The sequence below is a fragment of the Salmo salar genome, unplaced genomic scaffold (genome assembly GCF_905237065.1).
Source record: "Salmo salar unplaced genomic scaffold, Ssal_v3.1, whole genome shotgun sequence".
Lineage (NCBI taxonomy): Eukaryota > Metazoa > Chordata > Actinopteri > Salmoniformes > Salmonidae > Salmo > Salmo salar.
The window spans coordinates 9,859-72,920 of NW_025548401.1; the positions used below are offsets into that span (position 1 = coordinate 9,859).

Sequence of the window (63,062 nt, forward strand, 5' to 3'; positions counted from 1 at the left end):
AAAGAGAGAATTAGAGAGAGCATATTTAAATACACACAGGACACCGGATAAGACAAGAGAAATACTCCAGATGTAACAGACTGACCCTAGCCCCCGACACATAAACTACTGCAGCATAAATACTGGAGGCTGAGACAGGAGGGATCAGAAGACACTGTGGCCCCATCCGATGATACCCCGGACAGGGCCAAACAGGCAGGATATAACCCCACCCACTTTGCCAAAGCACAGCCCCCACACCACTAGAGGGATGTCTCCAACCACCAACTTACCGTCCTAAGACAAGGCCGAGTATAGCCCACAACGATCTCCGCCACGGCACAACCCAAGGGGGGGCGCCAACCCAGACAGGAAGACCACGTCAGTGACTCAACCCACTCAAGTGACGCACCCCTCCCATGGACGGCATGGAAGAACACCAGTAGGCCAGTGACTCAGCCTCTGTAAAAGGGTTAGAGGCAGAGAATCCCAGTGGAAAGAGGGGAACCGGCAAGGCAGAGACAGCAAGGGCGGTTCGTTGCTCCAGCCTTTCCGTTCACCTTCACACTCCTGGGCCAGACTATACTTAATCATAGGACCTACTGAAGAGATAAGTCTTCAGTAAAGACTTAAAGGTTGAGACTGAGTCTGCGTCTCTCACATTGGTAGGCAGACCATTCCATAAAAATGGAGCTCTATAGGAGAAAGCCCTACCTCCAGCCGTTTGCTTAGAAATTCTAGGGACAATTAGGAGGCCTGCGTCTTGTGACCGTAGCGTACGTGTAGGTATGTACGGCAGGACCAAATCGGAAAGATAGGTAGGAGCAAGCCCATGTAATGCTTTGTAGGTTAGCAGTAAAACCTTGAAATTAGCCCTTGCCTTAACCTCTATGGGACCGGCGGGACGAATTCGTCCCACCTACGTAACATCCACTGCCAGCCTGTGGCGCGATTTTCAAAATCTTCAAAATCCTATTACTTCAATTTCTCAAACATATGACTATTTTACAGCCATTTAAAGATAAGACTCTCGTTAATCTAACCACACTGTCCGATTTCAAAAAGGCTTTACAACGAAAGCAAAACATTAGATTATGTCAGCAGAGTACCAAGCCAGAAATAATCAGACACCCATTTTTCAAGCCAGCATATAATGTCACCAAAACCCAGAAGACAGCTAAATGCAGCACTCACCTTTGATGATCTTCATCAGATGACAACCCTAGGACATTATGTTATACAATACATGCATGTTTTGTTCAATCAAGTTCATATTTATATCAAAAACCAGCTTTTTACATTAGCATGTGACGTTCAGAACTAGCATACCCCCGCAAACTTACGGGGAATTCGCTAACATTTTACTAAATTACTCACGATAAACGTTCACAAAAAGCATAACAATTATTTTAAGAATTATAGATACAGACCTCCTCTATGCACTCGATATGTCCGATTTTAAAATAGCTTTTGGTGAAAGCACATTTTGCAATATTCTAAGTACATAGCCCAGGCATCACGGGCTCGCTATTTAGACACCCGGCAAGTTTAGCACTCACCATAATCATATTTACTATTATAAAAATGTCATTACCTTTTGTTGTCTTCGTCAGAATGCACACCCAGGACGTCTACTTCAATAACAAATGTTGGTTTGGTCCAAAATAATCCATCGTTATATCCGAATAGCGGCGTTTTGTTCGATGCGTTCCAGACACTATCCGAAATAGTAAAGAAGTGTCGCCGCTTGGCGCAATTCCTGACAATAAAATTCAAAGTATTCCATTGCCGTACGTCGAAGCATGTCAACCGCTGTTTAAAATCAATTTTTACGTCATTTTTCTCGTAGAAAAGCGATAAAATTCCGACAGGGAGTCTCCTTTTCGGCAAACAGAGGAAAAAATCCCAAAGGCGGGGGCGGTCGGGGTCACGCGCATAAGCTAGTGTCTCTTGATGGGCCACTTGAGAAAGGCGATAATGTGTTTCAGCCTGGGGCTGGAATGACGACATTCTCTTTTTTCCCGGGCTATGAGAGCCTATGGACGACGTGGGAAGTGTCACGTTAGAGCAGAGATCCTTAGTAAATGATAGAGATGGCAAAGAAGTTCCAGAAATGGTCAGACAGGCCACTTCCTGTAAAGGAATCTCTCAGGTTTTGACCTGCCATTTGAGTTCTGTTATACTCACAGACACCATTCAAACAGTTTTAGAAAATTTAGGGTGTTTTCTATCCATATGTAATAAGTATATGCATATTCTAGTTACTGAGTAGGAGTGGTAACCAGATTAAATCGGGTATGTTTTTTATCCAGCCGTGTCAATGCTGCCCCCTAGCCCTAACAGGTTAACAGGAAGCCAGTGTAGGGAGGCTAACACTGGAGTAATATGATCAAATTTTTTGGTTCTAGTCAGGATTCTAGCAGCCGTATTTAGCACTAACTGAAGTTTATTTAGTGCTTTATCCGGGTAGCCGGAAAGTAGAGCATTGCAGTAGTCCAGCCTAGAAGTAACAAAAGCATGGATTAATTTTTCGCGTCATTTTTGGACAGAAAATTTCTGATTTTTGCAATGTTACGTAGATGGAAAAAAGCTGTCCTTGAAACAGTCTTGATATGTTCTTCAAAAGAGAGATCAGGGTCCAGAGTAACGCCGAGGTCCTTCACAGTTTTATTTGAGACGACTGTACAACCATCCAGATTAATTGTCAGATTCAACAGAAGATCTCTTTGTTTCTTGGGACCTAGAACAAGCATCTCTGTTTTGTCCGAGTTTAAAAGTAGAAAGTTTGCAGCCATCCACTTCTTTATGTCTGAAACACAGGCTTCTAGCGAGGGCAATTTTGGGGCTTCACCATGTTTCATTGAAATGTACAGCTGTGTGTCGTCCGCATAGCAGTGAAATTTAACATTATGTTTTCGAATGACATCCCCAAGAGGTAAAATATATAGTGAAAACAATAGTGGTCCTAAAACGGAACCTTGAGGAACACCGAAATTTACAATTGATTTGTCAGAGGACAAACCATTCACAGAGACAAACTGATATCTTTCCGACAGATAAGTTCTAAACCAGGCCAGAACTTGTCCATGTAGACCAATTTGGGTTTCCAATCTCTCCAAAAGAATGTGGTGATCGATGGTATCAAAAGCGGCACTAAGATCTAGGAGCACGAGGACAGATGCAGAGCCTCGGTCTGACGTCATTAAAAGGTCATTTACCACCTTCACAAGTGCAGTCTCAGTGCTATGATGGGGTCTAAAACCAGACTGAAGCGTTTCGTATACATTGTTTGTCTTCAGGAAGGCAGTCAGTTGCTGTGCAACAGCTTTTTCTAAAATTTTGGAGAGGAATGGAAGATTCGATATAGGCCGATAGTTTTTTATAATTTCTGGATCAAGATTCGGCTTTTTCAAAAGAGGCTTTATTACTGCCACTTTTAGTGAGCTTGGTACACATCCGGTGGATAGAGAGCCGTTTATTATGTTCAACATAGGAGGGCCAAGCACAGGAAGCAGCTCTTTCAGTAGTTTAGTTGGAATAGGGTCCAGTATGCAGCTTGAGGGTTTGGAGGCCATGATTATTTTCATCATTGCGTCAAGAGATATAGTACTAAAACACTTTAGTATCTCCCTTGATCCTAGGTCCTGGCAGAGTTGTGCAGACTCAGGACAATGGAGCTTTGGAGGAATACCCAGATTTAAAGAGGAGTCTGTAATTTGCTTTCTAATGATCATGATCTTTTCCTCAAAGAAGTTCATAAATTTATTACTGCTGAAGTGAAAGCCATCCTCCATTTGCGAAGGCTGCTTTTTAGTTAGCTTTGCGACAGTATCAAAAAGAAATTTCGGATTGTTCTTATTTTCCTCAATTAAGTTGGAAAAATAGGATGATCGAGCAGCAGTAAGGGCTCTTCGATACTGCACGGTACTGTCTTTCCAAGCTAGTCGGAAGACTTCCAGTTTGGTGTGGCGCCATTTCCGTTCCAATTTTCTGGAAGCTTGCTTCAGAGCTCGTGTATTTTCTGTATACCAGGGAGCTAGTTTCTTATGACAGATGTTTTTAGTTTTTAGGGGTGCAACTGCATCTAGGGTATTGCGCAAGGTTAAATTGAGTTCCTCGGTTAGGTGGTTAACTGATTTTTGTCCTCTGACGTCCTTGGGTAGGCAGAGGCAGTCTGGAAGGGCATCAAGGAATCTTTGGGTTGTCTGAGAATTTATAGCACGACTTTTAATGCTCCTTGGTTGGGGTCTGAGCAGATTATTTGTTGCAATTGCAAACGTAATAAAATGGTGGTCCGATAGTCCAGGATTATGAGGAAAAACATTTAGATCCACAACATTTATTCCATGGGACAAAACTAGGTCCAGAGTATGACTGTGGCAGTGAGTAGGTCCAGAGACATGTTGGACAAAACCCACTGAGTCGATGATGGCTCCGAAAGCCTTTTGGAGTGGGTCTGTGGACTTTTCCATGTGAATGTTAAAGTCACCAAAAATTAGAATATTATCTGCTATGACTACAAGATCCGATAGGAATTCAGGGAACTCAGTGAGGAACACTGCATATGGCCCAGGAGGCCTATAAACAGTAGCTATAAAAAGTGAGTGAGTAGGCTGCATAGATTTCATGACTAGAAGCTCAAAAGACGAAAACGTCATTGTTGTTTTTTTTTGTAAATTGAAATTTGCTATCGTAAATGTTAGCAACACCTCCGCCTTTGCCGGATGCACGGGGGTATGGTCACTAATGTAACCTGGGGGTGAGGCCTCATTTAACACAGTAAATTCATCAGGCTTAAGCCATGTTTCAGTCAGGCCAATCACATCAAGATTATTATCAGTGATTAGTTCATTGACTATAACTGCCTTGGAAGTGAGGGATCTAACATTAAGTAACCCAATTTTGAGATGTGAGGTATCACAATCTCTTTCAATAATGGCAGGAATGGAGGAGGTCTTTATACTAGTGAGATTGCTAGAGCGAACACCGCCATTTTTAATTTTGCCCAACCTAGATCGAGGCACAGACACGGTCTCAATGGGGAAAGCTGAGCTGACTACGCTGACTGTGCTAGTGGCAGACTCCACTAAGCTGGCAGGCTGGCTAACAGCCTGCTGCCTGGCCTGCACCCTATTTCATTGTGGAGCTAGAGGAGTTAGAGCCCTGTCTATGTTCGTAGATAAGATGAGAGCACCCCTCCAGCTAGGATGGAGTCCGTCACTCCTCAACAGGCCAGGCTTGGTCCTGTTTGTGGGTGAGTCCCAGAAAGAGGGCCAATTATCTACAAATTCTATCTTTTGGGAGGGGCAGAAAACAGTTTTCAACCAGCGATTGAGTTGTGAGACTCTGCTGTAGAGCTCATCACTCCCCCTAACTGGGAGGGGGCCAGAGACAATTAATCGATGCCGACACATCTTTCTAGCTGATTTACACGCTGAAGCTATGTTGCGCTTGGTGACCTCTGACTGTTTCATCCTAACATCGTTGGTGCCGACGTGGATAACAATATCTCTATACTCTCTACACTCGCCAGTTTTAGCTTTAGCCAGCACCGTCTTTAGATTAGCCTTAACGTTCGGTAGCCCTGCCCCCTGGTAAACAGTGTATGATCGCTGGATGATTAGTTTTAAGTCTAATACTGCGGGTAATGGAGTCGCCAATGACTAGGGTTTTCAATTTGTCAGAGCTAATGGTGGGAGCCGTCGGCGTCTCAGACCCCACAACGGGAGGAGTAGAGACCAGAGAAGTCTCGGCCTCCGACTCCGACTCGCTTAATGGGGAGAACCGGTTGAAAGTTTCTGTCGGCTGAATAAGCGACACCGGTTGAGCATTCCTACAGCGTTTCCCTCCAGAAGCCATGAGAAAGATGTCCGGCTGCGGGGACCGTGCGAGGGGGTTTATACTAACGTTACTATCTGTACTTACTGGTGGCACAGACGCTGTTTCATCCTTTCCTACACTGAAATTACCCTTGCCTAACGATCGCGTCTGAAGCTGGGCTTGCAGCACAGCTATCCTTGCCGTAAGGCGATCGTTCTCCTGTATATTATAAGTACAACGACTGCAATTAGAAGGCATCATGTTAATGTTACTTAGCTTCGGCTGTTTGAAGTCCTGACGAACCATGTCCAGATAAAACCTCCGGGGTGAAAAAGTTGAATGAAAAAAGTTGAGTGAGGGAAAAAGTAAAAATATACGGTAATGAAAAAGTAAAAAACCATCAGGTATCAAAGTAAGATCGGCAACAAAAACGCACAGCAGCGTAAACAAGTCTGCAAGTTGTGACCGGAAACAGGAAAACCTGAAGATATGTTTCTGAAACTTTAATCAGATACTGTTGCCCTCTTACATTCTGCATAGAAATTATCCCCAGCATCCTATCTGAATGTTTGGCTGTTCCTTTTCAGTTGAAAGATGGTGCAACAACAATAGAAACCAGAAAACGTATTTTTGTTTCCTTGTATTTTCTTCTACCAGATCTATTGTGTTATATTCTCCTACATTCAATTCACATTTCCACAAACTTCAGAGTGTTTCCTTTCAAATGAAACCAAGAAAATGCATATCCTTGCTACTGGGCCTGAGCTACAGACAGTTAGATTTGGGTATGTCTTCAGGCGGAAATTAAGAGAAGTGGGGGGGTAGCCCTAACAGGTTTTAACCTCTTGGGGATCAAGGGTAACCTAATCCCTGTGACGGGATTGCTAGCAAGGCGGGAAATTCAAAACATCAAAAATCTGATAATTTCAATTTCTCAAACAATCAACTATTTTACACCATTTAAAAGATAAACATCTCCTTAACCTCTTACATCTAGACGTTCCGCTAGCGAAACACCTGCTCCAATATCCAATGATGGGCGTGGCGCGAAATACAAAGTCAACGAAAATCCCAAAACTTCAATTTTTCAAACATATTTTACACCATTTTAAAGACAAGACTCTCCTTTATCTAACCACACTGTCCGATTTCAAAAAGGCTTTACAGCGAAAGCAAAACATTAGATTATGTCAGCAGAGTTCCCAGCCAGAAATAATCAGACACCCATTTTTCAAGCTAGCATATAATGTCACAAAAAACAAAACCACAGCTAAATGCAGCACTAACCTTTGATCTTCATCAGATGACACTCCTATGACATTATGTTATACAATACATGCATGTTTTGTTCAATCAAGTTCATATATCAAAAAACAGCTTTTTACATTAGCATGTGACGTTCAGAACTAGCATACCCACCGAAAACGTCCGGTGAATTTACTAAATTACTCACGATAAACGTTCACAAAAAACATAATAATTATTTTAAGAATTATAGATACAGAACTCCTTTATGCAATCGCTATGTCCGATTTTAAAATAGCTTTTCGGTGAAAGCACATTTTGCAATATTCTGAGTAGATAGCTCGCCATCACGGGCTAGCTATTTTGACACCCACCAAGTTTTGCCCTCACCAAACTCAGATTTACTATAAGAAAAATTGGATTACCTTTGCTGTTCTTCGTCAGAATGCACTCCCAGGACTTCTACTTCAAAAACAAATGTTGGTTTGGTTCCAAATAATCCATAGTTATATCCAAATAGCGGCATTTTGTTGTGCGTTCAAGACACTATCCGAAGGGTGACACGCCCGACGCGTTTCGTGACAAAAAAATTCAAAATATTCCATTACCGTACTTCGAAGCATGTCAAACGCTGTTTAAAATCAATTTTTATGCCATTTTTCTCGTAAAAAAGCGATAATATTCTGACCGGGAGTCGTTGTTTTTGTTCAAAGACTGAAAATAAAAACATGGAGTCTTCTCGTGCACGCGCCCCCAGTCTCATTGTTCTCAGATCGACCACTATCCAAATGAGCTTCTGTTTTTCAGCCATGGGCTGCAAAGGCGTCATTCCCCTTTCTGCCGCATTCTGAGAGCCTATGGGAGCCGTAGGAAGCGTCAGGTTACAGCAGAGATCCTCAGTTTTCCATAAAGAGAGTGTAGAAGGCCAAGAAATGGTCAGTGAGGGCACTTCCTGTAAGGAATCTTCTCTGGTTTTGGCCTGCCAAATAAGTTCTGATATACTCACAGACACCATTCAAACAGTTTTAGAAACTTTGGAGTGTTTTCTATCCAAAGCTAATAATTATATGCATATTCTAGTTTCTGGGCAGGAGTAATAATCAGATTAAATCGGGTACGTTTTTTATCCGGCCGTGAAAATACTGCCCCCTATCCATAACAGGTTAATCAAACCACATTGTCCGATTTTCAAAGAGGCTTTACGGCGAAAGCATAAAGTTAGATTATGTTAGGAGAGTACATAGCCAAAAAAGTACACACATCCATTTTCAATTCAAGGACAGGCGTCACCAAAAGAAGAAAGTGCATAATTTTAGCTGGTTAACCTATTATGAGTAGGGGGCAGTATTTTCACGGCCGGATAAAAAACGTACCCGATTTAATCTGATTAAAAGCTAGCCGCTATGTTGGAATCATCTAAAACCATCAATAACATTAGCAATATTCCCTTACCTTTAATCTTCATCAGAAGGCACTTCCAGGCATCTCAGGTCCACAACAAATGTTGTTGTTTTTTCGAAGAAGTTCATAATTTATGTCTAAAGAACTCCATGCTGTTCCGTGTTGTTAGCGCGTTCGTAGGCTACTCAAAATGGGAGGGAAAAGTTAAAAAAAATCTATTTACGTTCGTTCAAACATGTCAAACGTTGTTTAGCATCAATATTTTGGTCCATTTTTAACGTGAAACATCAGTAATATTTCAACTCGACCTCTCCTGTGTCTTGAAACAAGTTTTGAAAAATGTCTCGCCTCACATGAAGGCGCATGTGCGCGCAATAATGAAGAGACGTCCTCCCAGGGACGTCAACTTCCTTTCCTTCTCATCCGGTCTCTGTTCATCATAGACTCTTCAAACAACTTTATAAAGATCGTTGACATCTAGTGGAAGCCATAGGAAGTGCAAAATGATTCCTTTGTCACTGTGTGATTTATTACCAATTACTTGAAAATAGTTAAGCAACAAAATGTTCAATTCTTGCTTTTATGTTTTCTCAGGTTTTTGCCTGCCATATGAGTTTTGTTATACTTAGAGACACCATTCAAACAGTTTTAGAAACTTTAGGGTGTTTTCAATCCAAATCTACTAATACTATGCAGATTCTAATTTCTGGGCCGGAGTAGTAACCTGTTTAATTTGGGTACGTTTTTCATCTGGCCGTGAAAATACTGCCCCTAGCCCCTAGAGGATAACGTGATTGCTGATGCGCTCTCTCGTGCGCCCTGTTCCTGAATATCTATGTGACTGACCGTTGTTGGGTGTTGTCATGTTCTGTCTTTCCTGTGTGTTCCCTCCTGGTCTCATTTTCTTCTTTCCTCTTAAAAGTTGCTTCCTGTGAAAAGGTTGCTGAGGTCTGGGGAGGAGGAGGAAGTTGATTGGGGCAGGTGGAACTGTGAACACGTAACCCCTTGTCAATTTGGGACGCAGAGGCTGGTACGTTGTTCTGGGGTCCTTGTTGGTCCCCGGTTTTATAGGGGGGTGTGACGACCCTCCCACTCTGTCTGCCGTATTCTCTCTTTTTGTTCTTGTTTCCTTGTTGGGATGCGGGAGCTGGGAGGGTCGTCAGCTACATGGGAAACACCTGGGTCCGGGTGTGTCCCAGGATAAAGGCACCTCTTCCACATTCATGGAGGAGACTCTCTCCATGCAGCCACCTTGTTGTTTTTGGTTGTGAAAGTTGTGGTTTTTTGCTTGTTTGCTTTGGCACCTTTCAACACTTTGCATTATGACATTCAGGTATGCAAAGCACTCACTTACATTACTGATTACTGATTACAAACACCATTGTTAATTACTTAGTTACTTTATTTAATAAATATATATTTTGATACTCCTTGTCTCCACATTGTCTCCCTTTTGTTGCGAACTCTGAGCCGGTTCGTAACAATAATAACCAGATTCTTTCCTCGACCCTTCACTAAGAGCCCTGCCATAGCTCCTTGCAGGCTCATTTCTCAGGCTCTCATTCATACTACGGGCCAAGGTCTCATCCTGTCATTCTTGCCTTCTCATGATCTCTTTGTGTATTGATTTTGACTGTTCTAGATCCTCATCTATTCTTTGTGCCACTATTTGTCCTTCTCTCTCTATTTGTATCCTACAGGATCTATCATTCTCTTCCTCTTCTTCCTCTGCCTCGCTAGGACTATTACCTGATGCCCATTCTGCTTTTGTGTTTCGGCTTTTCCTGGAGTTCCCCTCTGTTTGGTCTTTCGCTCTTCTTGTTTGTAGTTCTGATGTCTCCCTTTCTCCTATTGCTGTTTACATTAATGTCAGGGTTTTCCTCAGGCCACTATAGCAATTGAAACCTTCTTCTTTTGTTCTTATATGCTTCATAGTTCTTTTCTTGCCTTGTTCTGTTGAATGTGAAGGTGCACACATTGCTCTAGGTGTGGTGATCCCTTCCCCTTCTTCCGTCACTTCCACTTCCCCTTTTGTTTCCATGTGTCCAGTTATCATGGGAAACTGTCCATTGGAATACGGCGGGGGCTGGTCCCCCACTCCGTTTTCTATTTGCTTGTTTTATCATTATTCTTTATGTAACGCCCTGGCCATAGAGAGGGTTTTTTTGTTCTTTATTTTGGTTAGGCCAGGGTGTTACATTGGGTGGGCGTTCTATGTTCGTTTTCTAGGTTTTTTGTATTTCTTTGTTTTGGTCCGTGTGTGGCTCCCAATCAGGCACAGCTGAAGTTCGTTGTTGCTGATTGGGAGTCACACATAAGGAGCATGTTTTTCCTTTGGGTTTTGTGGGTAATTGTTTCAGTTAGTGTTTTGCACCTGACAGGACTGTTTGGCTGTCGGTTTTTTCTTATTTTTGTATAGTGTTCTTTCTGCTATTAAATATTCAATGATGAACACTAACTCCGCTGCACCTTGGTCTACTCTCTCTCACGACAGCCGTTACAGAATTACCCACCAAAAACGGACCAAGCAGCGGAGGACGGAGAGGAACCAGGAGAAGGACTTATGGACTTTGGAGAAGATGGAGAGGAACGTTCAGGATTCCTGGAGATGGGAGGAATTAATGGACGGAAAGGGACCATGGGCTCAAGCTGAGGAGTATCGCCGCCCGCAGTGGGAGATCGAGGCCGCGATAGCTGAGAGGCGCTGGTATGAGGAGAGAGAGCGCAACAGGCACGAGAGGCAGGGGCACACGAGGAGTGTGACGGAACCAGGAAGGAATTCTGGGCCAACTCTGGTCAGGCACCGTGTTATGCGGTAAAGCGCACGGTGTCCCCAGTACGCGTTCAAAGCCCGGTGCGCTACATACCAGCCCCCCGCAAGTGCCATGCGAGGGCAGGCATCGAGCCAGGACGGATGGTGCCAGCTCAGCGCGTCTGGTCTCCAGTGCGCCTCTTCGGTCCAGGTTATCCTGCGCCGGCGCTGCGCACTGTGTCTCCAGAGCGCTGGGAGGGCCCAGTTCGCCCAATGCCTGCGCTCTGCCCGTGCCGGGCCAAAGTGGGCATTCAGCCTGAGGTATGGGTAAAGAGCATAAAGTCTAGAACTCCAGTGCTCCCCCACAGCCCGGTTTATCCTGTGACTCCTCCTCGGACCTGTGCCACTTCCCAGGACTAGGCCTCCAGTGGGTCTCCCCATCCTGGTTAAGCCTGTGCCTCCTCCTCGGACCAGGCCTCCAGTGGGTCTCCCTATCCTGGTCCGTCCTGTGCCACCTCCTAGGACTAGGCCTCTAGTGGGTCTCGCCAGTCCGGAGCCGCCAGAGCCGTCCGCCAGTCCGGAGCCGCTAGAGCCGCCAGTCCGGAGCCGCCAGAGCCGCCAGTCCGGAGCCGCCAGAGCCGCCCGCCAGTCCGGAGCCGCCAGAGCCGCCGCCAGTCCGGAGCCGCCCGCCACAGCCGCCCGCCAGTCCGGAGCCACCCGCCAGAGCCGCCCGCCAGTCCCGAGCCGCCCGCCAGAGCCGCCCGCCAGTCCGGAGCCGCCCGCCAGAGCCGCCCGCCAGTCCGGAGCCGCCAGAGCCGCCCGCCAGTCCGGAGAAGTCAGAGCCGCCTGGTGAGTCCTGTGCCTGCACCTAGGGCCAGGCCTTTTACATGTCTCCTCAGCCTGGTGAATCCTGGGTCAGTGCCGCCGGAGCCGCCAGGGACGCCCTCCAGCCGGGTGCAGCTAGGGACGCCCGCCAGCCGGGCGCAGCCATCACCGCCCGCCAGCTGAGCACAACCAGAGTCACCCGCCAGCCGGGCGCAACCATCACCGCCCGCCATCTGGGCGCAATTAGGGTCGCCCGCCAGCAGGGCGCAGCCATCGCCGCCCGCCAGCCGGGCGCAGTCAGGGTCGCTCACCAGACCTTCGGCGCGGCCAGGTGAGCCACCTAAGAGGGCGATGCCGAGGGTGGAGCAGACGCCACGTCCCGCACCTGAGCCGCCGCCGTAAGAAGTCCCACCCGGACCCTCCCCTTCAGTGTCAGGTTTTGCGGCCGGAGTACGTACCTTGGGGGGGTACTGTAACGCCCTGGCAATAGAGAGGGGTTTTTTGTTCTTTATTTTGGTTAGGCCAGGGTGTTACATTGGGTGGGCGTTCTATGTTCATTTTCTAGGTTTTTTGTATTTCTTTGTTTTGGGCCGTGTGTGGCTCCCAATCAGGCACAGCTGAAGTTCGTTGTTGCTGATTGGGAGTCACACATAAGGAGCATGTTTTTCCTTTGGGTTTTGTGGGTAATTGTTTCAGTTAGTGTTTTGCACCTGACAGGACTGTTTGGCTGTCGGTTTTTTCTTATTTTTGTATAGTGTTCTTTCTGCTATTAAATATTCAATGATGAACACTAACTCCGCTGCACCTTGGTCTACTCTGTCTCACGACAGCCGTTACACTTTAGTACTTCTCTTGGTGTCTTCATGCTTTGTAACAAACCCACTCCTTCTTTGAACATTCTCAGTATTTCATTCTCTCTTTCTCGTTTATTTTTCCTTTTTTGTTTCTTGTCCTTGGGTTTATAGTTCTTTATCAGAGTTTCCATTTCCTCACACACAGACATCCAATGTTCCCAACGCAGGCCATTTGGTGTTTAATTTTCTTGTGCATATTTCCCATTTCATAGAGGTTTCTATTAATACTTAGTGTTTAGTCTCCATGTTATCAGTGTTATGGTCTAATGCTTAGTGTTTAGTCTCCATGTTATCAGAGTGTTATGGTCAACCAATAGACTAGGGTCAGTAAGGCCTACTGCCTGACTACAGGTATAAAGGTCTACTTTAGGTCTAACAATAGGCCTACTGCCTGACTACAGGTATAAAGGCCTACTTTAGGTCTAACAATAGGCCTACTGCCTGACTACAGGTATAAAGGCCTACTTTAGGTCTAACAATAGGCCTACTGCCTGACTACAGGTATAAAGGTCTACTTTAGGTCTAACAATAGGCCTACTGCCTGACTACAGGTATAAAGGTCTACTTTAGGTCTAACATTAGCTATACTTCCTGACTACAGGTATAAAGGCCTACTTTAGGTCTAACAATAGGCCTACTGCCTGACTACAGGTATAAAGGTCTACTTTAGGTCTAACATTAGCTATACTTCCTGACTACAGGTATAAAGGCCTACTTTAGGTCTAACATTAGCTATACTTCCTGACTACAGGTATAAAGGTCTACTTTAGGTCTAACATTAGCTATACTTCCTGATTACAGGTATAAAGGTCTACTTTAGGTCTAACATTAGCTATACTTCCTGACTACAGGTATAAAGGCCTACTTTAGGTCTAACATTAGCTATACTTCCTGACTACAGGTATAAAGGCCTACTATAGGTCTAACATTAGCTATACTTCCTGACTACAGGTATAAAGGCCTAAAGTTCTTCTTTAAGCGTCTGTATAAGTGTATTTTCTGGTTTAAAGGTCAACTCAGTCATCAAAATGTGAGTTTGTTTCTTCATAGAGTGTCTGTAGGTCTCTTAAGGTGTTGCTATCTAAGGTGAACACCCCAAAGCAGAATATTTTCCATTGATGTTACGTTGGTGTGAAATCTGTTTACCTCGATGCTAGACCCTCCTCTTCCTGTCACAACATGGGTTTCAGAGAAAAGGACCACAAGCTGAAAACTTTCCTCTCGATCGAACCAATCGCTACTCCTATGTCCTTTCATGGTAAAGTGTATCAAGTCATGAACATGGAAATAATCAGCAAAGACCTTGTTACTCAAAGACCCAGCTACTCTCTGACAGTCACCATTAGACCATCAGACCACCAGATGGACAGGCTGTATGTTTCTCTCATCACTCTCTTGTGTGAGTACCTTTGTTTAACTGGGTCTAATAGCTGCCTGATATCTGATTTATTTATGTGGTTTTATGGTTGACTAGATTTGTTATTGAGATAATGTGATGACTGTGATGTTTGTTATACTTCTGCATGTAGAGAAGTTTATGATGAACCAAATTACAATGTGTAGTTCAACACTGTTTCTTCCTCTGCTATCTGTAGGTACTGTTTCCTCCAGTCAGTTCATCCTAACGCTGTTCCTCTGCTATCTGTAGGTGCTGTTTCCTCCAGTCAGTTCATCCTAACACTGTTCCTCTGCTACCTGTAGGTGCTGTTTCCTCCAGTCAGTTCATCCTAACACTGTTCCTCTGCTATCTGTAGGTGCTGGTTCCTCCAGTCAGTTCATCCTAACGCTGTTCCTCTGCTATCTGTAGGTGCTGTTTCCTCCAGTCAGTTCATCCTAACACTGTTCCTCTGCTATCTGTAGGTACTGTTTCCTCCAGTCAGTTCATCCTAACGCTGTTCCTCTGCTATCTGTAGGTGCTGTTTCCTCCAGTCAGTTCATCCTAACACTGTTCCTCTGCTACCTGTAGGTGCTGTTTCCTCCAGTCAGGATGGGATCTCTGCAGCAGAGGTGGAGCTGAGAGTCAGACCAGGAGACAACATCACTCTCTACTGTGACTGTAACATAACTACTGGAGTATACATTATGTGGTATAGGAACTGTACTCACAAGTAACAGCCTCCTCAATTTTTTTCAATTAGGGTTTCAAGTTACAACCCTTTCCATGGATATCATGTGGTGTGGAACCCCTCTAACAACTCCTATGATCTACTGATTGAGAACATCACTGAATCTGACCTGGGAGTCTACTACTGTGGGACTGTGGACACTAACGTGGTGAAAGAAGGAAAACTAATTAAACAGAAAGAGTTGTACCACTATGGAAACATCACCACTAGGATTTCACTTGGTAAGAACAGTTATTATTCTGTCTTCATCTTCTGTCTATATCTTCGGTATTATTAATATTGTGTTAGTATTGGTGTATCTGGTTCCCTTGAATGAGAGGAGGTTAAGTTGTTCGGAATTCCAAAGAAAATGCAACTTACTTTGAATCAACCCTCTGAGACTAATCTAAACTCATCAAATGTCTCCTCAAATTCATGTTTAAACAACCAAGAGTCATTATTAACAATAGATTATTGAGAAGGTCTTGATTGTTTCTAAGAGTGTAATTCTGTTTCTGTTTAATGTTTTGTCCAGACACCAGTCCTCCCTCCTCCTCCTCCTCCCCTCCTCCTGTAGACTGTGGTCTGTGTTGGATGTTGCTGTTCAGTCTGTGTCCTGTATCTGCTCTCCTCTACTCCGCCTGTGTTTACTCCTTCTACAGAACAACAGGTAAACTTCTCTCTCAGTCAGGATTCACTTCTTCACTCATTCATGTTTTAAGTCTGGGTACTACTAATCAATCTCACCTACTATTTAAACAATAGTGTTTGAATGTTAAATGACGAGACAGTGGCATTGATGCGAGTAACCAGTCTTGTTCAGTATATTGCAATACATCCGGGTATTTTTATCACACCGGTAGAAACACTGGAGTTGCAGTAATTAACATTTACCAACAGATGGAATCACTGCCATCTTACACCCATAACAATTACCTGACTTTTTAATCGTAGTTTTTTTTTTAAGCATTTTGACCACAATAAGTAAACATCTAATAACTTAACTGAAATGTCCTAGTTCTACCTAAAACTCAGTGTTTTAATGAAGTTAACTCTTCCTCTGCAGCTCCAACTGAGACTCAGGTTCCTCTGAACAGGACTACCACCAGGGGAAATGACAGCAGAGAGCAGACTACAGTCAAAGTGGGTGTTGTAGCCATATTTTGGGTTGCCATCTTGATTTGTAGTCCATGTGTTTGGTAACCCAGCCCTTTTCAAAGAGTATTCTAATGCCATTTACAGTCATTAATAACAGTATATATATATATATATATATATATATATATTATCAACAAATATTGTATAATATTAATGTTCATTTGTTCATATGTCAATAAAATATAATTTATATAACTCTCTCTCTCTCTCAGGAGGAAGGAGACCTGTGTCACGCCTCGTTGGATATCCGTCAGGAACAGAGGAGACCAAGGAAGAAGGAGTCCAGAACTCTGACTTCAGTACCTACTCAGCCATCAATACCAGCAGAGTGTGAGACCGATACCATCCATCAATACCAGCAGAGTTTGAGACCGATACCATCCATCAATACCAGCAGAGTGTGAGACCTATACCATCCATCAATACCAGCATAGAGTAAGTTCTATACCAACATTGCTTGAGGACAAGGTGTGACAAGAATAATTTTGATATTTTCAAGATTTTTATCGAGGAATATTTTTGTACTTTTTAAAATGATTTATGATTTAACTTTTGTCTGTAACCTTTTCATAATAATAACAATAGTTATTTAGATAATGATGTTAAGATAATGATGTTAAGATAATGATGCTAAGATCAGGGAATAATGGTTAAATTGCTCTTGTTACAGTCTTAGTTTGTAATTGTAGGTGTGAAACTATATTGTTTTCCATTTGTAAGTGTATTGATATAGCTGAATAAATATTGATTCAGTTTAATTAGATTTGATTTGATTTAATTATTTTTATGTTTCCCTTAAACTTCTCTTAGACCACGAGGTCATTGTATTTTGTTTGACAAATGCTCCAGCAAACCAATCAGAGCTATCTGAGGATGAAAGAAATCTGTATACAGAGCATGGAGGCTAAGGGGTGTGGTTTAAATGTTAAGGGGTGTGGTTTAAATGTTAAGGGGTGTGGTTTATATGATAAGGGGTGTGATTTATATCACCTCCCTTAACATATAAAGAACCACAATAGTTTCTGTAGTTTCATACAAACACCCAGGAATCTTTAACCCTGTTACTGGAAGCTACCATCCAGTTGGTTTTCACTCCAACCCTCATCTAGCACAATAGAAAATGATTCTAATAATCAGCTGGTTGATAAACTGAATCAGGTTAGTTACAACTGGGGTTGGAGTGAAAACCTACTGGAGGGTAGCTCTCAATGACCAGGGTTGGAGGGCCCTGACTCAGACTATGGTTGAACATTTTAAATGTTTTCATTGTTTCTCAGCAAAGCTTTCAGTGAAACAACATTCTAAACATAGTTACGTAGAGGTGATGGTGTGGGAGTCCTCTGTACAGTAGAGAGGTGATGGTGTGGGAGTCCTCTGTACAGTAGAGAGGTGATGGTGTTGGAGTCCTCTGTACAGTAGAGAGGTGATGGTGGGGGAGTACTCTGTACAGTAGAGAGGTGATGGTGGGGGAGTCATCTGTACAGTAGAGAGGTGATGGTGGGGGAGTCCTCTGTACAGTAGAGAGGTGATGGTGGGGGGAGTCCTCTGTACAGTATAGAGGTGATGGTGGGGGGAGTCCTCTGTACAGTAGAGAGGTGATGGTGGGGGAGTCCTCTGTACAGTAGAGAGGTGATGGTGGGGGGAGTCCTCTGTACAGTAGAGAGGTGATGGGGTGGGAGTCCTCTGTACAGTAGGGAGGTGATGGGGTGGGAGTCCTCTGTACAGTAGAGAGGTGATGGTGGGGGAGTCCTCTGTACAGTAGAGAGGTGATGGTGGGGGAGTCCTCTGTACAGTAGAGAGGTGATGGTGGGGGAGTCTTCTGTACAGTAGAGAGGTGATGGTGGGGGAGTCCTCTGTACAGTAGAGAGGTGATGGTGGGGGAGTCCTCTGTACCGTAGAGAGGTGATGGTGTGGGAGTCCTCTGTACAGCAGAGAGGTGATGGTGGGGGAGTCCTCTGTACAGTAGAGAGGAACAACATCACTACACAGCTTACTGTGTATGGTTAATGTAACCTATCATGTAGTCCCCTGGATACAGTTACTACCAACTACGTGTTGTTTTAATATGAACTTTAAAAAGCTTCAGAATATGTCCACTACCAGAGGAACATGGACTTTAGTGGATGTTCACACAAGGAACACATTTTTACCAATTAAAATCCAAGTGGTGACCTTTCCATAGTGGTAGACCTGAATCTCCTCTTCATCATTCATCTCCTTAGTCCCACAGTAGTAGAGTCCCAGGTCATGCCCCTTCGTTGGGAGGATGGTCAACAGTAGTAGACCAGCTTTACTCCACACACAGAGTTGCAAACAAATCTCTCCCTTGCCTTCCATTTGGCAAATTTGAACATAATTCTATCCTCTTGATTACCGCTTACAAGCAAAAACTAAAGCAGGAAGCACGAGTGACTCGGTCAATAAAAAGTGATCAGATGAATCAGATGCTATTAAGCTACAGGACTGTTTTGCACAGACTGGAATATGTTCCAGGATTCTTATGATGGCATTGAGTAGTACATCACATCAGTCACTGGCCTCATCAATAAGTGCATCGATGGTGTCGTCCCCACATTGACTGTACGCACATAGCCCAGCCAGAAGCCATGGATTACAGGCAACATCCACACTGAGCTGAAGGGTAGAGTTGATGCTTTCAAGGACGGGACTCTAACCCTGACGCATATAATCAAATCAAATCAAATGTATTTGTATAGCCCTTCTTACATCAGCTGATTTCTCAAAGTGCTGTACAGAAACATATAAGACATCCCGCTATGCCCTCCGACAAACCATAAAACAGTCAAAGCATCAATACAGGACTAAGATCGAATCGTACTACACTAGCACCGATGCTCGTCGGATGTGACAAGACTTGCAAACTATTACAGACTACAAAAGGAAGCAAAGCTCTGAGCTGCCCAGTGACAGAAGCTTTCAAGACAAGCTAAATTACTTTTATGCTTGCTTCGAGGCAAGCAACACAGAAACATGCATGAGAGCATCAGCTGTTCCGGACGACTGTGTTCACGCTCTCTGTAGCCGATGTGAGTAAGACCTTTAAACAGGTCAACATTCAAAAGGCTGCAGGGCCAGATGGATTACCAGGAACTCGGAGCATCCGCTGACCAACTGGCAAGTGTCTTCACTGACATGTTCAACCTGTCCCTGACTGAGACTGTAATACCAACATATTTCAAGCAGACCACCATAGCCCCTGTGCCCAAGAACACTAAGGTAACCTGCCTAAATGATTACCGACCCATATCACTCACGCCTGTAGCCATGAATGGCTTTGAAAGGGTGGTCATGGCTCACATCAACACCATTTTCCCAGAAACCCTAGACCCATTCCAATTTGCATTCAACCCCATCGTGCCCTCAAAGCTCATCACTAAGCTAAGGACCCTGGGACTAAAAACTTCCCTCTGCAACTGGATCCTGGACTTCCTGATGGGCCCACCCCAGGTGGTAATGGTAGGTAAAAACACATCTGCCACGCTGATCATCAACACAGGGGGCCAGGCACAACTCCAACACCATCATTAAGTTTGCAGATGACACAACAGTAAAAGGCCAGATCACTGACAACGATTAGACAGCCTAAAAGGAAGAGGTCAGAGACCTGGCTGTGTGGTGCCAGGATAACAACCTCTCCCTTAACCTCTTGGGGCTAGGTGGGACGCTAGCGTGCCACCCGTGGTGCACTCCATCAACAGCAGGTGCATTTCAAGAGCGGCAAATTTGAATCCAAATAAATGTCAAAATTCAAATTTTTCAAAAATACAACTATGTTACACCATTTGAAAGATAAACATCTCCTTAATCTAACCACGTTTTACGATTTCAAAAAGGTTTTACGGCGAAAGCATAAATTTAGAGTATGTTAGGACAGTACATTTACAAGAGTTGTGTGTAATGTTTTGTCAAGTCAAAGACAGGGTCACCAAAACCATAAAACCAGCTAAAATGATGCACTAACCTTTTACAATCTCCATCAGATGACACTCCTAGGACATTATGTTAGACAATGCATGCATTTTTAGTTCTATCAAGTTCATTTTTATATCCAAAAACAGCGTTTTACTATGGCATTGATGTTGAGGAAATCGTTTCCCTCCAATAACCGGCAGTCAAGTCAGCGTCAGAAATTAAATAATTAAAATTAGAAAACATTAGTAAAATATTATATTTTCATTTAAAGAATTATAGATTTACATCTCTTGAACGCAATCAACTTGCCAGATTTAAAAATAACCTTACTGGGAAATCACACTTTGCAATAATCTGAGCACTGCGCCCAGAAAAATACGCGTTGCGATACAGACTAGACGTCATGTTGGGGAGATCTAAAATCGAAAATACTATGTAAATAATCCATTACCTTTGATTCTCTTCATCAGATGTCACTTCCAGGTATCACAGGTCCATAACGAATGTAGTTTTGTTCAAAAAAGCTCATCATTTATGTCCAAAAATCTCCGTCTCGTTAGCACATGATGTAAGCCAGCCGGACTTCTCGTCATGAACGAGGGGAAAAAATATATTTCCGTTCGTTCAAACATGTCAAACGTTGTATAGCATAAATCATTAGGGCCTTTTTAACCAGAACATGAATAATATTCAAGGTGGACGAATGCATACTCTTTTATAACGTATTGGAACGAGGGTACCCAACATGAACTAGCGCGCCAGGTGTCTAATGGGACATCACCGTTCCATGGCTCTTGTTCGGTCAGATCTCCCTCCAGAAGACTCAAAACACTTTGTAAAGGCTGGTGACATCTAGTGGAAGCAATAGGAAGTGCCAAAATATTCCTAAACCCCTGTGTTTTTCAATGGGATAGGTTTAAAGTCAATACAACACATCAGGTATCCACTTCCTGTCAGAAAATGTCTCAGGGTTTTGCCTGCCAAATGAGTTCTGTTATACTCACAGACACCATTCAAACAGTTTTGGAAACTTTAGAGTGTTTTCTATCCATATATAATAAGTATATGCATATTCTAGTTACTGGGTAGGATTAGTAACCAGATTAAATCGGGTACATTTTTTTTTATCCAGACGTGCAAATACTGCCCCCTAGACCCAACAGGTTAACCTGTTAGGGCTAGGGGGCAGTATTGAAACGGCTGGATAAAAAAACATACCCGATTTAATCTGGTTACCACTCCTACCCAGTAACTAGAATATGCATATACTTATTACATATGGATAGAAAACACCCTAAATTTTCTAAAACTGTTTGAATGGTGTCTGTGAGTATAACAGAACTCAAATGGCAGGTCAAAACCTGAGAGATTCCTTTACAGGAAGTGGGCTGTCTGACCATTTCTTGAACTTCTTTTCCATCTCTATCATTTACTAAGGATCTCTGCTCTAACGTGACACTTCCCACGTCGTCCATAGGCGCTCAGAGCCCGGGAAAAAACAGAATGTCGTCATTCCAGCCCCAGGCTGAAACACATTATCGCCTTTCTCAAGTGGCCGATCAAGGGACACTGGCCTTATGCGCGTGACCCCGACCGCCCCCGCCTTTGGGATTTTTTCCTCTGTTTGCCGAAAAGGAGATTCCCTGTCGGAATATTATCGCTTTTCTACGAGAAAAATGACGTAAAAATTGATTTTAAACAGCGGTTGACATGCTTCGAAGTACGGTAATGGAATATTTAGAATTTTATTGTCACGAATTGCGCCATGCGCGCGACACTTCTTTACTATTTCGGATAGTGTCTGGAACGCATACGAACAAAACGCCGCTATTCGGATATAACGATGGATTATTTTGGACCAAACCAACATTTGTTATTGAAGTAGCAGTCCTGGGAGTGCATTCTGACGAAGACAACAAAAGGTAATCAAACTTTTATAATAGTAAATCTGATTTTGGTGAAGGCTAAACTTGCCGGGTGTCTAAATAGCTAGCCCGTGATGGCTGGGCTATGTACTTAGAATATTGCAAAATGTGCTTTCACCAAAAAGCTATTTTAAAATCGGACATATCGAGTGCATAGAGGAGTTCTGTATCTATAATTCTTAAAATAATTGTTATGCTTTTTGTGAACGTTTATCGTGAGTAATTTAGTAAATTGTTAGCAAATTCCCCAGAAGTTAGCTAGTTCTGAACGTCACATGCTAATGTAAAAAGCTGTTTTTTGATATAAATATGAACTTGATTGAACAAAACATGCATGTATTGTATAACATAATGTCCTAGGTGTGTCATCTGATGAAGATCATCAAAGGTTAGTGCTGCATTTAGCTGTCTTCTGGGTTTTTGTGACATTATATGCTAGCTTGAAAAATGGGTGTCTGATTATTTCTGGCTTGGTACTCTGCTGACATAATCTAATGTTTTGCTTTCGCTGTAAAGCCTTTTTGAAATCGGACAGTGTGGTTAGATAAAGGAGAGTCTTGTCTTTAAAATGCTGTGAAATAGTCATATGTTTGAAAAATTGAAGTTTTTGTATTTTTGAGGAATTTGTAATTCGCGCCACGTTTTAATAAAAACCTCTATGAAATGGGAAAAATGCACAAGAAAATTTAACACCAAATGGCCTGCGGTGGGAACATTGGATGTCTCTGTGTGTGAGGAAATGGAAACTCTGATAAAGAACTATAAACCCTAGGACAAGAAACAAAAAGGAAAAATAAACGAGAAAGAGAAAATGAAATACTGAGAATGTTCAAAGGAGTGGGTTTGTTACAAAGCATGAAGACAGCAAGAGAAGTACTAAGGTGTAACGGCTGTCGTGAGAGAGAGTAGACCAAGGTGCAGCGGAGTTAGTGTTCATCATTGAATATTTAATAGCAGAAAGAACACTATACAAAAATAAGAAAAAACCGACAGCCAAACAGTCCTGTCAGGTGCAAAACACTAACAGAATCAATTACCCACAAAACCCTAAGGAAAAACATGCTCCTTATGTGTGACTCCCAATCAGCAACAACGAACTTCAGCTGTGCCTGATTGGGAGCCACACACGGCCCAAAACAAAGAAATACAAAAAACCTAGAAAACGAACATAGAACGCCCACCCAATGTAACACCCTGGCCTAACCAAAATAAAGAACAAAAAACCCCTCTCTATGGCCAGGGCGTTACAGTACCCCCCCAAGGTACGGACTCCGGCCGCAAAACCTGACACTGAAGGGGAGGGTCCGGGTGGGACTTCTTACGGCGGCGGCTCAGGTGCGGGACGTGGTCTCTGCTCCACCCTCGGAGTCGCCCTCTTAGGTGGCGCACCTGGCCGCGCCGAAGGTCTGGTGGGCGACCCTGACTGCGCCCGGCTGGCGGGCGGTGATAGCTGCGCCCGGCTGGCGGGCGGTGATGGCTCCTTATGTGTGACTCCCAATCAGCAACAACGAAATTCAGCTGTGCCTGATTGGGAGCCACACACGGCCCAAAACAAAGAAATACAAAAAACCTAGAAAACGAACATAGAACGCCCACCCAATGTAACACCCTGGCCTAACCAAAATAAAGAACAAAAAACCCTCTATGGCCAGGGCGTTACATAAAGAATAATGATAAAACAAGCAAATAGAAAACGGAGTGGGGGACCAGCCCCCGCCGTATTCCAATGGACAGTTTCCCATGATAACTGGACACATGGAAATAAAAGGGGAAGTGGAAGTGACGGAAGAAGGGGAAGGGATCACCACACCTAGAGCAATGTATGCACCTTCACATTCAACAGAACAAGGCAAGAAAAGAACTATGAAGCATATAAGAACAAAAGAAGAAGGTTTCAATTGCTATATTGGCCTGAGGAAAACCCTAACATTAATGTAAACAGCAATAGGAGAAAGGGAGACATCAGAACGACAAACAAGAACAGCGAAAGACCAAACAGAGGGGAACTCCAGGAAAAGCCGAAACACACTAGCAGAATGGGCATCAGGTAATAGTCCTAGCGAGGCAGAAGAAGAAGAGGAAGAGAATGATATATCCTGCAGGATACAAATAGAGAGAGAAGGACAAATAGTGGCACAAAGAATAGAAGAGGAACTAGAACAGTCAAAATCAATACACAAAGAGATCATAAGAAGGCAAGAAAGACAGGATGAGGCCTTGGCCCGTAGTATGAATGAGAGCCTGAGAAATGAGCCTGCAAGGAGCTCATTTCTGGCAGGGCTCTTAGTGAAGGGTCGAGGAAAGAATCTGGTTATTATTGTTATGAACCGGCTCAGAGTTCGCAACAAAAGGGAGACAACGTGGAGACAAGGAGTATCAATATATATATTTATTAAATGAAGTAACTAAGTAATTAACAATTGTGTGTGTAATCAGTAGTGTAAGTGAGTGCTTTGCATACCTGAATGTCATAATGCAAAGTGTTGAAAGGTGCCAAAGCAAACAACCAAAAAACCACAACTATCACAACCAAAAACAACAAGGTGGCTGCATGGAGAGAGTCTCCTCCATGAATGTGGAAGAGGTGCCTTTATCCTGGGACACACCCGGACCCAGGTGTTTCCCATGTAGCTGACGACCCTCCCAGCTCCCGCATCCCAACAAGGAAACAAGAACAAAAAGAGAGAATACGGCAGACAGAGTGGGAGGGTCGTCACACCCCCCCATAAAACCGGGGACCAACAAGGACCCCAGAACAACGTACCAGCCTCTGCGTCCCAAATTGACAAGGGGTTACATGTTCACAGTTCCACCTGCCCCAACCAACTTCCTCCTCATCCCCAGACCTCAGCAACCTTTTCACAGGAAGCAACTTTTAAGAGGAAAGAAGAAAATGAGACCAGGAGGGAACACACAGGAAAGACAGAACATGACAACACCCAACAACGGTCAGTCACATAGATATTCAGGAACAGGGCGCACGAGCGAGCGCATCAGCAATCACGTTATCCTCTAGGGGCTAGGGGGCAGTATTTTCACGGCCGGATGAAAAACGTACCCAATTTAAACAGGTTACTACTCCGGCCCAGAAAATAGAATATGCATATGTATTAGTAGATTTGGATGGAAAACACTCTGACGTTTCTAGAACTGTTTGAATGGTGTCTCTAAGTATAACAGAACTCACATGGCAGGCAAAAACCAGAGAAAACATAAAAGCAGGAAATGAAAATTTTGTGGCTGTACTATTTTCAAGTCATTGGTAATAAATCACACAGTGACAAAGGAATCATTTTGCACTTCCTATGGCTTCCACTAGATGTCAACGATCTTGGTGCATTTGTTTGCTCTCCTGGCTGGACTGCCTGGCCTGGTGTGGGGCTGCGGCTGCGGCTGCCTGGACATATTGTCAACACAAATACCGCTTTTTAAAAAAATTGAAAAAAGGTCTGCTCTAGGTGGCATATTCACGATACCGCCCCAATTAAACGGGGGTCTGCTTGGGTGAATAGATAGGACGCAGGAAAACGTTGACCCGATTAGGCGAGGTTCAACTGCAAAACAAAATCCTACAGATAAAATGCTCCGTCTAGCTAACGGGGTCGGCAGATCAGTAGGTCACACCGCGTTGCTGCTCTGAGGAACAGAGTATAGCAGGGAGGGGGTGAGTGGGATATGAAGGAAAACTGACCCGTTTAGGCAGAATTTCCATCATACTGTAAAATCCTGTAGAATATTGTCTCTTGTATTGAGGAAGTGAAACAGGTCAGGCTAAAAAATATAGGTCGTTTTAGGCAAAACGTAGTATGAGTGAACAAATGTGAATAAAACACTTGTGTGAGTGCAAATAAACGTCTGAATGAATGGAAGTTTCTCTGTGTTCAGAAAGTATATCAGAGCAGGCCAGGGTTGCGGAGTAAGAAGGAAGAATAGTGTGTGTGTGTGTTTGTGTGTGTCATTTGGGCCAGAGGAGGGACTGTGCAGCCCCTCTGTGGCAGTGAACCAAATTAAGATAAGGAGAGTGCATCTGACTCTCACTGGGAAAAGGGAACAAAATAAATAGATAACAGACAAAAGAAGCTATGGAAAGATAAAACACTGACATAATAATGTGTTAACCTGTTAGGGCTAGGGGGCAGTATTGACACGGCCGGATAAAAAACGTACCCGATTTAATCTGGTTACTACTCCTGCCCAGTAACTAGAATATGCATATAATTATTGGCTTTGGATAGAAAACACCCTAAAGTTTCTAAAACTGTTTGAATGGTGTCTGTGAGTATAACAGAACTCATATGGCAGGCCAAAACCTGAGAAGATTCCATGCAGGAAGTGGCCTGTCTGACAAGTTGTGTTTCATCTTGGCTCTTTTTATTGAAGACTGAGGATCTTTGCTCTAACGTGACACTTCCTACGGCTCCCATTGGCTCTCAGAGCCCGGGAAAAAGCTGAACGATATCGAGGCAGCCTCTGGCTGAAACACATTATCGCGTTTGGCAGGTGGCCGATCAGAGTACTATGGGCTTAGGCGCGTGCCCGAGTCGACCCCATGCTTTATTTTCTTTCGTCTGTTTACCTAAACGCAGATTCCCGGTCAGAATATTGTCGCTTTTTTACGAGAAAAATGGCATAAAAATTGATTTTAAACAGCGGTTGACATGCTTCGAAGTACGGTAATGGAATATTTAGAATTTTTTTGTCACGAAATGCGCCATGCTCGTCACCCTTATTTACCCTTTCGGATAGTGTCTTGAACGCACGAACAAAACGCCGCTATTTGGATATAACAATGGATTATTTGGGACCAAACCAACATTTGTTATTGAAGTAGAAGTCCTGGGAGTGCATTCTGATGAAGAACAGCAAAGGTAATAACATTTTTGTTATAGTAAATCTGACTTTGGTGAGTGCTAAACTTGCTGGGTGTCTAAATAGCCAGCCTTGTGATGCCGGGCTATCTACTGAGAATATTGCAAAATGTGCTTTCACCGAAAAGCTATTTTAAAATCGGACATATCGAGTGCATAGAGGAGTTCTGTATATATAATTCTTAAAATAATTGTTATGTTTTTTGTGAACGTTTATCGTGAGTAATTTAGTAAATTCACCGGCAGTGTTCGGTGGGAATGCTAGTCACATGCTAGTCACATGCTAATGTAAAAAGCTGGTTTTTGATATAAATATGAACTTGATTGAACAAAACATGCATGTATTGTATAACATAATGTCCTAGGTGTGTCATCTGATGAAGATCATCAAAGGTTAGTGCTGCATTTAGCTGTGGTTTGGGTTTATGTGACATTATATGCTAGCTTGAAAAATGGGTGTCTGATTATGTCAGCAGAGTACCCAGACAGAAATAATCTAATGTTTTGCTTTCGTTGTAAAGCCTTTTTGAAATCGGACAGTGTGGTTAGATTAATGAGAGTCTTGACTATAAATGGTGTAAAATAGACATATGTTTGAAAAATTGAAGTTTTTGTCATTTTTGAGGTACTTGAATAACGCGCCACGGGATTACACTGGCTGTTGAGTAGGTTAAAGTGACCATTGCGGAATATATAGAACTTGTTGAATAAAGTATTAAACAAGGCACATATAGTATATACTGATGTGTGAAGTAGAGAGACAAAACATACAGATAGGCATAAGATATACTATATGGTTAAAATAAACTCAGGCTATTAGAATAAGTAACAACAAATACATGGTATAGGTCTGTAGTACTTACTAGAGATATTACTACACTATAAAGGACAGTAGGGGGAAGCAGTGGGCAACTATACACTTTGAAGCTGCTGAACCCTTTGGAGATTACAGTCTGAGGGAGGACAGAAGTATCAGGTAATAAGCATTAGAAGAGAGTAGGCTTGAAGAAAATCTGGTAAAATAGGAACTTGGACTGAGAATAGATAGAGTGAAACAGGAGCAAAGCAATGAGTAGCAATCAGATAGGATATAGTGAGTGAATAAATATAAACAAAAAGGATAGACATTATAAAGAATTAAATCAAAAGGAAAACAAGATAGCAAGGAGGATTTAATAAATTAAAGCTAAACTGTAGACAGTCAATAAAATGAACAAAACACCAGTAGAAATATTAGGGATTAGACACCCCCTAAGTGTAATGGCTGTCAGGAGAGAGAGTAGACCAAGGCGCAGCGGAGTTAGTGTTCATCATGATTGTATTTAATTAACATAAGAACACTATACAAAAACAAGATAACCGACAGCAAAACAGTCCTGTTCGGAAATAATCTAAACAGAAACAATTACCCACAAAACCCCAACGGAAAAACAGGCACTTGTGTGACTCCCAATCAGCAACAACACTCTACAGCTGTGCCTGATTGGAAGCCACACGGCCAAAATCAATGAAACAAACCAACATAGAAAAATGCACATAGAACACCCACCCAATGTAACACCCTGGCCAAACCAAAATAAAGAACAAAAACCCCTCTCTATGGCCAGGGCGTTACACTAAGTAAAGAGGAGTTAATAAAAAGCTCTATAAAAAATGGGAAAAATGCACAAGAAAATTAAACACCAAATGGCCTGCGGTGGGAACATTGGATGTCTCTGTGTGTGAGGAAATGGAAACTCTGATAAAGAACTATAAACCCAAGGACAAGAAACAAAAAAGGAAAAATAAACGAGAAAGAGAAAATGAAATACAGAGAATGTTCAAAGAAGGAGTGGGTTTGTTACAAAGCATGAAGACAGCAAGAGAAGTACTAAAGTGTAAAGGCTGTAGTGAGAGAGAGTAGACCAAGGTGCTCTGACTGCTCCGGGCTGGCGGGCGGCTCTGGCGGCTCCGGACTGGCGGGCGGCTCTGGTGGCTCCGGACTGGCGGGCGGCTCTGGCGGCTCCAGTCTGGCGAGACCAACTGGAGGCCTAGTCCTAGGAGGCGGCACAGGACGGACCAGGATGGGGAGAGCCACTGGAGGCCTGGTCCGAGGAGGAGGCACAGGCTTAACCAGGATGGGGAGACCAACTGGAGGCCTAGTCTTGGGAGGCGGCACAGGACGGACCAGGATGGGGAGACCCACTGGAGGCCTGGTCCGAAGAGGAGGCACAGGCTTAACTTCTTTGGGCTAGGGGGCAGTATTTTCACATCCGGATAAAAAAAGTACCCGATTTAATCTGGTTACGACTCCTGCCCAGTAACTAGAATATGCATATAATTATTGGCTTTGGATAGAAAACACCCTAAAGTTTCTAAAACTGTTTGAATGGTGTCTGTGAGTATAACAGAACTCCTATGGCAGGCAAAAACCTGAGAAGGTTTCATGCAGGAAGTGGCCTGTCTGACAAGGTGTTGTTGTTCTTGCTTCTGTGTATTGAAGAGTCAGGATCTTAGCTGTAACGTGACATTTCCTAGGGCTCCAATAGGCTCTCAGAGCCCGGGAAAAACCTGAACGATGACGAGGCAGCCTCAGGCTGAAACACATTATCGCCTTTTCCAAGTGGCCCATCAGAGGACAATGGAATTAGGCGCGTGCCCGATTCGACCCCGTGCAGTATTTTCCTTCGGCTGTTTAGCTAATTGCAGATTCCCGGTCGGAATATTATCGCTTTTTTACGAGAATAATGGCATAAAAATTGATTTTAAACAGCGGTTGACATGCTTCGAAGTACGGTAATGGAATATTTAGAATTTTTTTGTCACGAAATGCGCCATGCGCACGACCGTTATTTACCATTTCGGATAGTGTTTGGGACGCACGAACAAAACGCCGCTATTCGAATATAACGATGGATTATTTTGGACCAAACCAACATTTGTTATTGAAGTAGCAGTCCTAGGAGTGCATTCTGATGAAGAACAGGAAAGGTAAGACCATTTTTGTTATAGTAAATGGGATTTTGGTGAAGGCTAAACTTGCCGGGTGTCTAAATAGCTAGCCCTGTGATGCCGGCTATCTACTCAGAATATTGCAAAATGTGCTTCATCCGAAAAGCTATTTTCAAATCGGACATATCGAGTGCATAGAGGAGTTCTGTATCTATAATTCTTAAAATAATTGTTATGCTTTTTGTGAACGTTTATCGTGAGTAATTTAGTAAATTGTTAGTAAATTCCCCGGAAGTTTGCTTTTTCTGAACGTCACATGCTAATGTAAAAAGCTGGTTTTTGATATAAATATGAACTTGATTGAACAAAAAATGCATGTTTTGTATAACTTCTTGGGGCTATGTGGGACTCTAGCGTGCCACCCGTGGTGCACCCTATCAACAGCAGGTGCATTTCAAGAGCGGCAAATTTGAAACCAAATAAATGTCAAAATTCAAATTTTTCAAACATACAACTATCTTACACCCTTTGAAAGATAAACATCTCCTTAATCTAACCACGTTGTCCGATTTCAAAAAGGTTTTACGGCGAAAGCATAAAGTTAGATTATGTTAGGAGAGTACATTGACAATAGCTGTGTGTAATGTTTTGTCAATTCAAAGACAGGCGTCACCAAAACCATAAAACCAGCTAAAATGATGCACTAACCTTTAACAATCTCCATCAGATGACACTCCTAGGACATTATGTTAGACAATAAATGCATTTTTAGTTCTATCAAGTTCATATTTATATCCAAAAACAGCGGTTTACTATGGCGTTGATGTTCAGGAAATCGTTTCCCTCCAATAACCGGCAGTCAAGTCAGCACCACAAATTAAATAATTAAAATTAGAAAACATTGGTAAAATATTATATTGTCATTTAAAGAATTATAGATTTACATCTCTTGAACGCAATCAACTTGCCAGATTTAAAAATAACCTTACTGGGAAATCACACTTTGCAATAATCTGAGCACTGCGCCCAGAAAAATACGCTTTGCTATACAGACAAACGGCCATGTTGGAGAGATCTAAAATCGAAAATACTATGTAAATAATCCATTACCTTTGATTCTCTTCATCTTCATCATGTCACTTCCAGGAATCCCAAGTCCATAACGAATTTAGTTTTGTTCAAAAAAGCTCATCATTTATGTCCAAAAAGCTCCGTGTTGTTAGCACATGATCTAAGCCAGCCGGACTTCTCGTCATGAACGAGGGGAAAAAAATATATTTACGTTCGTTCAAACATGTCAAACGTTGTATAGCATAAATCATTAGTGCCTTTTTTAACCAGAACATGAATAATATTCAAGGTGGACGAATGCATTCTCTTTTATAACGTATTGGAACGAGGGTACCCAACATGAACTCGCGCGCCAGAGTAATCGGCCATCACCGTTCCAAGGCTCTTGTTCGGTCAGATCTCACAGTAAAAGACTCAAAACACTTTGTAAAGGCTGGTGACATCTAGTGGAAGCAATAGGAAGTGCCAAAACATTAATCAACCCCTGTGTGTTTCAATGGCATAGGCTTAAAGGTAATTCAACACATCAGGTATCCACTTCCTGTCAGAAAATGTCTCAGGGTTTTGCCTGCCAAATGAGTTCTGTTATACTCACAGACACCATTCAAACAGTTTTAGAAACTTTAGGGTGTTTCCTATCCATATATAATAAGTATATGCATATTCTAGTTACTGGGTAGGATTAGTAACCAGATTAAATCGGGTACGTTATTTTATCCAGACGTGAAAATACTGCCCCTAGCCCCAACAGGATAACATAATGTCCTAGGTGTGTCATCTGATGAAGATCATCAAAGGTTAGTGCTGCATTTAGCTGTCTTCTGGGTTTTTGTGACATTATATGCTAGCTTGAAAAATGAGTCTCTGATTATTTCTGGCTGGGTACTCTGCTGACATAATCGAATGTTTTGCTTTCGTTGTAAAGCCTTTCTGAAATCGGACAGTGTGGTTAGATTAACAAGAGTCTTGTCTTTAAATAGCTGTAAAATAGTCATATGTTTGAGAAATTGAAGTAATAGCATTTCAAAGGTTTTGAAAATCGCGCCACAGGATTCAACTGGCTGTTACGTAGGTGGGACGAATTCGTCCCGCCGGTCCCATAGAGGTTAACCAGGATGGGGAGACCCACTGGAGGCCTAGTCCTGGGAGGTGGCACAGGATGGACCAGGCTGGAGAGATCCACTGGAGGCCTGGTCCGAGGAGGAGGCACAGGATAAACCGGGCTGTGGGGGAGCACTGGAGTTCTAGACTTTATGCTCTTTACCCATACTCCAGGCTGAATGCCCACTTTGGCCCGGCACGGGCGGAGCGCAGACATTGGGCGAACTGGGCCCTCCCAGCGCTCTGGAGACACAGTGCGCAGCGCCGGCGCAGGATAACCTCGACCGAGGAGGCGCACTGGAGACCAGACGCGCTGAGCTGGCACCATCCGTCCTGGCTCGATGCCTGCCCTTGCATGGCACTTGCGGGGGGCTGGTATGTAGCGCACCGGGCTTTGAACGCATACTGGGGACACAGTGCGCTTTACCGCATAACACGGTGCCTGACCAGTACTGCGCTGCCTGCCGTAAGCACGGGGAGTTGGCCCAGAATTCCTTCCTGGTTCCGCCACACTCCCCGTGTGCCCCCCTCCAATTTTTTGTGGGGTTGCCTCTCGTGCCTGTTGCGCTCTCTCTCCTCATACCAGCGCCTCTCAGCTATCGCTGCCTCGATCTCCCACTGCGGGCGCGGATACTCCCCAGCTTGAGCCCATGGTCCCTTTCCGTCCATTAATTCCTCCCATCTCCAGGAATCCTGAATGTTCCTCTCCATCTTCTCCAAAGTCCATGAGTCCATCTCCTGGTTCCTCTCCTTCCTCCGCTGCTTGGTCCGTTTTTGGTGGGTAATTCTGTAACGGCTGTCGTGGGAGAGAGTAGACCAAGGTGCAGCGGAGTTAGTGTTCATCATTGAATATTTAATAGCAGAAAGAACACTATACAAAAATAAGAAAAAAAAGACAGCCAAACGGTCCTGTCAGGTGCAAAACACTAACAGAAACAATTACCCACAAAACCCAAAGGAAAAACATGCTCCTTATGTGTGACTCCCAATCAGCAACAACGAACTTCAGCTGTGCCTGATTGGGAGCCACACACGGCCCAAAACAAAGAAATACAAAAAACCTAGAAAACGAACATAGAACGCCCACCCAATGTAACACCCTGGCCTAACCAAAATAAAGAACAGAAAACCCCTCTTTATGGCCAGGGCGTTACATAAAGAAGAATGATAAAACAAGCAAAGAGAAAACGGAGTGGGGGACCAGCCCCCCGCCGTATTCCAATGGACAGTTTCCCATGAAATAAAAGGGGAAGTGGAAGTGACGGAAGAAGGGGAAGGGATCACCACACCTAGAGCAATGTGTGCACCTTCACATTCAACAGAACAAGGCAAGAAAAAACTATGAAGCATATAAGAACAAAAGAAGAAGGTTTCAATTGCTATAGTGGCCTGAGGAAAGCCCTAACATTAATGTAAACAGCAATAGGAGAAAGGGAGACATCAGAACTACAAACAAGAACAGCGAAAGACCAAATAGAGGGGAACTCCAGGAAAAGCCAAAACACACTAGCAGAATGGGCATCAGGTAATAGTCCTAGCGAGGCAGAAGAAGAAGAAGAAGAGGAAGAGAATGATAGATCCTGTAGGATACAAATAGAGAGAGAAGGACAAATAGTGGCACAAAGAATAGAAGAGGAACTAGAACAGTCAAAATCAATACACAAAGAGATCATAAGAAGGCAAGAAAGACAGGATAAGGCCTTGGCCTGTAGTATGAATGAGAGCCTGAGAAATGAGCCTGCAAGGAGCTATGGCAGGGCTCTTAGTGAAGGGTCAAGGAAAGAATCTGGTTATTATTGTTACGAACCGGCTCAGAGTTCGCAACAAAAGGGAGACAACGTGGAGACAAGGAGTATCAAAATATATATTTATTAAAGAAAGTAACTAAGTAATTAACAATTGTGTGTGTAATCAGTAGTGTAAGTGAGTGCTTTGCATACCTGAATGTCATAATGCAAAGTGTTGAAAGGTGCCAAAGCAAACAACCAAAAAACCACAACTATCACAACCAAAAACAACAAGGTGGCTGCATGGAGAGAGTCTCCTCCATGAATGTGGAAGAGGTGCCTTTATCCTGGGACACACCCGGACCCAGGTGTTTCCCATGTAGCTGACGACCCTCCCAGCTCCCGCATCCCAACAAGGAAACAAGAACAAAAAGAGAGAATACGGCAGACAGAGTGGGAGGGTCGTCACACCCCCCCCCATAAAACCGGGGACCAACAAGGACCCCAGAACAACGTACTAGCCTCTGCGTCCCAAATTGACAAGGGCTTACATGTTCACAGTTCCACCTGCCCCAACCAACTTCCTCCTCCTCCCCAGACCTCAGCAACCTTTTCACAGGAAGCAACTTTTAAGAGGAAAGAAGAAAATGAGACCAGGAGGGAACACACAGGAAAGACAGAACATGACAACACCAAACAACGGTCAGTCACGTAAATATTCAGGAACAGGGCGCACGAGAGAGCGCATCAGCAATCACGTTATCAGTTCCCCGGATGTGCCGCACATCGAGATGGAAGGATTGTAAAAATAAACACCATCTCATTATCCTCTGATTAGGACACATCATGGACCTGAAAAAGGTGAGAGGGTTATGGTCGGTGTAGACCACAATAGGTACTACTCCCGACCCAACAAACACTTCAAAGTGTTGTAGCGCCCAAATGAGTGCTAGCGCTTCTTTTTCAATGACCGAATAGTTCAACTGATAACGGTTAAACTTTTTGGAAAAGAAACTAACAGGCCTCTCAACCCCAGACTTATCTGCTTGCAGCAAAACTGCCCCTGCCCCCACATGACTAGCATCCACCTGCAAGGTAAATGACAAATCCACGCGAGGGGCAGCCAGCACCGGAGTTGAGGTAAGCAACCTCTTTGCATCTTCAAAAGCCTGTTGACAACGAGAAGACCATACGTAAACAGCCTTAGCTTTCAGCAATTCTGTCAAGGGAGCGACCACAGTAGAAAAGTTCTTACAAAAGTCACGGTAGTAACCAATCATTCCCAAGAAACGCATAAGTTCCTTTTTTGTAGTTGGTGGTGGAAAAGCATCAATAGCTACCACTTTAGCCCGAACAGGACGCAATTCACCCTGCCCAACCACCTTTCCAAGGTATGTAACAGTCGCCTGAGCAAACTCACATTTAGCCAAATTGATCGTGAGGCGATCTGCAACCAGACGTTCGAACAAGGCTTGAATACGGGACAGATGTTCCTCCCAGGTATCTGCATACATCACTACATCGTCCAGATAAACAGCGCACCCGGCCAGACCTGCGACAACCCTGTTCATAAGTCGCTGAAAAGTGGCAGGTGCATTACACAGGCCGAAACTCATAACCGAATATGAGTACAGACCAGAGGGTGTAATAAAGGCAGAGATTTCACGTGCCCTACTTGTTAGTGGCACCTGCCAATAGCCCTTTAACAGGTCAAATTTGCTCACAAACTTAGCTGCTCCAACTTGATCTACGCAGTCCTCCATCCGAGGAAGAGGAAATGAATCTGGCTTAGTGACAGCGTTTACCTTACGGTAGTCCGTACAAAATCTGTTTGTTCCCTCCGGTTTACTGACCAAGATACAGGGAGAAGCCCAACTGGAGAAAGACGGCTCTGCTATCTTACTCTCCAGCATGTACCTGACCTCAGCATCCAGACAACGCAGTTTCTCTACAGAAACTCTATAGAACCGCTGACGAATGGGGTCAGCATCTCCAATGTCAATATCATGCTCTATCTAGTTTGTACGTGTTGGTGTATCAGAAAACAACACTGGAAATTTCCGAATCAGACCAACCATCTCTTTTCGCCCATCAACAGGTAGATGAGTAAGAAGGTCGTCCAAAATATCCAGTGTCTGAATTTTTCAATCTACCTTGCAGTATGCAATCGTCGGGACCAGGAACATCTTTCTCATCATGCACAGACCTAGCATGAGAAGAACCAAAGGATATAACGGTATCAGCCAAAAGAACAGGTTTACCGTTCTCTGTAGACTCCCACTGTTCAGTCTCCGTTGAACGTGCATAATAGGGTTTTAGCCTCTCTAGGGTGGGTGGGACGAAATCGTCCCACCTACTCAACAGCCAGTGGAATCCCGTGGCGCGTTATTCAAATACCTTAGAAATGCTATTACTTCAATTTCTCAAACATATGACTACTTTACACAATTTTAAAGACAAGACTCTCATTAATCTAACCACACTGTCCGATTTCAAAAAGGCTTTACAACGAAAGCAAAACATTAGATTATGTCAGCAGAGTACCCAGCCAGAAATAATCAGACACCCATTTTTCAAGCTAGCATATAATGTCACATAAACCCAAACCACAGCTAAATGCAGCACTAACCTTTGATGATCTTCGTCAGATGACAATCCTAGGACATTATGTTATACAATACAGGCATGTTTTGTTCAATCAAGTTCATATTTATATCAAAAACCAGCTTTTTACATTAGCATGTGACTAGCATGTAACTAGCATTCCCACCGAACACTTCCGGTGAATATACTAAATTACTCACGATAAACGTTCACAAAAAATATAACAATTATTTTAAGAATTATAGATACAGAACTCCTTTATGCAATCGCTATGTCCGATTTTAAAATAGCTTTTCGGTGAAAGCACATTTTGCAATATTCTGATTAGATAGCCCGGCCACCACAGGCTAGCTATTTTGACACCCACCAAGTGTGGTACTCACCAAACTCAGAATTACTATTAGAAAAATTGGATTACCTTTGCTGTTCTTCGTCAGAATGCACTTTCAGGACTTCTACTTCAATAACAAATGTTGGTTTGGTTCCAAATAATCCGTTCATGCGTTCAAGACACTATCGGAAGGGTAACGAAGGGTGACGCGCCCGGCGTGTTTCGTGACAAAAAAATTCAAAATATTCCATTACCGTACTTCGAAGCATGTCAAACGCTGTTTAACCTCTCTGGGCTAGGCGGGACGAATTCGTCCCACCTACGCAACAGCCAGTCTAATCCAGTGGTGCGATTTTCAAATACCTTAAAAATCCTATTACTTCAATTTCTCAAACATATGACTATTTTATAGCTATTTAAAGACAAGACTCTCGTTAATCTAACCACACTGTCCGATTTCAAAAAGGCTTTACAACGAAAGCAAAACATTAGATTATGTCAGCAGAGTACCAAGCCAGAAATAATCAGACACCCATTTTTCAAGCTAGCATATAATGTCACAAAAACCCAGAAGACAGCTAAATGCAGCACTAACCTTTGATGATCTTCATCAGATGACAACCCTAGGACATTATGACTGAAATATTGTAGTAACCTGACCTGGGACTGTACTAATTTGGAATTTAGACCGGTGACTGTTCTAATGTGGTAATCTTACCCGGTACTGTACTACTATGGTTATCTGACCTGGGACGGTTCCACTGTGGTAATCTGACCTGGGACTCTACTGCTGTGGTAATCTGACCAGGGACTGTACTACTGTGGTAATCTGACCTGGGACTGGTCTACTGTGGTAATCTGACCTGGGACTCTACTACTGTGGTAATCTAACTTGGGTCTGTACTACTGTAGTAATCTGCCTGGGAATGTACTACTGTGGTAACCTGACCTGGGACTCTACTACTGTGGTAATCTCACCTGGGACTCTAATAATGTAGTAACCTGACCTGGGAGTGTAGTACTTTGGAAACCAGACTGGTGACTGTCCTATTGTGGTAATCTGACCTGGGACTCTGCAACTGTGGTAATCTGACCTGGGACTCTAGTACTGTGGTAATCTGACCTATGACTGTTCTACTGTGGTAATCTGACCCGGGACTGTACTACTGTGGTTATCTGACCTGGGGCTGTGTTACTGTGGTAATCTGACCTTGGACTTTTTTATTGTGGTAATCTAACCTGGGACTGTACTACTGTCGTAATCTAACTTGGGTCTGTACTACTGTAGTAATCTGCCTGGGAATGTACTACTGTGGTAACCTGACCTGGGACTCTACTACTGTGGTAATCTCACCTGGGACTCTAATACTGTAGTAACCTGACCTGGGAGTGTAGTACTTTGGAAACCAGACTGGTGACTGTCCTACTGTGGTAATCTGGCCTGGCACTCTAGTACTGTGGTAATCTGACCTGTGACTGTTCTACTGTAGTAATCTGACCCGGGACTGTACTACTGTGGTTATCTGACCTGGGACTGTGTTACTGTGGTAATGTGACCTTGGACTTTTTTATTGTGGTAATCTAACCTGGGACTGTACTACTGTAGTAATCTAAACCTGGGACTGTACTACTGTAGTAATCTGACCTGGGACTCTACTACTGTGGTAATCTGACCTTGGACTGTATTACTGTGGTAATCTGACCTGGGACTGTACTACTGTGCTAATCTAAAACTGGGACTTGTCTACTGTGGTAATCTGACCTGGGACTGTACTACTGTGGTAATCTGACATGGGACTGTACTAGTGTGATGATCTGATCTGGGACTGTTCTACTGTGGTAATCTGATCTGGGAAAAATGCAGATATTAATCAGAAAATGCCAACCACTAAGGAAGTGTCACCAAAAGGTTAATTTGGTAACATTCAAAGTTTTTACATTTATTTTCTACTTTTAATAGATTGAACATGCACTTTCTGTTATATCTGCTCTTCATTCAGATGAAATTATCTACTTTTCATGTATGATTAGTATTTGGTGAAAATACATCTAATGGTTAACTTCTGGAATTAAATCATGCTTTTTCAGAGACTACTGTTTTGTTGTATAATCAACCTGATTTCACTATGTAACTCTATCTATAATGTAGTATAATTAACCTGATTACATTATGTAACTCTATTGATAATGTGGTATAATTAACCTGATTTCACTATGTTACTCTAATGATGTGGTATAATTCACCTGATTTCACTATGTAACTCCATTGATAATGTAGTATAATTAATCTGGTTTCACTATGTAACTCTATCGATAATGTGCTTTCACTGAAAGCTTCACGGAGCTTCATTTAAAACTTAAAATGTTCAACCATATACAGGGTCAGGGATATCCAACCCCAGTTGTAACTAACCCGAATCAGTTTATCAACGAGCTAATTATTATTTGTGCTAGATTAGGGTTGGAGTGAAAAACTACCATCCTGTAGGTTTCCAGGAACAGTGTTAAAGAGACCTGGGCTTCATGTTTATGAAACCATAGAAACTACTCTGGTTCTACTCAACAACTCTGTATTCCACTAAAACCACACCTCTTAACATTTAAATCACACCTCTTATCATATAAACCACACCTCTTAACATTTAAACCACACCCCTTAACATTTAAATCACACCTTAACATATAAATTACACCCCTTAACATATAAACCACACCCCTTAACATTTAAACCACACCCCTTAACATTTAAACCACACCCCTTAACATTTAAATCACACCTCTTAACATATAAATTACACCCCTTAACATATAAACCACACACCTTAACATATAAACCACACCCCTTAACATTTAAATCACACCTCTTAACATATAAATCACACCCCTTAACATATACATTTCCTCCTTAACATAGAAATCACACTCCTTAACATATAAATCACATCTCTTAACATATAAATCACACCTCTTAACATATAAACCACCCCACTTAACATTTAATTCACACCTTAACATATAAACCACACACCTTAACATATAAACCACACCCCTTAACATTTAAATCACACCTCTTAACATATAAATTACACCCCTTAACATATAAACCACACCCCTTAACATTTAAATAACACCTTAACATATAAACCACACCCCTTAACATTTAAATCACACCTCTTAACATATAAATCACACCCCTTAACATATAAATCACACCCCTTAACATATAAATCACACCCCTTAACATATAAATCACACCCTTAACATATACGTCACATCCCTTAACCTCCATGCTCTTTATATGCATCTCAGTCATCCTCTAAAGCCACACCCTCTTTATTTCTAAGCCACACCTTCTTCACCAAAGTCTCAACCCTTCACATCTACCCACACCCTCAAATTGCTCTGATTGGTTTGCTGGAGCATTTGTCAAACCAAATATAATGACCTCACGCTCTTAGAGAAGTTAAGGGGAGACAAATAAATAATCAAATAAAATGTAATTAAACTGAATCAATATTTATTCAGCTACATTAACACATATCAATACACTTACAAATGGAAAACAATGAACTTTAACACCTAGAATTACAAACTAAGACTGTAACAACAGCTATTTAACCATTATTCCCTGATCTTAACCACATTTTCTAAATCACTATTGTTATTATTATTAAAAGGTTACAGACAAAAGTTTAAAAATAAATCACTTGTATGAAAAGGTTAAAAAAAATTAAGTAACTCTTAAAAATAATGCCCTCCCAGCTACATTGGTATAGGTCTCACACTCTGCTGGTATTGATGGATGGTAATGGTATCAGTCTGCTGGTATTGATGGCTGGTATAGGTCTCACTCTGCTGGTATTGATGACTGGTATAGGTCTCACACTGTTGGTATTGATAGATGTGTATGTTCTGAAGTATGAGCGCGAGAGATAATAATAATCTGTTAATATTAATGATTTATCATCATACATTAGGATTATACATTATGTATTGTTACTTTTTACCTTCTGTTTTTTATGACTATATCTGCCATTTAAAATACAATTTCAATAATACTGGGTTACCAAACACATGGACTTCAAATTAAGATGGCTTCCCAAAATAAAACTACAATACCCACTTTGACAGTAGTCTGCTCTCTGCTGTCACTTACCCTGGTTGAAGTCCTGTTCAGAGGAACCTGAGTCTCAGTTGGAGCTGCAGAGGAAGAGTTAGCATCATTAAAACACCAAGTTGAGGTCAAACTAGGATAGTTCAGTTTAAAGTTGGTAGATGTTTAAATATTGCGGTCTAAATGATTAAAAAAAACAAAGGCTTAAAACGTAGGTAATTATTTAAATAATAGGTAAGATTGATTAGGAGTACCCAGACTTAAAACATGAATGAGTGAAAAAGTCAATCCTGACAGAGAGTGAGAGAGTCAGTGTACCTGTTGTTCTATAGAAGGAGTAGACGCAGGCAGAGAAGAGGAGAGCAGACACAGGACACAGACTGAACAGCAACATCCAACACAGACCACAGTCTACAGGAGGAGGGGAGGATGAGGATGGCTCAGGAGGACTGGTTTCTGGACATAGACTGGCAGGAGGACTGGTTTCTGGACATAAACACAAGAAAACATTAAGAAATTCATTGAGAATCTTTTTTTCGCCCACAGTCTACAGGAGGAGGGGAGGAGGAAGAGGGCTCAGGAGGACTGGTTTCTGGACAAAACATTAAACAGAAACAGAACTACACTCTTAGAAACAATCAAGACCTTCTCAATAATCTATTGTTAGTCATGACTCTTGGTTGGTTAAACATCAGTTTGAGGGGACATTTTATGAGTTTAGATTAGTCTCAGAGGGTTGATACAAAATAAGATACATTTACTTTGGCGTAACTCTCATTCAAGGAAACCAATACCAAAGATACAGCAGGAAGATAAAGACAGAATAATAACTGTTCTTACCAAGTGAAATCCTAGTGGTGATGTTTCCACAGTGGACCAACTCTTTATATTTCATTCGTTTTCCTTCTTGAAACTTGTACTTCACAGTCCCACAGTAGTAGAGTGCCAGGTCAGATTCAGTGATGTTCTCAATCAGTAGATCATAGGAGATGTTAGAGGGGTTCCATAACACATTAAATCCAGGGAGAGAGATGGAACTTAAAAACTTAGTTAAAATAACAAGAGGAGGCTGGTACTTGTGAGAACAGTTCCTATACCACATTATGTATATTCCAGAAGTTATGTTACAGTCACAGTAGAGAGTGATGTTGTCTCCTGGTCTGACTTTCATCTCCACCTCTGCTGCAGAGATCCCATCCTGACTGGAGGAAACAGCACCTACAGGTAGCAGAGGAACAGTGTTTGGATGAATCACAGAATGTCACTTTGACATCATAAACTTCTCCACATGAAAATGTAAATGTCATGTCTTTACCACAGTCCACACAAAATCACAATAATAAGATAAGACATCTGGTCAACCATAAAACCACATCAAGAAATCAGCTTTCATCCAGCTATAAGACCAAGTAAAACAGTTACTCACATAAGAATGCAATCAGGGTGACACACAGCCTGTCCATGTTGCGGTCTGATGGTCTGATGGTGACTGTCAGAGAGTAGCTGGGTCTTTGAGTAAAAAGGTCTTTGCTGTGTATTTCTGTGTTCATGATTAGATGTACTATACCATGAAAGGACATACGAGCAGCGATTGGTTCGATCGAGTGGAAGGTTTTCAGCCTGTGGTCCTTTTCCCTGAAAACCTTTTCGTGTGACATTAAGGGGAGGGTCTAGCATAGAGGTAAACAGGTTTCACAATAATGTGAAGTTAATGGAAATTATTCAGCTTCTTTGAGGTGTTCACCTTAGATAGCAACACCTTAAGAGACCTATAGACATTACGAAGAAACAACCACACATTTTGATGACTGAGTTAACCTTTAAACCAGAAAATACACTTATACAGAGGCTAAAAATAGGCTAATAGACCTATAATCCTTTATAACTGTAATCAGGCAGTAGCCCTAATGTTAGACCTAAAGTAGACCTTTATATCTGTAGTCAGGAAGTAGTCCTAATGTTAGACCTAAAGTAGACCTTCATACCTGTAGTCAGGAAGTAGGTCTAATGTTAGACCTAAAGTAGACCTTTATACCTGTAGTCAGGAAGTAGGTCTAATGTTAGACCTAAAGTAGACCTTTAGACCTTTAACACAGAGTTCCTGGATACAGCCATTAGCTGTGATATATTGGCCATATACCACAACCACCCAAGGTGCCATATTGCTGTTATAAACAGGTTACCAAACATAATTAGAACAGTAAATAAGTTGTTTGCATTGTACCTGTGGTATATTGTCTCATATATATAGCCAATTAGCATTCATGAATATATAGCATTCAACTAGCAAGTTTTAAAACTGACTTTTAATTAGTGAATAGAGATAGTGTTATTTTTCATTGTTGACCATTTTATTTGGAACACTAAACTATGGTGGTGATAATAGTAAACTTCAATACCCAAGATGCATTGGAGGATGTGCTATATACCCAGTGTTAAACAGTTGTTTTTATCCCATCTGATGAATGATCTCTGTGTTTATCAATGAACAGTGGCCAATCAGTTAACATCCACACTCTAGTCAATATGTGTGAAGGGGAGAGATATATGTGACAAATGAACTTGTAATAACAATGTTTGGACTCTCTTCCTCAGGCTGAATGACAGCACCATGACAACAACAACAGGAAGTCAGTGTGGTATTCCTGTGTACTGAGTGTGTCCTCTTGGCCAATCAGTGACTAGCTCTTATATGAGTACTGTAACACCAACATCATAATATCAGACTTATCAACGTCAGTAGTGGTCGATGTATGTATATGTTTACATGTGTTTACATGTGTGTAGATCTGTTCACATTTGTGAAAACATATGTGTGGGTTCATATATCACTATGTGTGTGGTTGTGGTTTACTCAGCTAGTGCTGCTGCTCTGTATGGGAGGGGTTAAGGGGGGCCTGGGTTTCAGGTCTGAGGAGCAGTGTCAGAGTAGCTGGGTCTGTCAGTAACAGTATCAGAGTAGCTGGGTCTGTCAGTAACAGTATCAGAGTAGCTGGGTCTGTCAGTAACAGTATCAGAGTAGCTGGGTCTGTCAGTAACAGTATCAGAGTAGCTGGGTCTGTCAGTAACAGTATCAGAGTAGCTGGGTCTGTCAGTAACAGTATCGGAGTAGCTGGGTCTGTCAGTAACAGTATCAGAGTAGCTGGGTCTGTCAGTAACAGTATCAGAGTAGCTGGGTCTGTCAGTAACAGTATCAGAGTAGCTGGGTCTGTCAGTAACAGTGTCAGAGAAGCTGGGTCTGTCAGTAACAGTATCAGAGTAGCTGGGTCTGTCAGTAACAGTATCAGAGTAGCTGGGTCTGTCAGTAACAGTATCAGAGTAGCTGGGTCTGTCAGTAACAGTATCATAGTAGCTGGGTCTGTCAGTAACAGTATCAGAGTTGCTGGGTCTGTCAGTAACAGTATCAGAGTAGCTGGGTCTGTCAGTAACAGTATCAGAGTAGCTGGGTCTGTCAGTAACAGTATCAGAGTAGCTGGGTCTGTCAGTAACAGTGTCAGAGTAGCTGGGTCTGTCAGTAACAGTATCAGAGTAGCTGGGTCTGTCAGTAACAGTATCAGAGTAGCTAGGTCTGTCATTAACAGTGTCAGAGTAGCTGGGTCTGTCAGTAACAGTATCAGAGTAGCTGGGTCTGTCAGTAACAGTATCAGAGTAGCAACAACACAAAAAGGACTATGCATGATATACAATCATATGGACACACCTTTAACAGTATCACACATACATACATATATGTATGTGTTGTCGTGTCTTTGGCTATGCCGAATTAAGTGATATGACATGCTAACTTATAAAATGATTTCTCTGTAATTAATATTACCTGATTAAGCGAATCATGTAAATGTAATTAACTAGAAAGTCGGGGCACCACGGAAGAACGTTTATAGAGCCGTTATCTTCCGAATAAACTCTTAAAATACTTTGTAATATTTTACATCGATAACAGTCAATATTAACCCTTGTCTTATTTTCAGTCTCATAATGAAAGTTGTAAATTCTTGGCTATCTTCACGAACCCTGGCTAACAAGTTGAATCAGCAATACAAAATTGGGTTAAATTATTTATTTACTAAATACCTAAACTAATCACACAGAATTACATATACACAGAATCAAATGATGTCATACAGAAAACGTCCTGGTGGACGGAACCTGGTTACACAGAGGAAAGGGGGTTGGGCTTGAATGAAAGAGCGGGAAGATTTAGGAACACAGATACAGCAGCTATGCTATCGTAAATATATTATCTTATGCATTCTAAATTACCGCCCATTTGGAAAAGGAAAATGCAATAAATATTTACTCTGAGCTGCGCTTTGGTAGATTGGTCGTAGATGCTGGCCGGGTTGGCCAACAGATCTTCCTATACTCGGAAGAATGTCTCTGGTGGTAAATTGGATACGTGGTGGTATCTTCGTCCGTCTGTTAGACTGGATCGGTCATCCGTCTTTTCCTAGCCCACGTCTACAGCGGCCGCTGCTAACTCAACGGCTAGGAAGTAGCACTTCTGTAGTGAATAAGCTCAAAGTTCATACCAGTTCATACCATAGCTCACGCCGAGGTTGGCTTAGTTCTGTCCTTGACATGTGTGTCCTTCTAACGTAGAGGCTGCAGACCTCCCGTACTGGAACAACCTGGTTATCTTTTCGTCAGAGGCTTATATAGTGGAGAGGGGGAGGGAGGTGTTTCATCGTTTATAACCCCTGTCTCTTCACAGGGTTGGGCCACTGATCAAGCAGGGCACTTTCCTTATGAAAACCCAATTCTCTCATTTGGAAGCTAAAATTACATTTAATCTCCTAACAAACAATTTCAATATCAAACATTTCAATTGCATAACAATTCCATGTGACTCTGATAACTAGAGGGTGGATACTTTCCCAGGTACAGTTTATGTCGTCCTGTCATCAGTCATAATGTCTCAGATGACAACTGAAATGAAATCCATACTCATTACGTTCTAAAGCATATTTCCAACTGGTTTTATTACCAAAATATGGTTCCTTTTCCCCATTTGTTTGATGTTCCCAGACTCTCTATATTTAACACAGGCTATTCAAGTCCTTCAGTAGGGTCAGAGAGGGGAAGGGAGAAAGGTATTTATGGGGGGGGGGTCATAAACCTTACCCACAGGCCAACGTCATGACAGTGTGTATATACATATATATATTTGTGTGGGTATGTGTGTGTGAGTTGGGTATATGGGGGTGTGTCCATATGATTGTATATCATGCATAGTCCTTATATATATATATACATATAAACACATGTAAACATGTACATACATTGACCACTACTAATGTTGATCAGTCTGATATTATGATGTTGGAATTCCAGTACTCATTTAAGAACTAGTCATGATTGTCTGAGAAGACACACTCACCACATTGGAAACCCACACTTACTTCCTGTTTCTGTTGCCATGGTGCAGCTATTCTCCTGATGATGAACTCACATTTCACACTGAGGGCGTTTCTCACTTTTTCTATGTCCTATTTGTTGCCAAGATGTTTTGTGGATAAATACTACATTTTGGGATGCCTCAATTAGCTCATACATATTATGTTGAGATTTAAATGTTATGATTACTGGATGTTCATAATTTGATAAATCAAACATTAATACTGGCAGGCTACAGCTATAGAGGCCAACAATAAGCCTCTGTCTCATGATAGGTCTCTGTCACATGATAGGTCTCTGTCACATGATAGGTCTCTGTCACATGATAGGTCTCTGTCACATGATAGGTCTCTGTCACATGATAGGTCTCTGTCACATGATAGGTCTCTGTCTCATGATAGGTCTCTGTCAGAAGTGTCTTCTCATTCAAGGGTCAACAGTTACATCATCATTAGTGTTTGGTTCTTCATGTTGTGTTTGATGATGTTGCAGCAGGTTGACTTGACTAGGTGTTGCTATCTACAACGACCACAGAAAAGAAGCTGAATATTTTCCAAACCGGTTTACCTCGATGCTAGACAATCCTCCTTCATGTCACACAACATGGGTTTCAGAGAAAAGGACCACGAGCTGAAAACGTTCCACTCGATCAAACCAATCGCTGCTTGTATGTCCTTTCATGGTAAAGTACATCTAGTCGTTAACACGGAAATACAGAGACCCTCCCCATTATGTATTAAAGGGACTTTAAGATTCATATGTTTTGCTGCAGGCCTTATAATAGATACTGTTGCTATGTGTCTAAAACTCTGCCACTATATGTTGAACAAGCATGTATATTAGTCTTTGTGGTTAAGCCCTGGCTGTTGTGAGAGTGTGCTTGCAGGCTGGGTCTGAGTCAGACTGAAACTAGATAAAGAGAAGTAACCACTGTCTGGTTTTGACATGTTGATCTTGTGTGACAGTGGACAATGCTAATGAATTCAGAGAAGCTACTGTACTAGGTTACTTTATAAGGTAACCTCAGTTTACTGCTGCACACATACACTGACGTTGGTGATTATACCACCAGGGAGTGATCACATGTATATAATCAGCTGTCCCTTTAGGTGGGGTGCAGAACTTACTCTGAAACATACATGATGTGTTTCCATTGATAGCTGTTAGCTGTCTGCAAATGCATTAATGAAGGTTTGATTAATTTACTTAAAGATGATATTGTCAGACTGCTGATTTCACCAATAAGCCAATGATTGACAAGGAACAAGGAACCTACCCGGCAACAACAATAAGTCAATGATTGACAAGGAACAAGGAACCTAACCCAACAGTCACATGCCCAAATATAACAGTGAAATGCTTACTTATAAACCCATAATCAACAATGCAGTTTTAAGAAAAATAAGCTTTAAGTAGAAAATAACAAATAATTAAAGAGCAGCAGTGAAATTACATTAGCGAGGCTATATACTGTACATGGGGTACCGGTAGAGAGTCAATGTGAGGGGGCACTGGTTAGTCAAGGTAATTGAGGTATAATGTACATGTAGGTAGAGTTAAAGGGACTATGCATAGATTATTTACAGAGAGAAGCAGCAGCGTAAAAAGGGGGGAGGGGGAGGGGGGCAATGCAAATAGTATGGGCAGCCATTTGATTAGATGTTCAGGAGTCTTTTGGCTTGGGGGTAGAAGCTGTTAAGAAGCCTTTCGGACCTAGACTTGGCGCTCCGTTACCGCGTGCCATGTGGTAGCAGAGAGAACAGTCTATGACTAGGGTGGGTGGAGTCTTTGAACATTTTAGGGCCTTCATCTGACACCACCTGGTTTAGAGGTCCTGGATGGCAGGATGTTTGGCCCCAGTGATGTACTGGGCCATACGCCTTGCCCTCTGTAGTGCCTTGCGGTCGGGGGCCAAACAGTTGCCATACCAGGATGTGATGCAACCAGTCAGGATGTTCTCGATGGTGCAGCAGTATAACTTTTTTGACGATCTGAAGACCCATGCCAAATCTTTTCAGTCTCCTGGGGGGGAATAGGCTTTGTCGTTCCCTCTTCAGAGACTGTCTTGGTCTGTCAGGCCTACCACTGTTGTGTCATCTGCAAACTTAATGATGGTGTTGGAGTTATGACTGCATGGCCAGGGACGAGTGCACAGGGAGAACAGGAGGGCCCCCCGTGTTGTGGATCAGCGTGGCAGATGTGTTTTTACCTACCATTACCACCTGAGGTCGGCCCATCAGGAAGTTCAGGATCCAGTTGCAGAGGGAAGTTTTTAGTCCCAGGGTCCTTAGCTTAGTGATGAGCTTTGAGGGCACTATGGGGTTGAATGCAATTTGGAATGGGTCTAGGGTTTCTGGAATAATGATGTTGATGTGAGCCATGACCATCCATTCAAAGACCTTCATGGCTATAGGTGTGAGTGCTATGGGTCGGTAGTCATTTAGGCAGGTTACCTTAGTGTTCTTGGGCACAGGGACTATGGTGGTCTGCTTGAAATATGTTGGTATTACAGTCTCAGTCAGGGACAGGTTGAACATGTCAGTGAAGACACTTGCGAGTTGGTCAGCACAAGCTCAGAGTTCCTGGTAATCAGTCTGGCCCTGCGGCCTTTTGAAGGTTGACCTGTTTAAAGGTCTTACTCACTTCGGCTACAGAGAGCGTGAACACAGTCGTCCGGAACAGCTGATGCTCTCATGCATGTTTCGGGTGTTGCTTGCCTCGAAGCAAGCGTAAAAGTAATTTAGCTTGTCTGGAAAGCTTCTGTCACTGGGCAGCTCAAAGCTTTGCTTCCTTTTGTAGTCTGTAATAGTTTGCAAGTCTTGTCACATCCGACGAGCATCGGCGCCAGTGTAGTATGACTCAATCTTAGTCCTGTATTGATGCTTTGGCTGTTTTATGGTTTGTCGGAGGGCATAGCGGGATGTCTTATATGTTTCTGTACAGCACTTTGAGATATCAGCTGATGTAAGAAGGGCTATATAAATACATTTAATTTGATTTGATTATATGCGTCAGGATTAGAGTCCCGTCCTTGAAAGCATCAGCTCTACCCTTCAGCTCAGTGCGGATGTTGCCTGTAATCCATGGCTACTGGCTGGGGTATGTGCGTACAGTCAATGTGGGGATGACACCATCGATGCACTTATTGATGAAGCCAGTGACTGATGTGATGTACTCCTCAATGCCATCGTAAGAATCCCAGAACATAATCCAGTCTGTGCAAAACAGTCCTGTAGCTTAATAACATCTGCTTCATCTGATCACTTTTTATTGACCGAGTCACTCGTGTTTCCTGCTTTAGTTTTTGCTTGTAAGCAGGAATCAGGAGGATAGAATTATGTTCAAATTTGCCAAAAATGGAAGGCGAGGGAGATATTTGTTTGCAACTCTTTGTGTGGAGTAAAGGTGGTCTACTACTGTTGACCATCCTCCCAACGAAGGGGCATGACCTGGGACTCTACTACTGTGGGACTAAGGTCACCACTTGGATTTTAATTGGTAAAAATGTGTTCCTTGTTTCATGTGTGAACATCCAGTAAAGTCCATGTTCCTCTGGTGGTGAACATGTTCTGAAGCTTTTAAAGATCATATTAAAACAACACGTAGTTGGTAGTAACTGTATCCAGGGGACTAGATGATAGGTTATATTAACCTGTTAGGGCTAGGGGGCAGTATTGACACGGCCTGATAAAAAACGTACCCGATTTAATCTGGTTACTACTCCTGCCCAGTAACTAGAATATGCATATAATTATTGGCTTTGGATAGAAAACACCCTAAAGTTTCTAAAACTGTTTGAATGATGTCTGTGAGTATAACAGAACTCAAATGGCAGGCCAAAACCTGAGAAGATTCCATGCAGGAAGTGGCCTGTCTGAGAAGTTGTGTTTCATCTTGGCTCTTTTTATTGAAGACTGAGGATCTTTGCTCTAACGTGACACTTCCTACGGCTCCCATAGGCTCTCAGAGCCCGGGAAAAAGCTGAACGATATCGAGGCAGCCTCTGGCAGAAACACATTATCGCTTTTGGCAAGTGGCCGATCAGAGTACTATGCGCTTAGGCGTGTGCCCGAGTCGACCCGAATGCTTTATTTTCTTTCGTCTGTTTACCTAAACGCAGATTCCCGGTCGGAATATTATCACTTTTTTATGAGAAAAATGGCATAAAAATTGATTTTAAACAGCGGTTGACATGCTTCAAGTACGGTAATGGAATATTTAGAATTTTTTGTCACGAATTGCACCTTGCTCGTCACCCTTATTTACCCTTTCGGATAGTGTCTTGAACGCACAAACAAAACGCCGCTATTCGGATATAACGATGGATTATTTTGGACCAAACCAACATTTGTTATTGAAGTAGCAGTCCTGGGAGTGCATTCTGACGAAGACAACAAAAGGTAATCAAACTATTATAATAGTAAATCTGATATTGGTGAGTGCTAAACTTGCCGGGTGTCTAAATAGCTAGCCCATAGTGGTGGCTGGGCTATGTACTTAGAATATTGCAAAATGTGCTTTCACCAAAAAGCTATTTTAAAATCGGACATATCGAGTGCATAGAGGAGTTCTGTATCTATAATTCTTAAAATAATTGTTATGCTTTTTGTGAATGTTTATCGTGAGTAATTTAGTAAATTGTTAGCAAATTCCCCGGAAGTTTGCGGGGGGTATGCTAGTTCTGAACGTCACATGCTAATGTAAAAAGCTGTTTTTTGATATAAATATGAACTTGATTGAACAAAACATGCATGTATTGTATAACATAATGTCCTAGGGTTGTCATCTGATGAAGATCATCAAAGGTTAGTGCTGCATTTAGCTGTCTTCTGGGTCTTTGTGACATTATATGCTAGCTTGAAAAATGGGTGTCTGATTATTTCTGGCTTGGTACTCTGCTGACATAATCTAATGTTTTGCTTTCGCTGTAAAGCCTTTTTGAAATCGGACAGTGTGGTTAGATAAAGGAGAGTCTTGTCTTTAAAATGCTGTGAAATAGTCATATGTTTGAAAAATTGAAGTTTTTGTATTTTTGAGGAATTTGTAATTCGCGCCACGCCTATCATTGGATATTGGAGCAGGTGTTCCGCTAGCGGAATGTCTAGATGTAAGAGGTTAAAATAATTGTTATGCTTTTTTGTGAACGTTTATCGTGAGTAATTTAGTAAATTCACCGGCAGTGTTCGGTGGGAATGCTAGTCACATGCTAGTCACATGCTAATGCAAAAAGCTGGTTTTTGATATAAATATGAACTTGATTGAACAAAACATGCATGTATTGTATAACATAATGTCCTAGGGTTGTCATCTGATGAATATCATCAAAGGTTAGTGCTATATTTAGCTGTGGTTTGGGTTTATGTGACATTATATGCTAGCTTGAAAAATGGTTGTCTGATTATTTCTGGCTGGGTACTCTGCTGACATAATCTAATGTTTTGCTTTCGTTGTAAAGCCTTTTTGAAATCGGACAGTGTGGTTAGATTAACGAGAGTCTTATCTTTAAAATGGTGTAAAATAGTCATATTTTTTAAAAATTGAAGTAATAGCATATCTAAGGATTTGAATAACGTGCCACAGGATTCAACTGGCTGTTGAGTAGGTCCCACCTAGCCCATAGAGGTTAAACAGTTATCACTAGCCGGCCTCCACTCAGTACCATGTCCTGCACCTTAGACACTGTTACTAGCCATCCGGTACTCTACCCTGCACCTTAGACACGTTACTAGTCGGCTACCACCTGGTACTCTACCGTGCATCTTAGACACTGTTTCTAGTCGGCTACCACCGAGTACTCTACCCTGCACCTTAGAGACTGTCACTAGCCACTCAGTACTATACCCCACACCTTAGACATTTTTACTACCCTGCACCTTAGTGACTGCTGCCCTATGTACATAGTCATGGAATACTAGTCAATAATGTTTCCATCCTGTTTTACCCACTTCATATGTACATATATACTGTATTCTAGTCATATCATCAGATATTGCTGCACTGTTGGAACTATAAACAAGCATTTCAGCTGCACGTGATAACATCTGTAAAACTGTGTATGCAACCGAATTTTTTTTATTTGCTTTGATTTGGTATAATTAATCCCTGATTTCACTATGTAACTATTGATATTGTGGTATAATTAACCTGATTTCACTATGTAACTCTATTGATAATGTGGTATAATTAACCTGATTTCACTATGTAACTCTATTGATAATGTGGTATAATTAACCTGATTTCACTATGTAACTCTATTGATAATATATTTTTTCTGAAAGCTTTACTGAGAAACATTGAAAACATTTAAAATGTTCAACCATAGGCTGCGTCAAGGCCCTCCAACCCTGTTCATTGAAAGCTACCCTCCAGTAGGTTTTCACTCCAACCCCCAGTTGTAACTAACCTGATTCTTCTTATCAACAAGCTGATTATTATTGTGCTAAATTAGGGTTGTAGTGTAAACCTACAGGATGGTAGCTTTCCAGGAACAGGGTTAAAGAGCCCTGGGCTTCATGTTTATGAAACCATAGAAACTGCTGTGTTTCTACTCAACAACTCTGTCTTCCTCTAAAACCACACCCCATTCACTTCTAAAACCACACCCCTTCCTTTAAAAGCAATTTAAAACCCATACATTTTAATCACACCCTTAACATATATAACATATAAATCACACCCTTAACATTTAAATACACACACCTTAACATATACACACCTTAACATATAAATCCACACCTTAACATTTAAATCACACCCTTAACATATAAATCACACCCCTTAACATATAAATCACACCCTTAACATATAAATCACACCCTTAACATATAAATCACACCCCTTAGCCTCCAAGCTTTGGTTATGCATATCTGTCATCTACACCCTCTTAAACTTTAAGCCACACCCTGAAATACATCTGAATGACTTGCCAGAGAATTTGTCAAACCAAATACCATGACCTCGTGCTCTAAGAAAAGTTAAACTTAGAGACTGTAACCTCTCTGGGGTATGTGGGACGCTAGCATCCCACCCGCGGGACACACTATTCAACAGCCAGTGAAATAGCAGGGCGGCAAATTCAAAACAACAAAAAATCTCATAATTCGCATTTCTCAAACATACAACTATTATATCCCATTTTATAGATACACTTCTCGTTAATCCAACCACATTGTCCGATTTCAAAGGCTTTAGGCGAAAGCATAACATTAGATTATGTTAGGACAGCGCCGAGACAAGAAAAACCACACAGCCATTTTCCAAGCAAGGAGAGGCGTCACATAAACCAGAAATACAGCTAAAATTAATCACTAACCTTTGATGATCTTCATCAGATGGCACTCCTAGGACTTCATGTTACACAATACATGTATGTTTTGCTCGATAAAGTTCATATTTATATCCAAAAACTGCATTTTACATTGGCGATGTAATGTTCGGAAATGTTTTGCCTCCCAAAACCTCCGGTGAATGAGCACATCAATTTACAGAAATACCCATCATAAACGTTGATAAAATATTCTACAGTTATTCAAAGAATTACAGATACACTTGTCCTTAATGGAACCGCTCTCTCAGATTTCAAAAAAGCTTTACGGCGATAGCAAATTTTGCAATAATCTGAGTACAGTACTCAGATATCAAAACAAGCCAAACAGATACCCGCCATTTTGGAGTCAACAGAAATGACAAAAATTACATTAGAAATATTCACTTACCTTTGATGATCTTCATCAGAATGCACTCCCAGGAATCCCAGAAGTTCCACAATAAATGTTTGTATTGTTCAATAAAGTCCATCATTTATGTTCAAATATCTCCTTTTTTTCACGCGTTTAGTCCACTCTAAATGCGCGGCAAAATGTCACGCACGAAAAGTAAAAAAGTTATATTTACGTTGGTAGAAACATGTCAAACGATGTATAGCATCAATATTTAGGATGTTTTAACCTGTTATGGATAGGGGCAGTATTTTCACGGCCGGATTAAAAACGATACCGATTTAATCTGATTATTACTCCTGCCCAGAAACTAGAATATGCATATAATTATTAGCTTTGGATAGAAAACACTCCAAAGTTTCTAAAACTTCGTTTGAATGGTGTCTGTGAGTATAATGGGAACCCAAATGGCAGGCCAAAACCTAAGATGATTCTGTACCGGAAGTACCCTATCTGACAATTTCTTGGCCTGCCATCTCTATCCAAAACAGGGGATCTGCCCAAGCAACGTGACATTTTCTAATGCTCCCAAGTCTCAGAAGGCGCCAGAACGTTGAATGATGACTTTGCAGACCATGGCTGAAAAACAGCGATTGGTAAGTGGTCGAGTCTGAGAACAATGACACTGAAAAAGCGGCGCATGCATGACGACTCCATGTTTTAATTTTCCAGTATTTGAACGAACAACCACTTCGGTGGAATATTATTTTTCAAGAAAAATCGCATAAAATTCGATTTTAAACAGCGTTGACAGACTTCGAAGTACGGTAATGGAAGATATTGACCTTTTTGTCCACGATACGATCTACAAAGAATCATTCGTAACCGCGGATAATGTCTTGAACGCACAACAAATCGCCGCTTATTTGGATATAACTATGGGATTATTTGGAACCAAACCAACATTTGTTATTGAAGTAGAAGTCCGGGAGTGCATTCTGACGAAGAACAGCAAAGGTAATCCAATTTTTTTCTTATAGTAAATCGAGTTTGGTGAAATGTGCTAAATTTGGTGGGTGTCAAAATAGCTAGTGATGGCCCAGGATTCAGAAGATGTGCAAAGTGCGTTACCGAAAAGCTATTTTAAAATCGGAAGACTCGATTGCACAAAGGAGTTCTTACGTATCTATAATTTTTAATATAATTGTTATGTTTTTTGTGAACGTTTATCGAGAGTAATTTAGTAAATTCACCGGAGGTTCGGGGGGGAATCTCGCTAGGTTCTGAACGTCTACATGCTAATGTAAAAAGCTGGTTTTGATAAAAATATGAACTTGATTGGAACAAAACATGCATGTATTAATAACATCACAAAGTCTTAGGGTGTCATCTGATGAATATCATCAAAGGTATTAGTGCTATATTTAGCTGTGGTTTGGGTTTAGTGAGACATTATATGCCAGCTTGAAAATGGGTGTCTGATTATTTCTGGCTGGGTACTCTGCCGGTTGACATAATCTAATGTTTTGCTTGTTGTAAAGCCTTTTTGAAATCAGACAGTGTGGTTGGATTAACGAGAGTCTCTGTCTTTAAAATGGTGTAAAATAGTCATATTTTTTAAAAAATTGAAGTAATAGCATATCTAAGGATTTGAATAACGTGCCACAGGATTCCAAACGGGCCGTTAAGCCCACCTAGCCCATAGAGGTTAAACAGTTATCACTAGCCGGGCCTCCACTCCAGTACCATGTCCTGCACCTTAGACACTGTTACTAGCCATCCGGAAATTTCTCTACCCCGCACCTTAGACACTGTGCTACAGTCGGCTACCACCTGGTACTCACCGTGCATCTTAGACACTGTTTCCCAGTCTGGGCACCACCGAGTACTCTACCCTGCACCTTAGAGACTGTCACAATAGTTACTCAGTACTATACCCACACTTTTTTTACTACCCTGCACCTTAGTGACTGCCCTATGTACATAGTCATGGAATACTAGTCAATAATGTTTCATCCTGTTTTTACCCACTTCATATGTACATATATACTGTATTCTAGTCATATCATCAGATATTGCTGCACTGTTGGAACTAGAAACAAGCATTTCAGCTGCACGTGATAACATCTGTAAAACTGTGTATGCAATACCGAATTTTTTTATTTGCTTTGATGGTATAATTAATCCCAGATTTCACTGTATGACAACTATTGATATTGTGGTATAATTAACCTGATTTCACTATGTAACCTATTGATATTGTGTATAATTAACCTGATTTCACTATGTAACTCTATTGATAATGTGGTATAATTAACCTGATTTCACTAGGTGTAACTCTATTGATAATATGTTTTTTCTGAAAGCTTTACTGAGAAACATGAAAACATTTAAAATGATCAACCATAGGCTGCGTCAGGGCCTCCAATCCCGTTATTGAAAGCTACCCTCCAGTAGGTTTTCACTCCAACCCCCAGTTGTAACTTAACCTGATTCTTCTTATCAACAAGCTGATTATTATTGTGCCAAATTCAAGGTTGCTAGTTGTAAACCTACAGGATGGTAGCTTTCAGTGAACAGGCTGTTAAAAGAGCCCTGGGCTTCATGTTTATGAAACTCATAGAAACTGCTGTGTTTCTACTCAACAACTCTGTCTTCCTCTAAAACCACACCCCATTCACTTCTAAACCACACCCCTTCCTTTAAAAAGCAATTTAAAAGCCATACATTTAAATCACACACCTTAACATTTTAATCACATCCCCAATGTATATAATAACATATAAATCCACACCACTTAACATTTAAATCACACACCTTAACATATAGAAATCACACTAACATATAAATCACACCCTCCTTAACATATAAATCACACCCTTAACATATAAATCACACCCTTAGCCTCCAAGCTTTGGTTATGTATATCTGTCATCACACCCTCTTCAACTTTAAGCCACACCCTGCAAATACATCTGAATGACCTTGCCAGAGAATTTGTCGAAACCAAATACCATACCTCAAGTGCTCTAAGAAAAGTTAAACTTAGAGACTGTAACTCTCTGGGGTATGTGGGACGCTAGCATCCCACCCGCGGGATACACTATTCAACAGCCAGTGGAAATAGCAGGCGGCAAATTCAAAACAACAAAATCTCATAATTCACATTTCTCAAACATACAACTATTATCCATTTTATAGATACACTTCTTGTTAATCCAACCACATTTTGTCCCGATTTAAAAAGGCTTTACGGTGAAAGCATAACATTAGGATTATGTTAGGACAGCGCCTTGAGACAAGAAAAAAACCACACAGCCATTTTCCAAGCAAGGAGAGGCGTCACAAAACCAGAAATACACAGCTAAAATGAATCAACAACCATATGATTATCAGATGGCACTCTAGGATTCATGTTACATAATAATGTATGTTTTGCTCGATAAATAATTTATATAAAATGCATTTTACATTGATGTAATGTTCAGAAATGTTTTGCTTCCAAAAATCTCCCGTGAATGTGCACATCAATTTACAGAAATACCCATCATAAACGTTGGATAAAATATTCTACAGTTATTCAAAGAATTACAGATACACTTGTCCTTAATGGAACCGCTTTCAGATTTCAAAAAATAGGGATAGCAAATTTTGAAAATCGAGTAAGTACTCAGATATCAAAACAAGCCAAACAGATACCCGCCATTTTGGAGTAACAGAAATGACAAAAATTACATTAGGAAATATTCACTTACCTTTGATGATCTTCTATCAGAATGCACTCCAGGAATCCCAGTTCCACAATAAATGTTTGTATTGTTCAATAAAGTCCATCATTTATGTTCAAATATCTCCTTTTTCGCACGCGTTTAGTCCACTACTTTTGTAAATAAATGCAGGAAGCGCGCCAAAAATGTCTCACGCACGAAAAGTCAAAAAAAAAGTTATATTTACGTTGGTAGAAACATGTCAAATGATGTATAGCATCAATATTTAGGATAGTTTTAACCTGTTATGGATAAGGGGCAGTGGTATTTTTCACGGCCGGATTAAAAACGTAATTCGATTTAATCTGATTATTACTCCTGTCTAGAAACTAGAATATGCATATAATTATTAGCTTTGGATAGAAAACACTCCAAAGTTTCTAAAACTGTTTGAATGGTGTCTGTGAGTATAACAGAACTCAAATGGCAGGCCAAAACTCAAGATGATTCTGTACCGAAGTACCCTGTCGTGACAATTTCCTTGGCCTTCTTTGCCATCTCTATCCAAAACAGGGGATCTCTGCTGTAACGTGACATTTTCTAATGCTCCATAGGCTCTCAGAAGGCGCTAGAACGTTGAATGATGACTTTGCAGACCATGGCTGAAAACAGTAGCGCATTTGGTAAGTGGTCGATCCGAGAACAATGACACTGAGCGCGACATGCATGAGACGACTCCATGTTTCCCAATTTTCAGTATTTGGTGGAACGAAAAACAACGACTCCGGTCGGAAATTATTATCGCTTTTTTCAAGAAAAATCGCAGATAAAAATTGATTTTAAATAGCGTTTGACATGCTTGAGAAGTACGGTAATGGAATATTTTGACCTTTTTGCATCACGATTTACGATCTGGGCGCATCACCCTAAGATATCCTTCGGATAATGTCTTGAACGCACAACAAAACGCCGCTATTTGGATATAACTATGGATTATTTGGAACCAAACCAACATTTGTTAAAGTAGAAGTCCTGGGAGTGCATTCTGACGAAGAACAGCAAAAGGTAATCCAATTTTTCTTATAGTAAATCTGAGTTTGGTGAGTGCTAAACCTTTTGGTGGGTAAGCCAAAATAGCTAGCCATGATGGCCAGGCTATCTACTCAGAATATTGCAAAATGTGCGTTCACCGAAAAGCTATTTTAAAATCGGACACCCCGATTACCACAAAGGAGTTCTGTATCTATAATTCTTAATATAATTGTTATGTTTTTTGTGAACGTTTATCGTGAGTAATTTTAGTAAATTCCACCGGAGGTTTGCGGGGGTATGCTAGTTCTGAAGCGTCACATGCTAATGTAAAAAGCTGGTTTTGATATAAATAGTGAACCCGATTGAACAAAACATGCATGAATTGTACTTTAACATAATGTCCTAGGTGTGTCATCTGATGAAGATCATCAAGGTTAGTGCTGCATTTAGCTTGTCTTCTGGGTTTTGTGACATTATATGCTAGCTTTGAAAAATGGGTGTCTGATTATTTCTGGCTGGGTACTTCTGCTTGACATAATCTAATGTATTGCTTTCGTTGTAAAGCCTTTTCAAATCGGACAGTGTGGTTAGATAAAGGAGAGTCTTGTCTTTAAAATGGTGTAAAATAGTCATATGTTTGAAAAATGGACGTTTTCGGATTTTCGAGGAGTTTGTATTTCGCGCCAAAGATATTGGAGTGGTGTTCCGCTTAGCGGAACATCCCTAGATGTAAGAGGTTTTAACATATAGATCACACCACTTAACATATAAATCACATCCCTTAACATATTAACCACACCCCTTAACATAGCATAAACAACACCCCTTAACATACAAACCACACCCCTTAACATATAAACCACACCCCCTTAGCCTTCATGCTCTGTATAGGCATCTCTGTGTCATCCTCTAAAGCCACACCCTCTTTATTTCTAAGCCACACCTTATTCACCTGTGAGTCACACCTTCCAAATCTAATTCACACCCCCAGATAGCTCTGAATGGTTTGCTGAAGCATTTGTCAAACAAAATACATTGACACCTCGTGATCTAAGAGATGTTAGGGGAGACAAATAAATGATGAAATAACATCTAATTAAACTGAATCAATAATTATTCAGACTCATTAATACATATCAATACACTTACAAATGGAAAACAATGAACTTTAACACCTAGAATTACAAACTAAAACTATAACAAGAGCTTTTAAACATTATTCGCTGAGCTTCAAAAACATTTTCAAATCAATATTGTTATTATTATGAAAAAGGTTACAGACAAAAAGTTAAAACATAAACAATTTACATGAAAGGGTTTTCAAAAAAGCACAACATTTTCCCTAAAAATTAAGTAAATCTAAAAATATCAAAATTACTGTTGTTAACACCTTGTCCTCCCAGCAATGTTGGTATAGGTCTCACACTCTGCTGGTATTGATGAAAGCGGTATGGGGTCTCACTCTGCTGGTATTGATGGCTGGTATAGGTCTCACACACTCTGCTGGTATTGACAGATGGTGTAAGTCGCATTCTCTGCTGGTATGATGGATGGTATAGGTCTCACACTCTGCTGGTATTGACAGCTGGTACAGGTCACACCTGCTGGTAGATGGCTGGGCCTATGTCTCACACTCTGCTGGTATTGATGGCTGGTATAGGTCACACTCTGCTGGACATTGATGGATGGTATAGGTCTCACACTCTGCTGGTATGACAGATGGTGTAAAGTCTCATTCTCTGCTGGTATTGATGGATGGTATAGGTCTCCACACTCTGCTGGTATTGACAGATGGTGTAAGCTCATTCTCTGCTGGTATTGATGGATCAGGCATAGGTCTCACACTTCTGCTGAGCCGTATTGACAGCTGGTACAGTTCACACTCTGCTGGTATTGATGGCTGGTATAGGTCTCCCTCTGCTGAGGGTTGATGGATGGTATAGGTCACACTCTGCTGGTATTGATGGATGGAAGCATAGGTCCACACTCTGCTGGTATTGATGACTGGTATAGGGCCATGCGGTATTGATGGATGGTATAGGTCATACACTCTGCTGGATGTGATGACTTGGTGTGATCGGTCTCTACACTCTGACAGGTATTGATGGCTGGAACAGGCACGCACACTCTGCTGGTATTGATGGCTGGTATAGGTCTCACTCTGCTGGTATTGATGGCTGGTATAGGTCTCCACTCTGCTGGTATTGATGGATGGTATAGGTCTCACTCTGCTGGTATTGATGTGACTGTGTATAGGTTCACACTCTGCTGGTATTGATGGCTGAAGGTAGGTACTGAAGTCAGAGTTCTGGACTCTCTTCTTCTTTGGTCTCCTCTGTTCCTGACGGATATCCAACAATGCATAAAACAGGTCCTTCTTCCTGAGAGACAGATAGAGAGAGAGACAGACAGACAGAGAAATAGGCCAAGACTCGAGACAGAGACAGAGAGAGAGAGAGAAAGAGGCGAGAGAAAGACAGAGTGAGAGATTCTATGTTATATTTTAATATTAGTGATATGTGAACATTAATATTTTACAACTTATATATATATATATATCTACTGTTATTAATGACTATAATCGGCATCAAAAAAACTATTTGAAAAGGGCAGGGTTACCTAATACATGGACTACAAATCAAGATGGTACCCATAATAAAACTACAATAACCCATTTTGACTGTAGTCTGCTCTCTGCTGTCACTTCTGGTGGAGTCTCAGCTGGAGCTGCAGAGGAAGAGTGTACCACCATTAAAACACCAAGTTTCAGGTTAAACTAGGACATTTCAGTTAATAGTTAGTAAAGATGTTTACATATTGTGGTCAAGTAATGCTTTTAAAAAGAAGGTTAAAGCTTAACGTAGGTACCCAGACTTAAAACATGAATGAGTTATTAAGTTATTCCTGACTGAGAGAGTCAGTGCACCTGTTGTTTGTGGAGAAGGAGTAGACGCAAGTGGAGGAGAGGAGGGAGGAGAGCAGACACAGGAAGTGAACAGCAACACCAACACAGCCTCACAGTCAACAACAGGTGTTCTGGCATCATCTACAGTCTTCAGGAGGTAGGGAGAGGTGATTGCTCGGGAGGACATTGGTTTCTGGACAAAACATTAAACATAAACATTGTTTTCTTTTGTTCTATTGGGTTTTTTGACTGAATGTTTGTTTATTCCATCGTGCCAACTTTCTGTGTTGTTGTATGTGTCAAGATCATATGTTCTTTATCTTGGCCAGAGTAATGAGCAGTTGTAAATGAGAACTTGTTCTCCAACTGGCCTACCTGGTTAAAAAAGATGAAACAAAAAAGTAGGTACAGAACTACTCTCTTCATTTTAGAGTTGTGGGGCTCGCGAGGGGCAGTATTGAGACATTTTGAAGAAAAATATGTGCCCATTTTTAACTGCCTCCCTACACCAACTCAGAAGATAGGATATGCATATTATTAACACATTCGGATAGAAAAGTACTCTGAATTTTCTAAAATAGTTTGAATGGTGTGTCTGTAAGTATAACAAAACTCCATATTGCAGGCAAAAACCTGTGAAAAATAGATAAAAAAATGTGAATTTTGTGACTGTACTGTTATTTAGTGTCATTGTTTTAAGGAATACCATAGTGAGAAAGGATTCATTTCGCAACACCTACGGCTTCCACTAGATGTCAACGATCTTTATAAAGTTGTTTTGAAGGATCTATGATAAAACAGAGAGCAAATTAGAATCCAAGGAAGTTGACATGTCATCACTTCATTTTTTGCTCCTCGCGCATAAATCTGAGAAACGCGGAGTTTGTCATCATTTTTTTATCTAGACATAGGATAGGTTGTGTGAAAATATTACTGATGTTTAACGTTAAAAATGGACCAAAAGATTAATGCTAAAATAACATTTGACATGTTTGGTGAACATAAATAGATTATTTACTAGGGTTTTTGGCACCGGCGTGATTTTACCAGCACACCAACCCGCGTTTTGTGGGGTATAATGAGCAGCTAAGTACTTGGTGTTATTTGGACATAAATTATGAACTTTGTCAAAGAAACCATTTGTTCGGGACCTGGAATGCCTTCGGACCTGGGATCCTGCCTTCTGATGGAGATAATCAAGGTAAGGGGTATTTACAATGTTATTATCGATTTTAGATGATGCTAACTGTATAGCATAGCCTGTTGTTCTTAGCATAGCACCCGTTTTTTATTGCAAAATCTTGATTTCCCAGTAAAGTTATTTTGAGATCTGGCCATTCGGTAGCAGTGCGAGATGATAATATTATTCTTTGAGATGACAATAATATTATAATTTACCAATGTTGTGAATAATTGTTTTATTATGTTCACCGGAAGCATTTCAGAGAAGAAAAAAAATCTATCTGAATTTCAAGCATGCTGTTAAATGCTGTTTTTGAATAACTAAATATGAACTTGATGGAACAAAAAAATGCATGTATTGTATAACATATGTCTAGAATTGTCATCTGATGGAGATTAACGAGTTAGTGCATAATTCTGGCGGTTTTCTGCTTTTG

At 41.7% G+C, this 63,062-nt stretch overlaps 1 protein-coding gene and 1 long non-coding RNA gene across 2 annotated transcripts; both read right to left on the bottom strand.

Moving 5' to 3' along the window:
* Window positions 1–40,130: 40,130 nt before the first annotated feature.
* Window positions 40,131–40,833, bottom strand: LOC123732980 (uncharacterized). The gene is made up of 2 exons (XR_006763551.1): window positions 40,787–40,833; window positions 40,131–40,542 (listed from the first exon to the last, which is right to left on the bottom strand). It is a non-coding gene; the product is annotated as an uncharacterized lncRNA (long non-coding RNA).
* A 76-nt stretch (window positions 40,834–40,909) lies between these two features.
* LOC106591433 (uncharacterized) lies at window positions 40,910–42,765 on the bottom strand. The gene is made up of 4 exons (XM_045712321.1): window positions 42,171–42,765; window positions 41,585–41,962; window positions 41,063–41,200; window positions 40,910–40,923 (listed from the first exon to the last, which is right to left on the bottom strand). The coding sequence occupies exons 1-4, from the start codon at window positions 42,400–42,402 to the stop codon at window positions 40,910–40,912; spliced, it is 762 nt and encodes a 253-aa protein (XP_045568277.1). The 5' UTR covers window positions 42,403–42,765.
* Window positions 42,766–63,062: the final 20,297 nt, after the last annotated feature.

Excerpts from the sequence above, each read along its gene's own strand:
- LOC106591433 (XM_045712321.1), bottom strand. The coding sequence starts at position 42,402 with ATGTCACACGAAAAGGTTTTCAGGGAAAAGGACCACAGGCTGAAAACC. Across the intron at positions 41,963-42,170 it reads CACCCTGATTGCATTCTTAT|GTGCTGTTTCCTCCAGTCAG; the intron begins GTGAGTAACTGT and ends TGCTACCTGTAG. Across the intron at positions 41,201-41,584 it reads CACCACTAGGATTTCACTTG|AAACCAGTCCTCCTGAGCCA; the intron begins GTAAGAACAGTT and ends GTCTATGTCCAG.